The sequence below is a fragment of the Cynocephalus volans genome, chromosome 12 (genome assembly GCF_027409185.1).
Source record: "Cynocephalus volans isolate mCynVol1 chromosome 12, mCynVol1.pri, whole genome shotgun sequence".
NCBI lineage: Eukaryota > Metazoa > Chordata > Mammalia > Dermoptera > Cynocephalidae > Cynocephalus > Cynocephalus volans.
In genome coordinates, this window is record NC_084471.1 from 64,511,422 (window position 1) to 64,583,510 (window position 72,089).

Sequence of the window (72,089 nt, forward strand, 5' to 3'; positions counted from 1 at the left end):
TGATGCCACAAGCGGTCCAGTTGGTCCTGGCTTGCTTCAGAGTTTGCTGGGCTGTATGCACTTCCCTCTGGGCCTTAGACTGTATCTCTGAAAATGTGTTAAGTATATTTTTACAAGTGACAAAAATGAGAACATTTCAATAAGAATTTTCTGCTAGAATTTAAATTCGTAGAACTGAAAATTTCAGAGCAGCGGTCACCAGATTTTTCTGGATCAAGCTGTAATAATATTCTCTCTTTAGGAATAAAAAATTTTTTGGACTTGGTATGTCTTTATGCAGAAGTCTCGTGATATTTCTCCATTGCCTTGCAGATTAGTGACTGCTGGATCAATGTTCCGGTGAACTTGTTTTGATATCTCATAAATATTCAATTTTGAAATAGCCATAAATTTGAGAATTCCAGATAAAACCTCTTTGCAAGATATGATTGAATACAGAATGTCATTTCATTAAATAACTGACATTTTTAGCATCATAAATTATTATGTCAATAACATTTTTAATTTAGGGGAAGGAAATTTGTCCAATTATAAAATTTTCTACTTGTATCTGTTAAAGATTCTCTTATCATTTTGATGCTGTAAATAAAAACATGTTTTTATTTAAACATTGGTGTTTTAAATAAAAATACATATTCTTGCCATGTTCTTTGATTTAATCTTGATAATTATGTTTGCAATTCTGAAAAGGCAGTGCTATGTCCTATCGCAATCAGAGACCTGGAATCATATGACACAGGATTGAACCCTGGCTCCAACACTTACTACCACTACTTCATATTCCCTCACCTCAATTTGCCCACCTGTGAAGCACATATGAAAAACCAGTTTTAGGGCTCTCTGGAAGATCAGCCATTATAATATTAGGTATATATTATGTATATTTATGTTACACATATATCTGTCCATATATATACAGATATAAGTAAATATAGAGAAATAATAATATTATAGACATGAATATAGTTAGCCTAAATTGATCACTCAGTGCACTATAACTTTTGTTAATTGTTGTCATATCTTAAAATAAAAATAAAATCTGGCAAGATAGTTAAATCTTTTTTTTAAAATTAAGCTTTTCTTATTTTTATTTATTTATTTTTTTGAATTGTACATTTTTTATTGGTTATGAATATACATGAGATACAAAGCTGACTGTCACCACTCATGCCTAAGATGTGATTGCCACATGCCCATTACCACAAATTGTGATAATACCCCATGTCCGCCACTCATTTATCTTAATTATCCCCCACCTCCATCCACATCCCCCTCTTCCCACTTCACTTTGTATCCCTAGGTATGTCCTCTCCCTCTGCAAGTCCAAGTGACCACTGTGGTCTTTCTTGCCTTCCTTCTCTCTCTCTTAGCTCCCACTTATGAGTGAGCACATGCGGTATTTATCCCTCTGTGCTTTGCTTATTTCATTCAATGTAAGTTTCTCCAAGCTCATCCATGTTGTTGCAAATGGGAGAATTTCATTCTTTTTTATGGCAGAGTAGTATCCATGGTGTATATATACACCACATTTTCCTTATCCAATTGTCCCTCGATGGACATTTAGGTTCCACATCTTGGCTATTGTGAACAGACCTGCAATGAACATGGGAATGCAGGTATCCCTTTGACATGATGATTTCCATTCCTCTGGGTATATACCCAGTAGTGGGATTGCTGGATAATATGAAAAAATCAATCTGTAGTTGTTTGAGAAACCTCCATACTGTTTTCCATAGTGGTTGTACTAATTTACAGTCCTACCAACAGTGTAGGAGTGTTCCCTTCTCTCTACACAATTGCCAGCATTTGTTATTCTGTCTTTTTGATTATAGCCAGTCTACCTGGGGTAAGGTGATATGTCAGTGTGGTTTTAATTTGTATTTCCCTGATGACAAATGATGTTGAGCATGGTACTGGCATAAAAATAGACACTTGGACTAGTGGAGCAGAACAGAGAACCCAGAAATCACCCCTCAGACTTATAGCCATCTGATATTTGACAAAGGCAACAAAAAACTACATTAGGGACAAGACTGCCTCTTTAGTAAGTGGTGCTGGGAAGATTGGATATCCATATGCAGAAGAATGAAACTAGACATGCATCTCTTACCATTTACTAAAATCAACTCAAAATGGGTTAAAGACTTAAGTGTAAGACCTGAAACTGTAAAATTACTAAGGGAAAATGTAGGTGAAGCACTTCAGGAACTAGGTCTGGGCACAGACATTGTGAACATGAACATGAAAACTCAAGCAACAAAAGAGAAATAAACAAATGGGACTATATCAAACTAAAAAGCTTTTACAGAGGCAAGGAAACCATCAACAGAGTGAAACAACAACCTACAGAGTGGGAGAAAATTTTTGCTAACTATGCATCTGACAAGATATTAATATCCATAATATACAAGGAACTCAAGCAATTACACAGTTAAAAAACAAATAACTCAGTTAAAAAATGGGCAACGGAGCTGAATAGACATTTTTCAAAGGAAGACACACAAATGGTGAACAGATACAGGATAGTTAACTTGATTCAAAATCGTTTAAAGATATATAGCATATCATACCTATTTAAATATTTTATGTATTTTCGGCCAGAAATTAACATATTTTTCAATAAATAACTATTCTCCTTTTTTGCAGGGGTTGTGATATTTTTTATTCAGTATTGTTTGGAAGTAATATATTCCGTATCATTTAGTTACTAAATTTTATATACACTCTAGTGCACACAAAAATAAGGTATTTGGCTTTAGACTAGATTTTAAAAGGCGAAAGATTTATACGATCTGAAGAGAAACCAGAGTGTAGACTAGATTTTATATATACAGTGTAAACAAAATTTTAGTGAGATTGGTGCTATAGAAACAAAAGTTAAAACTTAGGTCAAAACAGCAGGGAGGATACAGTGTTTTTCTAAACTGGGTTTGTATGCTGTGTGATGGGGCAGGGAGAAACAGCCTTTAAGTAAAAGTGGCATTTGAATTGAGATATAAATGAAGAATAAAAATCAGATGGAAGAATGAAGGTGAGAGCATTCTTTGCATAGGCAACGGTAAGTGTAAACTTTTGGGAACTCCAGGTGAGAGTCCAAAGGAGAACCAATAGGCCTGCATCCCAGAACGATGGGAGAAAATTTATCAATGTGAAAATTTATTTAGTGATTGTGTGAGCACTTTTGAGAAAAATTAATGGATATTTTGTTTTCTAATCTATGTTGTTCACTTTATTAAAAAAATTAACTTATTTTAATTATAAATTTTTATTTGAACTTCCTTTTAAATTACTTGAGACTTCCATATACTGCTGGTTTAATTTCCTTGATTTCTATTAAAAGTGTAAGTTTCCACGATACATAAAAACTTACTGCTTAATTTAGCTGCCTTTTGAGTTAAGATGTCATATTATATTTTAGCAGTTAAACGTTTTCTCCTTTCCTAGTAACTTAATTTTTCAACTGCAATTAACATTTTGACATTGTACTTATAATTTCATATCCTTTCAGAAAAGTGCCTTTCTCAACTTTGAGTTAATATTTAGTCTGTATAATCTGTGATTCTTTTAATTTAAAATTTTTGCATTTTATAATGTGTATGTACATGTCTATGAATATACTTCAGTATCCTCAATATTAAATTCTGCTTCTATTTAAAACACATTTATTTGGACATGCATTTTTTTCTTAACTTTTCAATTATATCATTTATTTCTTGATGATGGTCCTTTTAAAAAAATATAGTTATATAGGATTATTAGTGACTTAATAAGTTCAGGGATATTATCAATTTTTTGTCTCTGCCTGAGATTTGGCCTAAGAACTAGGAAATCAATAAATTTTAATTTAGTCAAGTAAAATATTCAGCAATGTTTAGAATGAAAGAGATGATGAGAAATTTAAATCAATTATTTTCTTGCAAGTACAAAATAATTTAAGATAAGCTAGTGGTTTACTTTTTTGATTTGCATTTGTTTTATGTTACTTTGTTTTTAATTTTTGCTTGATAGATGGGAAATAAAGTCAGGATTACATTTACTAGAAAAATATTATAATGTCTTACGATTGAGATTTTATCCTAAAAGACGTTTGTTTGTAGGGGGATGAAAGGAGAATGCGGTGGAGGGTATTTGTTCTGGGTGCAATAAATGAGAAAGTTAACGTGAATAGAGAACAGATCAAGAAGAGACAAACAGATTTGGAACTGATTGATTTACTCTTAGTTTGATATTTGATTTCTACACTTGAGCATTCCCTTACTTCTTTGAGACCAATGCAAGTTTTTTGAAGGAATCACTGAATGCTTGTCTCACTTGTTTGTTTCTCAGAGTGTAAATGAATGGATTCAACATGGGAGCAACGGATGTCATCAGCACTGTCACACCCTTGTTAATATCCACAGACTCCTTTGCTGAAGGTTTGACATAGATGAAGATACAGCTTCCGTAGGTGATGGAAACCACAGTCATGTGAGAAGAGCAGGTGGAAAAAGCCCTTTTCCTTTGCTGGGCAGAGGGGAATCTGAGAATGGTTTTGATGATGTAGATGTAGGAAAGAACAACACACAGAAGGGTTGTGATGAAGGTCAGCACAGCACAGACTATGACCATCTGCTCTATGTGCCATGTGTCTGAGCACGAAATCTTCAAGATAGGAGATGAATCACAGAAAAAGTGATCAATGACATTTGAGTCACAGAATTTCAAATTTATGAATTGTGTAAGTGGTGGAAGTATGATCAACAAGCCAGCCATCCAACAGCAGAGGACAAGTCTCCTGCAGACTGGGCTGCTCATGATGGTCACATAATTCAGGGGTTTGCAGATGGCCACGTAGCGGTCATAGGACATGATGGCCAGAAGAAAGAATTCTGTTACTCCAAAGACATCAATAAAAAATGCTTGAACGAGACAAACACTATAAGTAATTGACCTGTCACATGTTGCTATGTTATACAAATACCTAGGAATACAAGCAGATGTAAATGAAATTTCTAATAAGGCAAAATTCTGTAGGAAAAAGTACATGGGTGTTTTAAGGTGGAAGTCCACCAAAGTGAGAAATATGATGGTCAGATTTCCAGTTATACTTATTATGTAAGTGAGAAATAGAAAAACAAAAATAGGAATCTGAAGTTGAGGGTCATCAGTCAGTCCCAACAGGATGTAGGTCGTTATTGTGTGGTTTCTCATCACTGACTACTGAATTTTATTCAATCTTAATGTAAAATTTAGAGGTATTTTCCTTGAGTAGAGTGATTTCAAACCAGATAGCAATAAACAGTTGCACTTAGAGCAAACTAAATTCACACTTAGTTTCTTCTGTAAGTAGTGATTGATGTTGCCTACACTCTAGTGGGCTTGGCTACTCAATTGATTTTTATTGTTTTGATAGCTTGTGATAGATTTTTAAACATACCTTTAAAATATGTTCTACCATCCCAATTTCCTCCTTTCTTTCACATTTGTAATCTATATCCTGTTGGATATTCACATGTTATTAGATTTGACCCATAATGTGTTGTGATTCAACAAAATTGTGATTTCTATTTATGTCTGAGATCTCTTCTGTCTTTTAAAGGTGAATATTTAAATATAATCATTTTTCATGTCTTTCCTAGATGATTTGGTCCTTCATAAAATGTAAATATGTAACAACTAATGTGGGCTCCATGCACAGGCTTTGTTGATCCATTTGCAACTTGCAATATTTTACCACCATGACTAAGCATGTGTTTATGTTTTCTTTTGTGTTTTAAAAAGGAACTTCCACATTGTTGGCTCACTTCTGTGACTCTCCTTACCCTCTTCTGCTTGTATGTAATAGATACTCAGCATTCATTGGGATACACAATACAGGGAGTATTTTAATGCACAATTTATTTGCCACATGTGAAGCAATGTTTGGTCCAAGGATATACAGCTGAAAAAAAAAACACAAAAACCACATTATTTCTTTTGTGCATTGTCTCTTTAGTTAAGTATGAGAAATACTCTAACAATACTTGCTAATATTTACTATCAGTATCGTCAAGTTCAAAATCAAATTTGAAATACTGAGTATACTCTTCAGCACTTTCTGTGTGCAAACTACGTATTGGTAGTTTCCAGTTTGAGCATCACTTCTACTGGCAAGTCTTCTAAAACTGTGTTGTCTGTTGGCTGTTCCTCATTTGTGCCCCTATGATAAGTAATTATTTCCATTTTAGCATTTCCTCTGAGAAAATGAGTTTGTTGAAATTGGGGACTGCTGTCTTTTTTTTTTTTTTTTTTAACCAGGACAGCTACCCAAATAACACAATCGTAGACTTATAATGTATGTGTAAGAAATATTTTTGCGTAAATACGTACATATCTAATTAATTGGCTTGTGCATTCCAGCTTCTGTCTTATTTGATATTCATCTTGAGACTGCTTTGTCACCAAGTTTAATTATTTAAATTTTGTATGCCCCTCTATTTAACATTTATATATATATACATATATTTTGCATCTGAAACATAAGTTTTGCTAGTGAATAAAGTCTCATCATGAAAGCATTACTCTCTCTGCTTATTACCTTCCATACTGACCAAACTGTTAACTGGCCTCTACTTCTTGCTCATGCTCTCAAGCAGTAAATAGTTGTATCTTTGTTGGCTGTGATATTTGCTTTTTTCAGGAATCTGTTAGTAAAATATTCAAAACAGAGGTCAAGAAATTTGCATATCTTGATACGTAAGTTTTACATGCTATTCATCATTTTCGATGGTTTGTAAATTGTTTTTATTTCTTTTTACTTTTCTTTACATTTTCTTGTGTAGATGCTTTACAATGACCACTAGTCTTATTAGAAGAAAGCAATTTTCATTAAGAAAAAAGAATGCTTGAACACATCACAACCAACTTGGTTCAATAATATTGATTAATATGAATAACCACATTATTCTGGCTTATACTTCAACAATATCCTCCTTAATAATTTAATAGGTTAAAAAATCCAAACAAGGGAGGAAAAAGATGGATTCTTCTGAGGCAGGAAGGAATCCACAACTATACATGTTGCTGAATCATTTCCTTATGATTCCTTCTTACTTAGATCTTTTATTCCTTTATAAATGGTGACCTAAAATGAATTGTTAGTCCTTAGACAAGCAACAAGCAAGACAGGTCCAGAGGCAACAGAGCAGACAGCTAGAGGGTCAGAGGAAGCTCACCAACTGTTTTGAGGGTCAGTGGAGCCAATCTGTGGAAAAATTAGATCAGAGCTGTGAAATGTAGAAAATAGCTGCAGAGGGCTGGATTTAACATGATATTCATCTTAAAACATATTGTACATATATTTCTAATCCCTTAAGTGCACTTAACTTAATTCTGTTTAATTTCAACCCACTGTATTTGTGTAACCAGTTTTAAATACCCCCCTTTTAAAAAAATCTTTTTTTTAAAAATAATAAGTATGTGAAATGATGGATATGTTAATTAATTTTATCATTTTACAATGCATACGCATATCAAAACATCCCATTGTATACCATAAATGTAGACAATTTTTATCTGTGAATAAAAAAAAGCTCTTTAAAAAGATAATGAAATATATATTCTTTCTTGATCCCTATTTTATTGGTTATTTCTACATCTATTGTCTAACATCCTGGTACTATGGAACCAGGGTTATTGGCTCATGTTTTTCTACTACATTTGGACCCTGTATATTCTCATCTATGGAAAGGACATAATAATACCTATTGTCTTAGTCTGTTTGTGCTGCTATAACAAAATATTACAAACTGGGCAATTTTTAAAATAAAACCACAAATTTATTTTCTAACAGTTCTGGAGGCTGGGAAGTCAAAGATCAAAACACTGGCAGGTCCAGTTGTTTGTTGAAAGCTGTTGTTCACTTCAAAGAAGGAGCCTTGATGTGCATCCTTCACAGGGAAGAACTCTGTGTGCCTCACTTGGCGGAAGGCAAAAGGGCAAGGGAGCCTGATGATGCATGAAGCCTCTTATGCGCCTTTAATCCCATTCGTGAAGGAGGATCCCTTATGATCTAATTGCTTTTTAAATACCCCACCTTTTAATACTATCACACTGGCAACCTATATTTTGGAGAATACATATGCAAGTCATAGCACCTGTCTTGTCTAATTAGTGGGTTTAATAATGAATAAATGATGATATATGCAAATAATATGAAAAATGTAGCATAAAATAGAAATCTGATTTGCTTCATTATAATTGATAATGATGGGGTAACAGAATTCAACGTTTTTCAATTTTATTTATATTTATTTTTTGGGGGTACAGTGTGTTGTTTCAATATGCATACACTTTACAATGAATCACTTAGGGTAGATAGCATAGTATTTTACCCATTAGTCCACCCTTTCTCCTCCCCCAACACCTCCCTTCTTCCAGCCTCTGGTAACCATTATTCTATCCTTTACTTCTGTGAGAACCACAATTCTTTTTTTTTAGATCCCACGTATGAGTGAGACCATGTGGTATTTGTCTTTCTGTGCCTGCCATACTTCATTTAACGTGGTGGTTTCCAGCTCCATCCATGTTTCTGCAAATGATAGGATATCATTTCTTTTTATAGTTGAATAGTATTCCATTGTGTATATACATCACAGTTAAAAAAAAAAATAGAGAGCCCAGTAACAAAGTTATGCCTTTACAGCCAACTGATTTTTGACAACGGTGTCAAGAATACACAGTGGGGAAAAGACAGCATCTTCAATCAGTGGTGCTGAGGACACTGGATATCCACATGCAGAAGATTGAAACTAGACTCTTATCTCTCAGCATAGAGAAAAATAAACTCAAAATGGATTCAAGCCTTAACTTAAGACCTGAAACTATGAAACTACTAGAAGAAAACAGGGTAATGCTACATGATATGGGAGCAGGCAGTGCTTTTTTGAATGAGACCCCAAAGTCACAGCAAATAAAGCAAAAATACAGAAATGAGACTGCATCAAACTAAAAAGCTTCTGCACAGCAAGGGACACTGTCAACAAAGAGAAGAAAAAACCTACAGAATGAGTAAAAGTGTTTGCAAACTGCACTTCAGACAAGAGGCTAATATCCAGAATATGTAAGGAAATCAAACAGCAAAAAAACAAGTAAACTAATTTAAAAACAGACAAAGACCTGGATAGACGTTTCTCTAAAGAAGACATAATACAAATGGCCAACATGCACAGGAAAAATGCTCAAAATATTTAAAAAAATTCTTAGTATTTCAAAATTTCACCTATTTCAAAATGACTTTATGAATGTACCACACGTTCTTTTAAATGCTTAAAATTGTTTTTATTTATACATATTTATGAAGTACAGAGTTGACCATCAGTATTTGTGAACAACATGTGATGATGAAAGCAATATTATCAGCATGTTCATCATTACAAATCAAATTACTTTTTGGATGAGTGGATAAGGTAAATGTAGTACATGTACAAGTTTTAAAGCAACTTCTGACATGCTATTATATATCTCTTTGATTTCTGCAATTGTTGAAATGTCTGCAAAATGCATATTTTTATGAACATTATTTCACAATTCATAAAAATTCCTAGAAATGTAATTTCAAGGACATAGGACATAGTTATTTAGAACTTTTGTGTATATTTACCAAGGCATCATCTATGAACTTTATATCACTGTTTTCCTTGAGCTCACTGTGTGACTGTGTAATTGTATCTTCACTCAAATCACTGCAATGTATCATGGGACTTTTTTAAAGATCACCCCTCACTATACGACCAGTTATTAAACTTAAACTCCAAGATTTGCTGTCATCATCACAGACCTGTGACATTCTTAGGAACTATAGGGACACAGTGTAATAACTACAGTTGATCATTCTAATTGAAAGAAAGGGTGCTCTTTTTCAGCTTTCCTACTGTCCCCAACCCATTTCTTTTCAACCCAGTAGCTCCTAGATCTATTTCAACGTAGCATGCTCTTTCCTGCACCTTGTGGGTGATAGCCCTTGTTCCAAACTATTCGTCATTTATCCCATTCACTACTAATCCTAGCTATTAGGAGGCAAAGTTTAAGAAAACAGTTGCATCTTCCGAAGACTTTTATACTTAACAAAAAGTGAAGGGATAGCTAGTTTTGTGAATATTATTAGATAATCTTTCATGGGGTGTGATTTTAATGCAGGTATACATTTTCTTTTCCTGTAAAGAGGAGAGTGAGAGTATGACAGATAACTTCTCATTGTATATAAGTTTATATTATCATTATATAACTAAAAAGCAGCATTAAAAAGTGCAACTGAGAGATACGTGCTGATTTTTACATAATAATTCAAATAATTACATCTGACTTTGGTAAATCACATTAAACCTGATTCTCAGAGAAAACCATTATACAGATTTACTGGAAATGAAAGTAAATGAAATAGCCACTGTACTTACTCTTCTGAGAGTTAGTAATAGCTTCTGCTGATTCTTTAACATCAAGAGTGTTCAAGGCTAATTTGATGAAGAGGACCTAGCAGCAAAGTCTTGACTGGGATTATCCTGTCTCTCAGTTTACGTCTCCACTTTGCTGCTCTGAGAGGGCCTGGAACAGTTTGAGTTTTTCCTTTTCTTCCTTTTTTTCTTTTCTTTTCTTTTATGTTCAGCACATTGAGAAGATGTTCTAACCAAGGACTATGGTCTCTTTTGAACCTAGGAAATATTTTCTAGCTCTTTTTGGGTGGAAAATAAAACATTGTTTAAATATCGCTTTCTCTTGCTTTCAAAGCATTTTTATTATGATATCTCTGGACAGGGTGAGAGGCTTTTACACTATTAAGGCTTACATTTGATTTATTTGCAAAATCTGAAACTATTAAATAATAGATGACTGGGACCTTAGTGACCCATGTTTAAATGTCACTAATGAGTCTTCTTTGTAATGAACTGGGTAAAAATCCCTAAAGATGCAGCAGTGGGGACAGTGTCCTTAGAGACACAATGATGCAACAATAGCAACAGGCACAGGTCAAGATACAATAGTTAAGAAACCAGATGGTCAAGAACAAATCCGCCTTTCCTGCATTTTTTCCCTACCATGTATGAAAGTTGAAAGATCACAAACTAACCTACATACTATTTTTTCAGTCATTAAAGAAGATAACTAAATGAATGTATTAGAAAACTCTAAGCAACTGATAATTCTTTTAAATTATACATTAATATATAAAGTTTTATATAAATATTTAAAAAATAAAAATACAGTTTCTATTATTTACCTTTACAAGTTGCTTTTTTTCCCTAGTTATATACACTATTACCGTAACAATAATCATTGATGTGAATGATGATGCATGATATGTATTTTCAAAATTCATTCATATTTTAACCCATTCTTAGCAGTTTTAAATGAATGTGCAGTTATCACTGTTCCTTAAAAATAGCTTTATCAAAGTCAATTGCATGACCGTATCATCTCAGATATTTAGTTTGTTTGGCCTTTTTTACAACTAACCATTGCTGGGGGCAGTGCACTTAGATGAAATTCTAGAGGTAGAATTTCAGAATCAAAATGAAAATATATTCACATTTTGAGGCTCTTATATTAAACTGCCAAAGTGCCTTCAAAAGGTTATACCAAATTAGACAGTAAAATTGCATTTCTGACCTAGCTTTGCATCACACTTAATTTAATACTTATGGTCCTGTTTAATGGTCACATATGATGTGAAACTTTTTCATCAGTTTGTCATCTGTTTTAATTCTGTTTATGCTATTATAATTTATAGTAACACATGTTTCAGAAATTTATTTTTACATTTTTTCTGAATAGAGCTTGTATTTTCATTTTAATTCCTATATGCTTTACATGTTACTGTTATATTCATAGGATCTTATCTTTTAATAAGATACTATTTTTAAAATCAGTTTTGCACCATTTTAACTGTGTATAATTTAGTTGCATCTAAGGAGAATCTACCTCTTTCACTGTTGTATTTTTGTAATGGCTATCCTTAATAATATTTTAACAGAAATAATTGAGAAGTAAATATTTTTCATTGAAATACCATAATTATATATACTTATGGGATACAATGTGATGTTCTGATTGACATATGCAATAGGAAATGATTAAATCAAACTGAGTAACATATTCATCATCTCGCTTACTTATCATTCAGGCTCTAAATAGAGTTTCTTAAGTGTAAAGGTGGATAGTACTTTTTTTTCCTGCACTGTTTTGCTTTCTTCCTCATGTCTCCCTTTTAGTATTTCTTATGATGTAATCATGTATGGATTCAGGTCAAGATATATATTTTCTTTTCAAAATAAACGATTGTGGATGCTATTACATATACATCAAGTATATGTTTTTACATCAAGATATTTATGCTTTCTTTCATTAGTAAAAACTTTTTCGGTTTTGGTGTTCACTGCTGCTTCTCATTATTTTGAGTACTGGAAAATTTCCTGTTGACTTCTTTTGAATATTAAGCTGAGATATAAGACAGAATGTCCACTCCCACTGCTTATATTTCTCACTGCATGGAAGGGCCTAAACAGGGCCGTAAAACAAAAAGAAATAAATATACTGTTTTGCCATTATTTGCAGATTATTTGATTACGTATGTGTGTTGCAATATTTAAAAGATCCTATGAGTAAATCACTTGAATTAATTGGTAAATTTTATAGTTAATAATGACTAAATTTGGAAAGGTCGACAGCCAAAGTCAATATACAAAAACCAGTAGAACCTGTCGATACCAGCAACAAACAGAGGATACAATAAAAAATTCTTATAAAATAGCAACAACCATGCAGGAATGAATATACCAAAATACATAGTAATATGTCTATCAATATTGTGCAAAGCCCCTCTGCATTTAAAACTCTGAAACATTTTTGAAAGTAAAGACCAAAATGGGTGGGTGCTATACCATATTTTAATTGATCAGATTCTCTGCAATGTAAATATGGTAATTTTCACCCAATTGGCCTGTAGGCTTGATGCAATCTTAATTAAAATTGCTGTGAGAATTTTTCTGTTTGCAGAAATTGCAAAGGTTTTAAAAGTTATATGAAAATCAGAGGGCTGAGAAGAGCCAAGACATTTCTGAGAAAGCAGAACAAAGCTGTTCCATTTACACTACCCATTGTGAAAATTCATTAAAAAGCCACTGTAAATGAAACAGTAGAGTATTGATTCAAAGACAGAGAAACATTATCAACAGAATTAAACAATGAACCCTGAAAAGATTTACTTATGATACAACAATTAGTTATAACAACGTTGCCATTGAATGCGACGAGGAAAGGGTTATGTTTTCAATAAATAATGCTGGGTTATTTGGATATCAGTATGGAAAAAATAGAACATTTTCCCTACCTCAAACCATAGGCAAAAGTCAATTTCAGATGGGCCGTTAACCCTAATTTTTAAGATCTGAGAATGAAGCTTATAGAACAGAACATCGTAACTATCTTCATGATATTGGGCTAAACAATGATTTCCAAAGCAAAGCACAAAGAGCCTTAGTGAGAAAAGAAACGAAAAAATAAATTAAACTTTACTAAAATGAGAATTTTTGTTTCTCAAAGTTGACATAAAGAACATTAAAAGACAAGACACGGAAAGGGGATAAATAACTTCAATAAATACAATATTAGAAAATTCACAAAACTCCTACAAAAATCAATTTTAAAAAGAGACAATCTAATAAAAAGGAAAACATTATTTGAATAGACACTTTGCAAAATAGGTTGTCTGATATCCAAAAAGCATATAATAAGGTGTTCAACATCATTAGTCATAAAATGGCTAAAACTGCTAGTTTTGACAAAGTTACATGTTGACAAGAAAATAGAGCAATTAAAACTCTCATGCTTTCGTGATGGGAGAATATATTAGTAAAACATCTTTGAAAATTAGTTGCCAATGTCCACTAAGCTAAACATATGGCTACCATATAGGCTTTCAATTCCACTCCTAATGATATGATTATATTCTAAAGATATGAGTGCATATGTCTGTGCAAAAACACGTGCAAGAATATTTTAGCAGCTCTGTTTATAACAGTCACATATTGGCAAAAACCTAAATCTCTATTATTAGAAAATGATTAAATTAATTGTGCTATAACTATGTGATTTATAACTTAGAAGTTAAAAAAGAAACTGCTGTTAATATAATAACTTGGATGACTATCACAGACACAATGTTGAGAAAAATGACACAAGACCCAAAAGAGTACATTCTGTGTATTTCTACTTTTATAGTGGTCATGAATAGACAAAACTAATCTTTAACATTATAAGTCAGCATAACACATACCTCAGATATTTTTTAAAGGTGTTAAAAATATCTGTGTGCCGGTTAAATAATATCTACCCTTAAAGAAATTCATCAAGCTCCATGCATTGAATTATGTTCCTTACAATATGTTAAGCCTTAATCCTTGAAAAGTGTTTATATTTTTAGAGATACACATAGAAACATTATTGATGAAATAACATAAAGTATATATATGTTCAAATAATCAAATGAGGATTGGGAGGAATGGAGCGGTTCGCAGGTGAAACAAGATTGGCCATAAATTGATACTTACTGACGCTGTTATGGATATAGAGGCATGCATTATGATATTTTCTCCATTTCTGTAAGTTTCAAATTAGTAGAAATGGAGTGCTAAACACATAGTCAGGCACAGAGTAAACGTTCAAAAATACTCGTTGCTAATAGAATGTTTTTAACATTTTTGGATGTTTACAAGAAATGTAGGAGACCAGTTGTAATTACCCCTGAGCTGAAAAAGGCAAGCATCTTAGATCAAGGCCTATAGTAACTTCTCAGTCTGGGTCCTCAGTTCAGCTCTTAGTGAACCTGAAGAAGCAGATGACCTTTACTCCCACAATGCAGACCTTCTCCAGCTTCTTGAACTCCAGACAGGGGAGGAGTACCATTGCAATTAGAACTTCTAGAAACCGAAAGTTTCTAATAACTCAGTAGTCACCGAGTCTACAAGTCCACTGATTTCCATTTGGAAATACCCAGTGCTTGTCAGATCAGGGATTCAGAACACGGACAGCATAATTCATAGTATTGTCAGTTTGGGAGTTAGGGTGAGAAATGGGCCAAGTGAGGAAATAAGGGAAGGTTGGAAGAAAATGCAAAACGATGAAGGAAAAATGAGTCACCAGAGAGTCAGAGCTTTTGTATCAGAATGAACCGGAGTGAACGCTGTAGAAAAATTGCTATCGTGAGTTTGCAAAAAGCTCTGCCTGTGTAAGAAAGAGCTTCCTGAGATCTGTAAACTCATTTTACTCTGATGCCCTTCCTGCCTTCTCAGTATTAATGGGTGTTTCTCTAAGAAAGAGCATGGCTTAGGTATTCATTTCCCACTATTTATATATATTTAGAGGGTTTCAGAAGAATTAGAGTTACATTAGTGATCACAATGTTTATATTTTCATTCAACAGTTCTTTTAGTTTTTATCCCACAGATTAACTACATTTGTACATTATTAATCTAATATGAAAAAGAGGTATTGCATTTTGTAGTTGATTATTTTTAAGCTCACTGTATCTTTTATTATTTAAATGTTGCTTATAATGGTTTCAATACATGTGGAGTTTGCTTCGGGAGTTTCTTGAAATTACCTTGTTCCTGAAAAGTGTTTCTGTAGCGAAGCTTTCTTATGTCAAATACTGAAATTTGGTTCAAATAAACAGAGTTTGAATCCATTACTAATCAGCACCACATAAACATCATAGGTATTCAAACAGAAATATAACATGAGCCACATATATAATTAAAAAAATTTAGTATCCAAATTTAAAAATAACAATAAACTAATTTTAACAGTAATTTTTACTTAACCAAATATATCAAATACTATTATTTTAACGGCTAGTCACTACAGAATTGTTAATAAGATATATCACATTTAAGTCCCTTGAAATGTCACTGAAGCTTTGTTTTACTTGCTTGTTTCTCAAGATGTAAATAAAGGATTCAGCATAGGAGTGAAGGAAATAGCATTTTGTGACCACTTTTGCTGAAGGATTAAACTAGATGAAGATACAGCTCCTTAGGTTTACAATGACTTGTAGTCATTTGTGGGACTAAGTTACATACTTTCCGTGTTTTTTACATTTTACATGTTTTTACAATCTTCTAATAATTTTAATTTCTTAGCAGCCATTGGTTATAGTTATAGAGTAAGGCATAGAAACAAATGCAGATGTTAGGAATATGAGTATTTTCCATACAAATTTACTAGTCGTTTAAGAACTGTTAGCACCTTATTTTGTATGTTTTCTATTTAAACTGTCCTGTACTTTCTAGAATTTTCAAAATTGTGGGATCTCACTTTTTTATAATTCAGTTTTTATTATTACATTCTGTAATGATGAACATGCTAATTATCCTGGTTTGATCATCACACATTGTACATGTATATTGATATTCAATTCTCTATCCCACAAAAATGTTAAATCAATTATTTTTCAGTAAAAAAGATATAATCATTTGTTGTAGTTTCCTTTAAAATATTAAGATTTTCTTGTTGTTTGTGCTGTATATATTTTATTTAATGAATTGATCATATACACCTGCTATGGAAGGACAAGAAATTTGTTGGTTTTTTGTTCTGTCTCCAGTGCCTGAAATGGCATCTGGCATTAAAAAAGGTCTTTGAGGAGAGGCTGGTTAATGGCTCCAAAATCACAGCTAGATAGGAGGAATAATATCCAGTGTTCTGTAGCACTATAGGGTGACTATAGTTAGCAGTGACTTTTTGTATATTTCCAAATTTTTTTTCATTGAGTCATTGAAGGCTTGTTTTACTTGCTTGTTTCTCAAGGTGTGAATGAACGGATTAAGCATGGGAGCAATGGAAGTTGTGGGGACTGTCACATCCTCGTTAGCAGCCACTGATTCCTTTGCGGAAGGTTTAACGTAGAAGAAGATGCAGCTCCCATAGGTGATGCCGACCACGATCATGTGGGAAGAACAGGTAGAAAATGCCTCATTCCTTTGCTGGGCAGAGGGGAATCGTAGAATGGTCTTAATGATGTATGCGTAGGATAGAACTACACATCCGAGGGTCATGATGAAGGTCAACTCAGCACGGACTATGACCATCTGCTCCGGAAGCCACGTTTCTGAGCATGAGATCTTTAGGAGGGGCGATGCATCACAGACAAAACGGTCAATGAGATTAGAGTCACGGATTCCAGATTGAGACCCAGGCTGAGTGGTGGGAGTATGATCAACAATCCCGCTGTCCAGCAACAAAGGACTGGGCTTCTACACACTCTCTTATTCATGACGGTCACGTAATGCAGGGCTTGCAGATGGCTGTGTATCGGTCATAGGACATGGTGGCCAGGAGAAAAAATTCTGTCACACCAAAAAGATCAGTGAAAAACATTTGAATGATACAATTGTCATATATGATTGTCTTGTCACCTATTGATATGTTGTATAAGAATTTGGGAATACAAGCCTATGTAGAGGAGATTTCTAAGAAGGAGAAATTTTGTAGGAAAACATACATGGCAGTTTTAAGGTGTGAATGTATGAAGGTGAAGGCGATGATGGTCAGGTTCCCGGTTATACTCAACGTGTAGGTACGAAAGAGAAAGAGGAAAATCCCAATCTTCATTTGAGGGTCATTGGTCAGTCCCAGCAAGATAAATGTTGTTATTGTATGGTTTCTCATCATTGCTTTCTTACTTTTACTCAATCTGTATTTAAAATTCAGATATATTTGCACAGAATGGTAATTAATAGAGGAGAAAGTATGCAAACAAATTCACGTGCATTTACAAATTTTGTTTATCAATCTCAACATCCTGGTAGCGTAGGTTCTACAATTGTGTATTTTTGGTCATTTCAGGGGAGATTTAGAAAACATCCAAATCTAGATTGCTTTATCTGTACCACATTTCAAAATATTATGGGTGCTTTCTTCTCATCACATTTCATTCCCATGTTATTTATGTTATTTTATCTGCATCTTGAGTTTAATTTTTCCATACAGATTTGACTGCTAATGTTTTGTGAGATCAATAGTTCTTTCCTGCCCACAGGCTGAATCCTAAAGCTGAATCTTAACCTTTCTTTAGCATTTTCATGTGTCTTCTTGAAGTACTGTTATTGAGAGAGTGCAAATATATCACAAATAGTTTGGGGTTCAGTATGCAGGCTCTCCATATACGTTGCTTAAGATGTTAAGCTCTCGCAGTATAATTATTGAAATTTGTGTTTTCTTTAAAAAATTTCTTCCTTACTGACACATTCTCCTGACTCTTCCTGAGAACTTTCTGTTTAAAATTACAGTCTTTTTCTACTGCAGTGCAGAAGAAAGGGAGTATTTTGATAAAAAATAGAATGATAACATATGTTAGCTGTAAAATATATAGGAATGTACAAAAGCATCATAATTATTTTTAGTCTTAAATATGTTTAGTTAAGGTTGAAATACACTCCAAAATACTGTTCTTAATATAACTAAGTACAAATAATATCAGATTTAAGCAATTGAACATTTCTTCAAATATGGCTTGATTTCATTGTGACAGTTTTGTCATCTTAAAGTGGAAATAATACCATCCTTCATTCATATACTGTGTTGAAAAATTAAAGTAGTTAATATATAAAGTACTTATTTAAGTACTATTGGTCGTAATGAGTAATAAATATATGTTAACTATTTCATTGACATGGTCCACAATGATTTTCCTTTTGTTAGTCACCAAACAGTCAACTGTCAATATACTGTAAGTGTGTTATTTCCTCACAATTTTATTGAAACAATTTATACCGAATTTTATCTAGCACCTCCTTTTTCTATTAAAGTTTAGGAAATTTCTAAGTAGAATGTGTACTTTTAACCACACAATATTCATAGCACTCTCATAACTTACCTTACTGCCACACACATATTTTACCTGTCACATTTTTGCTTTGTGATTTCTAGACATTTCTTTTCTTGCTGGTCTTTCTTATGTTGATAGTTCTTAGTGCTTCTTTCCTTTGTAACATATACACACTCTGGGTATTTTCTTGAACTCCTAACCTCCAAAAAAGGATTGCTCTTTAGTATCTCAGTCATAAAACCAAATGCACTCCAATGTAAGTCCAAATGAAATTCTTGACTTTTTTACATTCCATTCTATTTCTTCCCTTGTATTTTTTATAAGCAAACTAGTATGTTTATAGTTATTGAAGCTTTACTATATGTTAGACACTGAAATAAATGCTTTACATGGACTACCTATCTGGAGAAATCTTCTCTCCAGTGCTCTGTGTTTCCTCATTCCATCTCTGTCCCCCCATCTCCAATTTCACTAGGGATACACAGACTCACCCACTGGTTTTTAGCTTTTTAATTTCCAGACACTTGTGTTTGGGAGGTATTAATTACCTTTGATGACACTCAAATTATTCCACTTTTAGATGACTTCTTATTTTTGCTTAAAATAATTTTATCAATGGCTAAGTACTATCCAAGTTTGGAATACTTTAAAAATGGTGTTTAACTAATATACATATTTTAATTTCCCTTTCTAAATTTTATACATTCAGGAAAGATTCATCTATAAGATTCTACTATATAACCCAAGTCTCAAAAAAAGGAAATGTAACTGAAATGACAGAATTTATTATACTTACACTTCTGGCAGTTAATCATAGCCTCCCTCTATTAGTTGATTAACTACAGCGATTCTCACAGCTACAAGCGGAAAATGAAGATAATGTTGAAAACTAACATGAAATTTTCTGTTTACTACTGATTGAATCCAGTGACTCCCACGGTAACAGTAGCCTGGGAATGCATGATTTCCTTGTGTGGTCTATCTTTTATCGATTGCATCAGTTTCCTCACAATAGATGTAGTCCTATCATAAGCCTAGAAAACAGTTTTTATATTTTTAAAATTTCCATCCTGAAAAGAAAAGGAGATTCAACAGAGCTCCTGGTAGCTGTGAAAGAGTTGATATTCTGAACTATTTTGCTCAGAGAGAGGATTTTCTAAATTAAAGCTTGATATTTATTTTGTTTGCCATATCTGCAACAAAATTAATAAACAAAATGGTTCTTTGTGATCCAGGTTTGAAATCATTAATGAACCATCTGTTTAATAAAGTTTGGGAAATAAAATCAAACCTAAGGTAGTAATAATGGGGACACAGCCTTTAGAGACAGGAGTAAATACTAGAATCACTTAAGAGACTGGTAGGAAAATATTAAGAATCTAAGTCAAAAACAAAGCATAGTCTAGTTTCTTTTAAATAATTCACGTCATGTGTGGTAGTTGAAAGATCATAGATCTCCATTTCTGCTTTATCAATTTGTTTTTTCAATATTATTCAGCTTTTTTTCTCAGAATCAGTTATTCTCCTAATGCAAGCTACAAAACTTTTTTTTTTTTTTTTTTGCACAGGTAATTTTATTCTCTCCTGTGAGTGTTGACAGTGCTCGTAGATTGTAATTTGAAACATTCAGAAAGCACATACCTGAATATTGTCACATTTCTTTATATCACGATTCAATAACTATTAAACAGTTATGTCTACTAAATACAGTGAACAAAATGGTATGTTTACACCATTCCCTTGTAAAAGGGGCTTTTGTGCACAATGGTAACAAATGGAATTAAAGCATACCACAATATCAATGAGGAAAAGACCTCTTTAAATAAACTATTCTGTTTATAAATAAACTCTGATTTTTTTAGTACACATTTACAGACCTGATCAATAAAAAGAAATAATACATATATTTCCCTTTAAAAAGAAAATGTTGAGATGGACCACTATGGGAGAACTCACCTAGGAAAGGGGGTAGGAAGCAAGCAAAGGGTGACAGAGTTAAAAGTACTATCATACGGCAACCTATTCCTGTTAGCATACACCATACAAGGACAGGATTGTCTGAGGAGGAGCTCCTTTTTCCTTGAATTCCAGCAAGTTGCAATCAATCTTGTAGTACACATAGGGGTAGTATTCCTGTTGACTCAGGTTTAAGCCTGGAATATCCATAGGAGCATCAATAATAGCTGCTGCACTGCTGTCTAGATGTTTATACAATTCATATAATACTACTCTCAGTTTCTTTTGTTTTCTTATTGGGCTGAAGTAGCATTGCTTGGAAGTTCACTGGCAAACCATACCTTAAAACAGACTCAACAAAAACCCTTAACGCTTTCACATGAATCCATGCAATAAATGCCTCACTGAAATTCACTTTCAGCCACCGCACAAGTGGCCCAAATTGCTTTTTCTTGTCAGTTGAAAGCCTGTTCATTTCTTCTTTATCTGCTTTCATCTCCTCTTCATTATACTGGAAGTCACGAACAATGAATTTGTTTTCCCTGGCTTTGTGTCTGAAGTCATCAACTGCCTTCCTAAACAAGGTGACATTGCAAAGGTAACTGTCTTGGTCCTCTGAGAGAACATTGCTAGACCTTGGAACTACCATTTCAGCTAGTGTTTCATACTGCTTAATCCAGTCATTGTGGTTTAACTTGGGAACTCCCACCAGTAATGTGATAAGATACTCTGAATCAAGAACAAAGTGATCCTTCTTCACAATTTCTGCTAGACTTCTGGTTAGCAAACTTCCTGCATTCTTTCGCTCCAAGTTCTGAAGGTTCCCTTTCAAGTTATTGTATGCAGACGCTCGAGATTTCAGGTCATTATCAATCTGAGTAACTTCCTTGGCAATTATTTCAGAAATATTTTTCAGGGACTGCTTGATTGGATATTTGGCCATATCCCACTGGAACCTTGTTATGTAAGTAACCAAGTCAACTCCATTGGCCAAAAGATTCTCCTGAACTTTATCTTTACTATCCTCCAATACATCAGCCATGTATTGAGCCACTTTTTTTTTTTTTTTTAAAAAATTTATTTTGTCGATATACATTGTAGCTGATTATTGCTCCCCATCACCAAAACCTCCCTCCCTTCTCCCTCCCCCCCTCCCCCCCAACAACGTCCTTTCTGTTTGCTTGTTGTATCAACTTCAAATAATTGTGGTTGTTATATCTTCTTCCCCCCCCCCCCCGGTTTGTGTGTGTGTGTGTGTATGTGTGTGTGTGAATTTATATATTAATTTTTAGCTCCCTCCAATAAGTGAGAACATGTGGTATTTCTCTTTCTGTGCCTGACTTGTTTCACTTAATATAATTCTCTCAAGGTCCATTCATGTTGTTGCAAATGGCAGTATTTCATTCGTTTTTATAGCTGAGTAGTATTCCATTGTGTAGATGTACCACATTTTCCGTATCCACTCATCTGATGATGGGCATTTGGGCTGGTTCCAACTCTTGGCTATTGTAAAGAGTGCTGCGATGAACATTGGGGAACAGGTATACCTTCGACTTGATGATTTCCATTCCTCTGGGTATATTCCCAACAGTGGGATGGCTGGGTCGTATGGTAGATCTATTTGCAATTGTTTAAGGAACCTCCATACCATTTTACATAGAGGCTGCACCATTTTGCAGTCCCACCAACAATGTATGAGAGTTCCTTTTTCTCCGCAGCCTCGCCAGCATTTATCGTTCATAGTCTTTTGGATTTTAGCCATCCTAACTGGGGTTAGATGGTATCTCAATGTGGTTTTGATTTGCATTTCCCGGATGCTGAGTGATGTTGAGCATTTTTTCATATGTCTGTTGGCCATTTGGATATCTTCCTTAGAGAAATGCCTACTTAGCTCTTTTGCCCATTTTTTAATTGGGTTGCTTGTTTTCTTCTTGTAAAGGTGTTTGAGTTCCTTATATATTCTGGATATTAATCCTTTGTCAGATGTATATTTTGCAAATATTTTCTCCCACTCTGTTGGTTGTCTTTTAACTCTTTTAATTGTTTCTTTTGCTGTGCAGAAGCTTTTTAGTTTGATATAATCCCATTTGTTTATTTTTCCTTTGGTTGCCCGTGCTTTTGGGGTCGTATTAATGAAGTCTATGCCCAGTCCTATTTCCTGAAGTGTTTCTCCTATGTTTTCTTTAAGAAGTTTTATTGTCTCAGGGTGTATATTTAAATCCTTAATCCATTTTGAGTTGATTTTAGTATACGGTGAGAGGTATGGATCTAGTTTCATTCTCGTGCATATGGATATCCAGTTATCCCAGCACCACTTGCTGAAGAGGCAGTCCCTTCCCCGGTGAATAGGCTTGGTGCCTTTGTCAAAGATCAGATGGCAGTAAGTGTGTGGGTTGATTTCTGGATTCTCTATTCTATTCCATTGGTCAGTGTGTCTGTTTTTATGCCAGTACCATACTGTTTTGGTTATTATAGCTTTGTAGTATAGCTTAAAGTCAGGTAGTGTTATGCCTCCAGCTTTATTTTTTTTGCTCAGCATTGCTTTGGCTATTCGTGGTCTTTTATTGTTCCATATAAATGTCTGAATAGTTTTTTCCATTTCTGAGAGAAATGTCTTTGGAATTTTGATGGGGATTGCATTGAATTTGTATATCACTTTGGGTAGTATGGACATTTTCACAATGTTGATTCTTCCAATCCAAGAGCATGGAATATCTTTCCATCTTCTTGTATCCTCTCTAATTTCTCTCAGCAGTGGTTTGTAGTTCTCATTATAGAGATTTTTCACCTCCTTGGTTAACTCAATTCCTAAGTATTTTATTTTTTTGGTGGCTATTGTAAATGGGCAGGCTTTCTTGATTTCTCCTTCTGCATGTTCACTATTGGAGAAAAGAAATGGTACTGATTTTTGTGTGTTGATTTTGTATCCTGCTACTGTGCTGAAATCATTTATCAATTCCAAGAGTTTTTTTGTAGAGGTTTTAGGCTGTTCGATATATAGGATCATGTCATCTGCAAACAGGGACAGTTTGACTTCATCTTTTCCAATCTGGATGCCCTTTATTTCCTTCTCTTCTCTGATTGCTCTGTCTAGTACTTCCAACACTATGTTGAATAGGAGTGGTGAGAGTGGGCATCCTTGTCTAGTTCCTGTTCTTAAAGGAAAAGCTTTCAGCTTTTCCCCATTCAGGATGATATTGGCAGTGGGTTTGTCATATATGGCTTTAATTATGTTAAGATACTTTCCCTCTATACCTAACTTATAGAGGGTCTTTGTCATGAATGAGTGCTGAACTTTATCAAATGCTTTTTCAGCATCTATAGAGATGATCATATGGTCCTTGTGTTTGAGTTTATTAATACGGTGTATCACATTTATTGATTTGCGTATGTTGAACCAACCTTGCATCCCTGGGATGAATCCCACTTGATCGTGATGAATAATTTTTCGTATGTGTGGCTGTATTCTGTTTGCTAGTATTTTAGTGAGGATTTTTGCATCTATATTCATCAAGGATATCGGCCTGTAGTTTTCTTTTTTGGTTATATCTTTACCTGGTTTTGGTATCAGGATGATGTTTGCTTCATAGAATGAGTTTGGGAGATTTGCGTCCGTTTCAATCTTTTGGAATAGTTTGTAAAGAATCGGTGTCAATTCCTCTTTGAATGTTTGGTAAAATTCTGCTGTGAATCCATCTGGTCCTGGGCTTTTCTTTGTTGGGAGCCTTCTGATAACAGCTTCAATCTCCTTTATTGTTATTGGTCTGTTCAAATTTTCTATGTCTTCACGGTTCAGTTTTGGGAGCTTGTGTGTGTCCAGAAATTTATCCATTTCCTCCAGATTTTCAAATTTGTTGGCGTATAGTTGTTTGTAGTAGTCTCGAATGATTCCTTGTATTTCAGATGAATCAGTTGTAATATCGCCTTTTTCATTTCTAATTTTTGTTATTTGAGTCTTCTCTCTTCTTTTTTTTGTTAGCCATGCTAATGGTTTGTCAATTTTATTTATCTTTTCAAAAAACCAACTTTTTGATTCGTTGATCTTTTGAATTGTTTTTTGGTTTTCAATTTCATTCAGTTCTGCTCTGATCTTAATGATTTCTTTCCGTCTGCTAACTTTAGGATTGGATTGTTCTTGTTTTTCTAGTTCTTTAAGGTGAAGTGTTAGGTTGTTCACTTGCCATCTTTCTATTCTTCTGAAGTGAGCATTTAATGCAATAAATTTTCCCCTCAATACTGCTTTTGCAGTATCCCACAGGTTTTGGTATGATGTATCATTGTTTTCATTAGTTTCAATAAACTTTTTGATTTCCTGCTTGATTTCTTCTTGGACCCATATGTCATTAAGTAGAATGCTGTTTAATTTCCATGTGTTTGTATAGTTTCCAGAGTTTCGTTTGTTATTAATTTCTAGTTTTAATCCATTGTGGTCTGAGAGGATACATGGGATAATTCCAATTTTTTTGAATTTATTGAGACTTGATTTGTGACCTAATATGTGATCTATCCTGGAGAATGATCCATGTGCTGATGAGAAGAATGAATATTCTGAGGTTGTTGGGTGGAATGTTCTGTAGATATCTGCCAATTCCAATTGGTCTAGAGTCTTGTTTAGATCTTGTGTTTCTCTACTGATTCTTTGCCTAGATGATCTGTCTAATATTGACAGTGGAGTGTTCAGGTCCCCTGCTATTATGGTATTAGTGTCTATTTCCTTCTTTAGGTCTAATAGAGTTTGTTTTATAAATCTGGCTGCTCCAACATTGGGTGCGTACATATTTATGATTGTTATGTCTTCTTGATGGATCAGTCCTTTTATCATTAAGTAGTGTCCCTCATTGTCTCTTTTTATGGTTTTTAGTTTAAAGTCTATTTTGTCAGATATAAGAATAGCCACTCCAGCTCGTTTTTCTTTTCTGTTTGCATGGTAAATCTTTTTCCATCCTTTCACTCTTAGTCTGTGTGAATCTTTATGGGTGAGGTGGGTCTCTTGTAGGCAGCATATAGTTGGGTCCTGCTTTTTGATCCAGTCAGCCAGTCTGTGTCTTTTAATTGGGGAATTTAAGCCTTTAACATTAAGAGTTGTTATTGAAAGGTGTTGATTTATTCCTAGCATTTTATTGGTTGTTTGGTTGTCTTAGGTGTCTTTTGTTCCTTGCTTTCTGATTTACTGTTTGGTTTCTTTGTTTGTTGGTTCCTTAGGTTGTAGATAGTGTTTTTGTTAGCTTGTTTTCTCTTCATGAATGCCATTTTTATTGTACTAGCGGGTTTAGATTTTTCTTAGGTTTGTATGACAGTGGTAGTTATTTTTCAGGAACCAAACCCAGTACTCCCTTGAGGATTTCTTGTAAGGGTGGTCTTGTGGTAGTGAACTCCCGCAGTTTTTGTTTGTCTGAGAAATATACTATTTGCCCCTCATTTCGGAAGGATAGCCTTGCAGGGTAGAGTATTCTTGGCTGGCAATCTTTGTCTTTTAGTATTTTGAAAATATCATCCCATTCCTTTCTAGCTTTTAGGGTTTGTGATGAGAAGTCTGATGTTAACCTGATTGGGGCTCCCTTGTAGGTGATTTGACGCTTCTCTCTTGCAGCTTTTAAGATTCTCTCTTTGTCTCTGAGTTTTGCCAATTTGACTATGACATGTCTTGGAGAAGGCCTTTTTGGGTTGAATACGTTTGGAGATTGTTGAGCTTCCTGGATCTGAAGATCTGTGATTTTTCCTATACCTGGGAAGTTTTCTGCCACTATTTTGTTGAATATGTTTTCAATGGAATCTCCATCTTCCTCCCCTTCTGGAATACCCATGACTCGGATATTTGAGCGCTTGAGGTTGTCTGATATCTCTCTCAGATTTTCTTCCATGTCCTTGATTCTTTTTTCTTTCTTTTTGTCTGCTTGTGTTATTTCAAACAGCCCATCTTCAAGTTCAGAGGTTCTCTCTTCAACTTCGACAAGCCTGCTGGTTAAACTCTCCGTTGTGTTTTTTATTTCGCTGAATAACTTCTTCAGTTCAGCAAGTTCTGCTACATTTTTTTTCAGGACATTGATTTCCTTGTATATTTCCTCTTTCATATCCTGTATACTTTTCCTCATTTCATCATGATGTCTAGCTGAGTTTTCTTGTATCTCATTCAGTTTCCTTAGAATTATCACTCGAAATTCCTTGTCAGTTATTTCAAGGGCTTCTTGTTCTATAGGATCTAGAGTATGAGATTTATTAACTTTTGGTGGTGTACTTTCTTGATTTTTTGTATTTCTGGTATCTTTTTTTTGGTGTTTATTCATTGTGGCAGGGGGTTTCACAGTCCACCGGTTTGAGACTAATGACTAACTAGGATGTTGCTGTGGTTGCCAATTTGTTATGGCTCCCGCCGTGACTGCTCAGTTGGCCTCTAGTGTCTTGTGTGTGTGGTTGCCTCGGGTCTTGGGCTTCTCCGGGGATCCACCTTTCTGGTCAGCTTGTACTCTGCTGGGCTGGTGGATCACGTACCACAGGGTGTGTGATCACTGTTGAGCTTTCACTTTCTGTACAGGACTTCTCCCCGTTCCGTGTGCTCTGGCCCAGGCTGTTAGATCGTGCAGTGGCGACCCCACCGGGTGTGTGGTTTCTGTCGAGTCTCCGCCTCCCTGGCCGCACGTCTCCCCCTTCTGTGCACACTGTGCTGGGCTGGGGTGTGTCTTCTGCACCCCTCGTCTATCAGCTGGGCCTTCAAGACCCTGCTCAGCACCGCCTCGCCCAGGAAGTCTACCAGGTTTCTGCTAGGCACAGACGACCGGTCTCTCTGGGTGCCTTTGTAGCACTGTGTAGATCTTTCTCGGGTCTTGTTCACCTTTGTATCCCCCCGGTATAAACCAAGTCTAGTGCCCACCTGCAGCCTGCTCTCTGGCAGGTTCAAGCGGACCTGGGAACTCTCCTACCACACTATTCCCAACCAGAAATTCGTTAGGCTTTTTTCCAAACTGGTGGTCGCAGAGATGGTATCTGCCTCCCAGTAACAGGAAGTTTACCGGGGCCGGAGTCCAGGGTGTGGTGGAGTGACAGTTGGCCCGCCAGTACTTCCTAGCCCTCTCAACACTGGTCGGGACGCCCCACACCCCCAGCCCCGCCAGAGAACCGCGGAGGGAGTGGGAGAGGAGGCCAGCCCGCAGGGTCCGGAAAGCCCCGCGCCAGGCCAAGCAAATGGGCTCAGTGATGGCCGATCAGGGCGGAGCTGCCCGCACCTGGGAAAATGGAGGCAGCACCGGGGCAGTGAGTGGCCTGGTGGTGCCGGCGGGAGCCGCGTGGGCATCCACCCCCCGAACAGAGCTGTGCCAGGGATCACTCACAGTGCTGTGCCAGGTCGGGCGCTCGCTCTGTCTCTGGTTTGTTGCCTTCCGTGTTCTCGGCGCTGCCGCCTCGGGCTGTTCAGTCGCGGCGCCGCTCGGGCGCTCCCAGGAATCTTCTTTAATGCCGGCCTGAAACCTCGAATCCTGAATAGGGCAGCTGGCCGCCTTCAGTGCGGCCCCAGCCTCCGGGATCCTGGCTGCATCCACAGCAGCCCTGGCGCCGTGTTCCCTGTTTCAAGACTCGCTTTTGCAGCTAAGAATCAGTTCTTTTCCTGCTCCACACTTCAAAGCTGTTGCCTGTAAATGAGGCAGCCTCTCCTGCCGGGGGCAAAGTGGCGTTGAGCCCCCACGACCGGCCAGCAGCAGCAGTCCTCCCTTAAGAGATGGCCAGAGGAAGGTCCACAAGCTTCCCGGCTGCCTGAGGCCCAGTGGCCACCTTTTCCACCTCAGCTACTCTGCGCCAGCCGCTGCAGCCGCCGCCATCTTGATACTCCTTGAGCCACTTTCTTAACCACTCCTTCTACAAACGCATCCAGTTTAGCCAGTTCATCTGACAAGCCAACCAATACATCCAGTGTGCCAACCTTTAAGTCAGGAATGTTGAACTTGGAAGTGACAGCAAGATTATTGTTCTTTGTAGTTGCTGCATGCAGTTTCTCCCATGTTTGCTGACAGGTTTTCTCCCCAGGAGCAGATATGAGCCAGAACTCAGTCATGTTTGCTACCAGATATTTCTTCCAAAATCAAGAGAGACTCTGAAACTGGAATTCCATGTCTGTAAATCGGAAATAACTATCTTGCAAAGTTGTCCCAGGAAGGTATCAAACGAGGAAGTGGCAGCAGTAACAAGTATGCGGAGGCAGACAACCTGGCAGACGTTAACGGCTCAGCGCTCCATCCCTCCCCGACCTAAGCTCCGGCCTCACGGTTTCCAAGCTACAAAACTTTTTCAGTCAAAATGAATAATTTTTTATTGGAAAGTCCACACAATTTAAAATTCAGTCTTTCATAAAATTGACTTTATAATCCCTCATTAAATAGGAATATAGCAGAATCTACTACATAAGAATATTATTGGGTTAAAAAATTTATAATAGAACTAAGTACAAGAAACATTTTTATAGTATTTTAAATTGAAAAATCATAACTTTATACATTTATAGCATACGATATGATGTTTTTATTTATTTATTTTTTATTGGTTATGAATATTCTTGAGATACAAAGCTGATTGTCACCCCTTGTGCCCATGATGTGAGGGTCAGATTCATACTGGCAGCATACCCATTCCCACAAATTGCATTTGTACCCCATGTCCCCCACCCAATTATCCCCAACCTCCCTCTCCCTCGCCCTTTACCCCCACTCCACTTTGTAGTCCAGGGAATGTTCTCTCACTCTGCAAATATAATGTACCGCTGTGGTCTTTCTTTGCTTCCTTCTTTCTCTCGTAGCTTCCACTTATGACTGAGTATATGTGGTATTTATCTCTCTATTCTTATTTCACTCAACATAATTTTCTCCAGGCTGATCCATGTTGTTGCAAATGGCAGTATTTCATTCTTTTTTATGGTAGAGTAGTGTTCTCTGGTGGATATATTACACAGTTTCCTTATCTAATCATCCATCAATGGACATTTAGGTTGGTTCCATGTCTTGACTATTGTAAATAGAGCTGCAATGAACATGGGAGTGCAGGTATCCCTCTGACATGATGATTTCCATTCCTCTGGGTATGTCCCCAGAACTCGGATTGCTGGATTGTATAGAAGATGTATCTGTAGTTGTTTGAGAAACGTTCATACTGTTTTCCATAGTGCTTATACTAACTTACAGTCCCACCAACAGCGTAGGAGTGTTCCTTTCTCTCCACACCCTTGCCAGCATTTGTTATTCGCCATCTTTTTGATCATAGCCAGTCTAACTGGGGTGAAGTGATTATCTCAATGTAGTTTTAATTTGCATTTCCCTAATGACTAGTGATGGTGAGCATTTTTTCATGTATCTGTTGGCCATTTGTATGTCTTCCTTTGAAAAATGTCTATTCAGCTCCTTTGCCCATGTTTTAATTGGGTTATATGTTTTTTGACTGTATAATTGTTTGAGTTCCTTGTATATTCTGGGTATTAATCCCTTGTCAGAGGCATAGTTAGCAAAAATTTTCTCCCATTCTGTAGGCTGTTGTTTCACTCTGTTGATTGTTTCCTTTGCTGTGCAGAAGCTTTTTAGTTTGATAAAGCCCCATTTGTTTATTTTTTCTTTTACTGCTTGTGATTTTGGGCTCATGTTCATTAAGTCTGTGCCCAGACCTAGTTGCTGAAGTGTTTCACCTATATTTCCCCTTAGTAATATTACAATTTCAGGTCTTATACTTAAGTCTTTAATCCATTTTGAGTTGATTTTAGTGTATGGTGAGAGGTGCATATCTAATTCATTCTTCTTCATATGGATATCCAGTTTTCCCAGCACCACTTGCTGAAGAGGCAGTCTTTTCCCCTATGCAGATTTTTATTGTCTTTTTCTAATGTCAGATGGCTGTAAATCTGAGGGGTGATTTCTGGGTTCTCACTTTTACTTCTCTGGTCTGAATGTCTATTTTTATACCAGTGCCATGCTGTTTTGGTTACAATACCTTTGTAGTATAATTTGAAGTCTGGTAGTGTTATGCCTCCAGCTTTATTTTTTTTGCTCAGGATTGCTTTGGCTATTCAGGCTCTTTTGTTGTTCCATATGAAGGGTAAGACTGTTTTTTCCATTTCTGTGAAGAATGTTATTGGTATTTTGATGGAGATTACATTGAATCTGTAGATCACTTTGGGTAGTATTGACATTTTCACAATGTTGTTTCTTCTAATCCAAGAGCATGGAATATCTTTCCATCTTTTTTTGTCTTCTTTAATTTCATTCAGAAGTGGTTGGTAGTTCTCACTGTAGAGGTCTTTCACTTCCTCAATTAAGTTGATCTCTAGGTATTTTATTTTTTTTTGTGACAATTGTAAATGGGCTTACTTTATTTCTCTATCTGTTAGTTCATTATCTGAGTATATAAATGCAACTGATTTGAGGGCATTTATTACTTTTTTTTAAATTTTTTTTTTCATTTTTTTTTTTTTAATTTTATTTTGTCGATATACATTGTGGCTGATTATTGCTCCCCATCACCAAAACCTCCCTCCCTTCTCCCTCCCCCTCTCCCCCCAACAATGTCCTTTATGTTTGCTTGTTGTATCAACTTCAAATAATTGTGGTTGTTATATCTTCTTCCCCCCCCCGTGTGTGTGTGTGTGTGTGTGTGTGTGTGTGTGTGTGTGTGTGTGTGAATTTATATATTAATTTTTAGCTCCCACCAATAAGTGAGAACATGTGGTATTTCTCTTTCTGTGCCTGACTTGTTTCACTTAATATAATTCTCTCAAGGTCCATCCATGTTGTTGCAAATGGCAGTATTTCATTCGTTTTTATAGCTGAGTAGTATTCCATTGTGTAGATGTACCACATTTTCCGTATCCACTCATCCGATGATGGGCATTTGGGCTGGTTCCAACTCTTGGCTATTGTAAAGAGTGCTGCGATAAACATTGGGAAACAGGTATACCTTCGACTTGATGATTTCCATTCCTCTGGGTATATTCCCAACAGTGGTATAGCTGGGTCGTATGGTAGATCTATCTGCAATTGTTTGAGGAACCTCCATACCATTTTCCATAGAGGCTGCACCAATTTGCAGTCCCACCAACAATGTATGAGAGTTCCTTTTTCTCCGCAGCCTTGCCAGCATTTATCATTCATAGTCTTTTGGATTTTAGCCATCCTAACTGGGGTTAGATGGTATCTCAATGTGGTTTTGATTTGCATTTCCCGGATGCTGAGTGATGTTGAGCATTTTTTCATATGTCTGTTGGCCATTTGTATATCTTCCTTAGAGAAATGCCTATTTAGCTCTTTTGCCCATTTTTTAATTGGGTTGCTTGTTTTCTTCTTGTACAGTTGTTTGAGTTCCTTATATATTCTGGATATTAATCCTTTGTCAGATATATATTTTGCAAATATTTTCTCCCACTCTGTTGGTTGTCTTTTAACTCTTTTAATTGTTTCTTTTGCTGTGCAGAAGCTTTTTAGTTTGATATAATCCCATTTATTTATTTTTCCTTTGGTTGCCCGTGCTTTTGGGGTCATATTCATGAAGTCTATGCCCAGTCCTATTTCCTCGAGTGTTTCTCCTATGTTTTCTTGAAGAAGTTTTATTGTTTCAGGGTGTATATTTATTTATTTATTTATTTATTTTTTATTTTTATTTTTTTTAAAAAGAAATCAATAAAGGGCATTTATTTTTTATTTTTTTTATTTATTTTTTATTTTTTTTTATTTTTTTTTTTTTTATTTATTTTTTTTTTTATTTTTATTTTTTTTTTAAATTTTATTTTGTCGATATACATTGTAGCTGATTAATGCTCCCCATCACCAAAACCTCCCTCCCTCCCCCCTCCCCCCCTCCCCCCCAACAATGTCCTTTCTGTTTGTTTGTTGTATCAACTTCAAATAATTGTGGTTGTTATATCTTCTTCCTCCCCGCCCCCCGGTTTGTGTGTGTATGTGTGTATGTGTGTGTGTGAATTTATATATTAATTTTCAGCTCCCTCCAATAAGTGAGAACATGTGGTATTTCTCTTTCTGTGCCTGACTTGTTTCACTTAATATAATTCTCTCAAGGTCCATCCATGTTGTTGCAAATGGCAGTATTTCATTCGTTTTTATAGCTGAGTAGTGTTCCATTGTGTAGATGTACCACATTTTCCGTATCCACTCATCTGATGATGGGCATTTGGGCTGGTTCCAACTCTTGGCTATTGTAAAGAGTGCTGCGATGAACATTGGGGAACAGGTATACCTTCGACTTGATGATTTCCATTCCTCTGGGTATATTCCCAACAGTGGGATGGCTGGGTCGTATGGTAGATCTATTTGCAATTGTTTAAGGAACCTCCATACCATTTTCCATAGAGGCTGCACCATTTTGCAGACCCACCAACAATGTATGAGAGTTCCTTTTTCTCCGCAGCCTCGCCAGCATTTATCGTTCATAGTCTTTTGGATTTTAGCCATCCTAACTGGGGTTAGATGGTATCTCAATGTGGTTTTGATTTGCATTTCCCGGATGCTGAGTGATGTTGAGCATTTTTTCATATGTCTGTTGGCCATTTGGATATCTTCCTTAGAGAAATGCCTACTTAGCTCTTTTGCCCATTTTTTAATTGGGTTGCTTGTTTTCTTCTTGTAAAGTTGTTTGAGTTCCTTATATATTCTGGATATTAATCCTTTGTCAGATGTATATTTTGCAAATATTTTCTCCCACTCTGTTGGTTGTCTTTTAACTCTTTTAATTGTTTCTTTTGCTGTGCAGAAGCTTTTTAGTTTGATATAATCCCATTTGTTTATTTTTCCTTTGGTTGCCCGTGCTTTTGGGGTCGTATTCATGAAGTCTGTGCCCAGTCCTATTTCCTGAAGTGTTTCCCCTATGTTTTCTTTAAGAAGTTTTATTGTCTCAGGGTGTATATTTAAATCCTTAATCCATTTTGAGTTGATTTTAGTATACGGTGAGAGGTATGGATCTAGTTTCATTCTCCTGCATATCGATATCCAGTTATCCCAGCACCACTTGCTGAAGAGGCAGTCCCTTCCCCAGTGAATAGGTTTGGTGCCTTTGTCAAAGATCAGATGGCAGTAAGTGTGTGGGTTGATTTCTGGATTCTCTATTCTATTCCATTGGTCAGTGTGTCTGTTTTTATGCCAGTACCATACTGTTTTGGTTATTATAGCTTTGTAGTATAGCTTAAAGTCAGGTAGTGTTATGCCTCCAGCTTTATTTTTTTTGCTGAGCATTGCTTTGGCTATTCGTGGTCTTTTATTGTTCCATATAAATGTCTGAATAGTTTTTTCCATTTCTGGGAAAAATGTCTTTGGAATTTTGATGGGGATTGCATTGAATTTGTATATCACTTTGGGTAGTATGGACATTTTCACTATGTTGATTCTTCCAATCCAAGAGCATGGAATATCTTTCCATCTTCTTGTATCCTCTCTAATTTCTCTCAGCAGTGGTTTGTAGTTCTCATTATAGAGATTTTTCACCTCCTTGGTTAACTCAATTCCTAAGTATTTTATTTTTTTGGTGGCTATTGTAAATGGGCAGGCTTTCTTGATTTCTCCTTCTGCATGTTCACTATTGGAGAAAAGAAATGCTACTGATTTTTGTGTGTTGATTTTGTATCCTGCTACTGTGCTGAAATCATTTATCAATTCCAACAGTTTTTTTGTAGAGGTTTTAGGCTGTTCGATATATAGGATCATGTCATCTGCAAACAGGGACAGTTTGACTTCATCTTTTCCAATCTGGATGCCCTTTATTTCCTTCTCTTCTCTGATTGCTCTGGCTAGTACTTCCAACACTATGTTGAATAGGAGTGGTGAGAGTGGGCATCCTTGTCTAGTGCCTGTTCTTAAAGGAAAAGCTTTCAGCTTTTCCCCATTCAGGATGATATTGGCAGTGGGTTTGTCATATATGGCTTTAATTATGTTGAGATACTTTCCCTCTATACCTAACTTATTGAGGGTCTTTGTCATGAATGAGTGCTGAACTTTATCAAATGCTTTTTCAGCATCTATAGAGATGATCATATGGTCCTTGTGTTTGAGTTTATTAATATGGTGTATCACATTTATTGATTTGCGTATGTTGAACCAACCTTGCATCCCTGGGATGAATCCCACTTGATCGTGATGAATAATTTTTCGTATGTGTTGCTGTATTCTGTTTGCTAGTATTTTAGTGAGGATTTTTGCATCTATATTCATCAAGGATATCGGCCTGTAGTTTTCTTTTTTGGTTATATCTTTACCTGGTTTTGGTATCAGGATGATGTTTGCTTCAAAGAATGAGTTTGGGAGATTTGCGTCCGTTTCAATCTTTTGGAATAGTTTGTAAAGAATCGGTGTCAATTCCTCTTTGAATGTTTGGTAAAATTCTGCTGTGAATCCATCTGGTCCTGGGCTTTTCTTTGTTGGGAGCCTTCTGATAACAGCTTCAATCTCCTTTATTGTTATTGGTCTGTTCAGATTTTCTACGTCTTCACGGTTCAGTTTTGGGAGCTTGTGTGTGTCCAGAAATTTATCCATTTCCTCCAGATTTTCAAATTTGTTGGCGTACAGTTGTTTATAGTAGTCTCGAATGATTCCTTGTATTTCAGATGAATCAGTTGTAATATCGCCTTTTTCATTTCTAATTTTTGTTATTTGAGTCTTCTCTCTTCTTTTTTTTGTTAGCCATGCTAATGGTTTGTCAATTTTATTTATCTTTTCAAAAAACCAACTTTTTGATTCATTGATCTTTTGAATTGTTTTTTGGTTTTCGATTTCATTCAGTTCTGCTCTGATCTTAATGATTTCTTTCCGTCTGCTAACTTTAGGATTGGATTGTTCTTGTTTTTCTAGTTCTTTAAGGTGAAGTGTTAGGTTGTTCACTTGCCATCTTTCCATTCTTCTGAAGTGAGCATTTAATGCAATAAATTTTCCCCTCAATACTGCTTTTGCAGTATCCCACAGGTTTTGGTATGAGGTATCATTGTTTTCATTAGTTTCAATAAACTTTTTGATTTCCTGCTTGATTTCTTCTTGGACCCATATGTCATTAAGTAGAATGCTGTTTAATTTCCATGTGTTTGTATAGTTTCCAGAGTTTTGTTTGTTATTAATTTCTAGTTTTAATCCATTGTGGTCTGAGAAGATACATGGGATAATTCCAATTTTTTTGAATTTACTGAGACTTGATTTGTGACCTAATATGTGATCTATCCTGGAGAATGATCCATGTGCTGATGAGAAGAATGAATATTCTGAGGTTGTTGGGTGGAATGTTCTGTAGATATCTGCCAATTCCAATTGGTCTAGAGTCTTGTTTAGATCTTGTGTTTCTCTACTGATTCTTTGCCTAGATGATCTGTCTAATATTGACAGTGGAGTGTTCAGGTCCCCTGCTATTATGGTATTAGTGTCTATTTCCTTCTTTAGGTCTAATAGAGTTTGTTTTATAAATCTGGCTGCTCCAACATTGGGTGCGTACATATTTATGATTGTTATGTCTTCTTGATGGATCAGTCCTTTTATCATTAAGTAGTGTCCCTCATTGTCTCTTTTTATGGTTTTTAGTTTAAAGTCTATTTTGTCAGATATAAGAATAGCCACTCCAGCTCGTTTTTCTTTTCTGTTTGCATGGTAAATCTTTTTCCATCCTTTCACTCTTAGTCTGTGTGAATCTTTATGGGTGAGGTGGGTCTCTTGTAGGCAGCATATAGTTGGGTCCTGTTTTTTGATCCAGTCAGCCAGTCTGTGTCTTTTAATTGGGGAATTTAAGCCTTTAACATTAAGAGTTGTTATTGAAAGGTGTTGATTTATTCCTAGCATTTTATTGGTTGTTTGGTTGTCTTAGGTGTCTTTTGTTCCTTGCTTTCTGATTTACTGTTTGGTTTCTTTGTTTGTTGGTTCCTTAGGTTGTAGATAGTGTTTTTGTTAGCTTGTTTTCTCTTCATGAATGCCATTTTTATTGTACTAGCGGGTTTAGATTTTTCTTAGGTTTTTATGGCAGTGGTAGTTATTTTTCAGGAACCAAACCCAGTACTCCCTTGAGGATTTCTTGTAAGGGTGGTCTTGTGGTAGTGAACTCCCGCAGTTTTTGTTTGTCTGAGAAATATACTATTTGCCCCTCATTTCGGAAGGATAGCCTTGCAGGGTAGAGTATTCTTGGCTGGCAATCTTTGTCTTTTAGTATTTTGAAAATATCATCCCATTCCTTTCTAGCTTTTAGGGTTTGTGATGAAAAGTCTGATGTTAACCTGATTGGGGCTCCCTTATAGGTGATTTGACGCTTCTCTCTTGCAGCTTTTAAGATTCTCTCTTTGTCTCTGAGTTTTGCCAATTTGACTATGACATGTCTTGGAGAAGGCCTTTTTGGGTTGAATACGTTTGGAGATCGTTGAGCTTCCTGGATCTGAAGATCTGTGATTTTTCCTATACCTGGGAAGTTTTCTGCCACTATTTTTTTGAATATGTTTTCAATGGAATCTCCATTTTCTTCCCCTTCTGGAATACCCATGACTCGGATATTTGAGCGCTTGAGGTTGTCTGATATCTCTCTCAGATTTTCTTCCATGTCCTTGATTCTTTTTTCTTTCTTTTTGTCTGCTTGTGTTATTTCAAACAGCCCATCTTCAAGTTCAGAGGTTCTCTCTTCAACTTCGACAAGCCTGCTGGTTAAACTCTCCATCGTGTTTTTTATTTCGCTGAATAACTTCTTCAGTTCAGCAAGTTCTGCTACATTTTTTTTCAGGACATTGATTTCCTTGTATATTTCCTCTTTCAGATCCTGTATACTTTTCCTCATTTCATCATGATGTCTAGCTGAGTTTTCTTGTATCTCATTCAGTTTCCTTAGAATTATCACTCGAAATTCCTTGTCAGTTATTTCAAGGGCTTCTTGTTCTATAGGATCTAGAGTATGAGATTTATTAACTTTTGGTGGTGTACTTTCTTGATTTTTTGTATTTCTGGTGTCTTTTTTTTGGTGTTTATTCATTGTTGCAGGGGGTTTCACAGTCCACCGGTTTAAGACTAATGACTAACTAGGATGTTGCTGTGGTTGCCAATTTGGTATGGCTCCCGCCGTGACTGCTCAGTTGGCCTCTAGTGTCTTGTGTGTGTGGTTGCCTCGGGTCTTGGGCTTCTCCGGGGATCCACCTTTCTGGTCAGCTTGTACTCTGATGGGCTGGTGGATCACGTACCACAGGGTGTGTGATCTCTGTTGAGCTTTCACTTTCTGTACAGGACTTCTCCCCTTTCCGTGTGCTCTGGCCCAGGCTGTTAGATCGTGCAGTGGCGACCCCACAGGGTGTGTGGTTTCTGTCGAGACTCCGCCTCCCTGGCCGCACGTCTCCCCCCTCTGTGAACACTGTGCTGGGCTGGGGCGTGTCTTCTGCACCCCTCGTCTATCAGCTGGGCCTTCAAGACCCTGCTCAGCACCGCCTCGCCCAGGAAGTCTACCAGGTTTCTGCTAGGCACAGACGACCGGTCTCTCTGGGTGCCTTTGTAGCACTGTGTAGATCTTTCTCGGGTCTTGTTCACCTTTGTATCCCCCCGGTATAAACCGAGTCTAGTGCCCGCCTGCAGCCTGCTCTCCGGCAGGTTCAAGCGGACCTGGGAACTCTCCTACCGCACTATTCCCAACCAGAAATTCGTTAGGCTTTTTTCCAAACTGGTGGTCGCAGAGATGGTATCTGCCTCCCAGTAACAGGAAGTTTACCGGGGCCGGAGTCCAGGGTGTGGTGGAGTGACAGTCGGCCCGCCCGTACTTCCTAGCCCTCCCAAAACTGGTCGGGACGCCCCACACCCCCAGTCCTGCCAGAGAACCGCGGAGGGAGTGGGAGAGGAGGTCGGCCCGCAGGGTCCGGAAAGCCCCGCGCCAGGCCAAGCAAATGGGCTCAGTGATGGCCGAGCAGGGCGGAGCTGCCCGCCCCTGGGAAAATGGAGGCAGCACCGGGGCAGTGAGTGGCCTGGTGGTGCCGGCGGGAGCCGCGTGGGCATCCACCCCCCGAACAGAGCTGTGCCAGGGATCACTCACAGTGCTGTGCCAGGTCGGGCGCTCGCTCTGTCTCTGGTTTGTTGCCTTCCGTGTTCTCGGCGCTGCCGCCTCGGGCTGTTCAGTCGCGGCGCCGCTCGGGCGCTCCCAGGAATCTTCTTTAATGCCGGCCTGAAACCTCGAATCCTGAATAGGGCAGCTGGCCGCCTTCAGTGCGGCCCCAGCCTCCGGGATCCTGGCTGCATCCACAGCAGCCCTGGCGCCGTGTTCCCTGTTTCAAGACTCGCTTTTGCAGCTAAGAATCAGTTCTTTTCCTGCTCCACACTTCAAAGCTGTTGCCTGTAAATGAGGCAGCCTCTCCTGCCGGGGGCAAAGTGGCGTTGAGCCCCCACGACCGGCCAGCAGCAGCAGTCCTCCCTTAAGAGATGGCCAGAGGAAGGTCCACAAGCTTCCCGGCTGCCTGAGGCCCAGTGGCCACCTTTTCCACCTCAGCTACTCTGCGCCAGCCGCTGCAGCCGCCGCCATCTTGATACTCCTTGAGCCACTTTCTTAACCACTCCTTCTACAAACGCATCCAGTTTAGCCAGTTCATCTGACAAGCCAACCAATACATCCAGTGTGCCAACCTTTAAGTCAGGAATGTTGAACTTGGAAGTGACAGCAAGATTATTGTTCTTTGTAGTTGCTGCATGCAGTTTCTCCCATGTTTGCTGACAGGTTTTCTCCCCAGGAGCAGATATGAGCCAGAACTCAGTCATGTTTGCTACCAGATATTTCTTCCAAAATCAAGAGAGACTCTGAAACTGGAATTCCATGTCTGTAAATCGGAAATAACTATCTTGCAAAGTTGTCCCAGGAAGGTATCAAACGAGGAAGTGGCAGCAGTAACAAGTATGCGGAGGCAGACAACCTGGCAGACGTTAACGGCTCAGCGCTCCATCCCTCCCCGACCTAAGCTCCGGCCTCACGGTTTCCAAGCTACAAAACTTTTTCAGTCAAAATGAATAATTTTTTATTGGAAAGTCCACACAATTTAAAATTCAGTCTTTCATAAAATTGACTTTATAATCCCTCATTAAATAGGAATATAGCAGAATCTACTACATAAGAATATTATTGGGTTAAAAAATTTATAATAGAACTAAGTACAAGAAACATTTTTATAGTATTTTAAATTGAAAAATCATAACTTTATACATTTATAGCATACGATATGATGTTTTTATTTATTTATTTTTTATTGGTTATGAATATTCTTGAGATACAAAGCTGATTGTCACCCCTTGTGCCCATGATGTGAGGGTCAGATTCATACTGGCAGCATACCCATTCCCACAAATTGCATTTGTACCCCATGTCCCCCACCCAATTATCCCCAACCTCCCTCTCCCTCGCCCTTTACCCCCACTCCACTTTGTAGTCCAGGGAATGTTCTCTCACTCTGCAAATATAATGTACCGCTGTGGTCTTTCTTTGCTTCCTTCTTTCTCTCGTAGCTTCCACTTATGACTGAGTATATGTGGTATTTATCTCTCTATTCTTATTTCACTCAACATAATTTTCTCCAGGCTGATCCATGTTGTTGCAAATGGCAGTATTTCATTCTTTTTTATGGTAGAGTAGTGTTCTCTGGTGGATATATTACACAGTTTCCTTATCTAATCATCCATCAATGGACATTTAGGTTGGTTCCATGTCTTGACTATTGTAAATAGAGCTGCAATGAACATGGGAGTGCAGGTATCCCTCTGACATGATGATTTCCATTCCTCTGGGTATGTCCCCAGAACTCGGATTGCTGGATTGTATAGAAGATGTATCTGTAGTTGTTTGAGAAACGTTCATACTGTTTTCCATAGTGCTTATACTAACTTACAGTCCCACCAACAGCGTAGGAGTGTTCCTTTCTCTCCACACCCTTGCCAGCATTTGTTATTCGCCATCTTTTTGATCATAGCCAGTCTAACTGGGGTGAAGTGATTATCTCAATGTAGTTTTAATTTGCATTTCCCTAATGACTAGTGATGGTGAGCATTTTTTCATGTATCTGTTGGCCATTTGTATGTCTTCCTTTGAAAAATGTCTATTCAGCTCCTTTGCCCATGTTTTAATTGGGTTATATGTTTTTTGACTGTATAATTGTTTGAGTTCCTTGTATATTCTGGGTATTAATCCCTTGTCAGAGGCATAGTTAGCAAAAATTTTCTCCCATTCTGTAGGCTGTTGTTTCACTCTGTTGATTGTTTCCTTTGCTGTGCAGAAGCTTTTTAGTTTGATAAAGCCCCATTTGTTTATTTTTTCTTTTACTGCTTGTGATTTTGGGCTCATGTTCATTAAGTCTGTGCCCAGACCTAGTTGCTGAAGTGTTTCACCTATATTTCCCCTTAGTAATATTACAATTTCAGGTCTTATACTTAAGTCTTTAATCCATTTTGAGTTGATTTTAGTGTATGGTGAGAGGTGCATATCTAATTCATTCTTCTTCATATGGATATCCAGTTTTCCCAGCACCACTTGCTGAAGAGGCAGTCTTTTCCCCTATGCAGATTTTTATTGTCTTTTTCTAATGTCAGATGGCTGTAAATCTGAGGGGTGATTTCTGGGTTCTCACTTTTACTTCTCTGGTCTGAATGTCTATTTTTATACCAGTGCCATGCTGTTTTGGTTACAATACCTTTGTAGTATAATTTGAAGTCTGGTAGTGTTATGCCTCCAGCTTTATTTTTTTTGCTCAGGATTGCTTTGGCTATTCAGGCTCTTTTGTTGTTCCATATGAAGGGTAAGACTGTTTTTTCCATTTCTGTGAAGAATGTTATTGGTATTTTGATGGAGATTACATTGAATCTGTAGATCACTTTGGGTAGTATTGACATTTTCACAATGTTGTTTCTTCTAATCCAAGAGCATGGAATATCTTTCCATCTTTTTTTGTCTTCTTTAATTTCATTCAGAAGTGGTTGGTAGTTCTCACTGTAGAGGTCTTTCACTTCCTCAATTAAGTTGATCTCTAGGTATTTTATTTTTTTTTGTGACAATTGTAAATGGGCTTACTTTATTTCTCTATCTGTTAGTTCATTATCTGAGTATATAAATGCAACTGATTTGAGGGCATTTATTACTTTTTTTTAAATTTTTTTTTTCATTTTTTTTTTTTTAATTTTATTTTGTCGATATACATTGTGGCTGATTATTGCTCCCCATCACCAAAACCTCCCTCCCTTCTCCCTCCCCCTCTCCCCCCAACAATGTCCTTTATGTTTGCTTGTTGTATCAACTTCAAATAATTGTGGTTGTTATATCTTCTTCCCCCCCCCGTGTGTGTGTGTGTGTGTGTGTGTGTGTGTGTGTGTGTGAATTTATATATTAATTTTTAGCTCCCACCAATAAGTGAGAACATGTGGTATTTCTCTTTCTGTGCCTGACTTGTTTCACTTAATATAATTCTCTCAAGGTCCATCCATGTTGTTGCAAATGGCAGTATTTCATTCGTTTTTATAGCTGAGTAGTATTCCATTGTGTAGATGTACCACATTTTCCGTATCCACTCATCCGATGATGGGCATTTGGGCTGGTTCCAACTCTTGGCTATTGTAAAGAGTGCTGCGATAAACATTGGGAAACAGGTATACCTTCGACTTGATGATTTCCATTCCTCTGGGTATATTCCCAACAGTGGTATAGCTGGGTCGTATGGTAGATCTATCTGCAATTGTTTGAGGAACCTCCATACCATTTTCCATAGAGGCTGCACCAATTTGCAGTCCCACCAACAATGTATGAGAGTTCCTTTTTCTCCGCAGCCTTGCCAGCATTTATCATTCATAGTCTTTTGGATTTTAGCCATCCTAACTGGGGTTAGATGGTATCTCAATGTGGTTTTGATTTGCATTTCCCGGATGCTGAGTGATGTTGAGCATTTTTTCATATGTCTGTTGGCCATTTGTATATCTTCCTTAGAGAAATGCCTATTTAGCTCTTTTGCCCATTTTTTAATTGGGTTGCTTGTTTTCTTCTTGTACAGTTGTTTGAGTTCCTTATATATTCTGGATATTAATCCTTTGTCAGATATATATTTTGCAAATATTTTCTCCCACTCTGTTGGTTGTCTTTTAACTCTTTTAATTGTTTCTTTTGCTGTGCAGAAGCTTTTTAGTTTGATATAATCCCATTTATTTATTTTTCCTTTGGTTGCCCGTGCTTTTGGGGTCATATTCATGAAGTCTATGCCCAGTCCTATTTCCTCGAGTGTTTCTCCTATGTTTTCTTGAAGAAGTTTTATTGTTTCAGGGTGTATATTTATTTATTTATTTATTTATTTTTTATTTTTATTTTTTTAAAAAAGAAATCAATAAAGGGCATTTATTTTTTATTTTTTTTATTTATTTTTTATTTTTTTTTAAATTTTATTTTGTCAATATACATTGTGGCTGATTATTGCTCCCCATCACCAAAACCTCCCTCCCTTCTCCCTCCCCCCCACCCCCCCAACAATGTCCTTTCTGTTTGCTTGTCGTATCAACTTCAAATAATTGTGGTTGTTATATCTTCTTCCCCCCCCCCGTGTGTGTGTGTGTGTGTGTGTGTTAATTTATATATTAATTTTTAGCTCCCACCAATAAGTGAGAACATGTGGTATTTCTCTTTCTGTGCCTGACTTGTTTCACTTAATATAATTCTCTCAAGGTCCATACATGTTGTTGCAAATGGCAGTATTTCATTCGTTTTTATAGCTGAGTAGTATTCCATTGTGTAGATGTACCACATTTTCCATATCCACTCATCTGATGATGGGCATTTGGGCTGGTTCCAACTCTTGGCTATTGTAAAGAGTGCTGCGATAAACATTGGGGAACAGGTATACCTTCAACTTGATGATTTCCATTCCTCTGGGTATATTCCCAACAATGGGATAGCTGGGTCGTATGGTAGATCTATCTGCAATTGTTTGAGGAACCTCCATACCATTTTCCATAGAGGCTGCACCATTTTGCAGTCCCACCAACAATGTATGAGAGTTCCTTTTTCTCCGCAGCCTCGCCAGCATTTATCGTTCATAGTCTTTGGATTTTAGCCATCCTAACTGGGGTGAGATGGTATGTCAATGTCGTTTTGATTTGCATTTCCCGGATGCTGAGTGATGTTGAGCATTTTTTCATATGTCTGTTGGCCATTTGTATATCTTCCTTAGAGAAATGTCTATTTAGCTCTTTTGCCCATTTTTTAATTGGGTTGCTTGTTTTCTTCTTGTACAGTTGTTTGAGTTCCTTATATATTCTGGATATTAATCCTTTGTCAGATATATATTTTGCAAATATTTTCTCCCACTCTGTTGGTTGTCTTTTAACTCTTTTAATTGTTTCTTTTGCTGTGCTGAAGCTTTTTAGTTTGATATAATCCCATTTGTTTATTTTTCCTTTGGTTGCCCATGCTTTTGGGGTTGTATTCATGAAGTCTGTGCCCAGTCCTATTTCCTGAAGTGTTTCTCCTATGTTTTCTTTAAGAAGTTTTATTGTTTCAGGGTGTATATTTAAATCCTTAATCCATTTTGAGTTGATTTTAGTATACGGCGAGAGGTATGGATCTAGTTTCATTCTCCTGCATATGGATATCCAGTTATCCCAGCACCGTTTGCTGAAGAGGCAGTCCCTTCGCCACTGAATAGGCTTGGTGCCTTTGTCAAAGATCAGCTGACAGTAAGTGTGTGGGTTGATTTCTGGATTCTCTATTCTATTCCATTGGTCAGTGTGTCTGTTTTTATGCCAGTACCATACTGTTTTGGTTATTATAGCTTTGTAGTATAGCTTAAAGTCAGGTAGTGTTATGCCTCCAGCTTTATTTTTTTTGCTCAGCATTGCTTTGGCTATGCATGGTCTTTTATTGTTCCATATAAATGTCTGGATAGTTTTTTCCATTTCTGAGAAAAATGTCTTTGGAATTTTGATGGGGATTGCATTGAATTTGTATATCACTTTGGGTAGTATGGACATTTTCACTATGTTGATTCTTCCAATCCAAGAGCATGGGATATCTTTCCATCTTCTTGTATCCTCTCTAATTTCTCTCAGCAGTGGTTTGTAATTCTCATTATAGAGATTTTTCACATCCTTGGTTAACTCAATTCCTAAGTATTTTATTTTTTTGGTGGCTATTGTAAATGGGCAGGCTTTCTTGATTTCTCTTTCTGCATGTTCACTATTGGAGAAAAAGAAATGCTACTGATTTTTGTGTGTTGATTTTGTATCCTGCTACTGTGCTGAAATCATTTATCAATTCCAACAGTTTTTTTGTAGAGGTTTTAGGCTGTTCGATATATAGGATCATGTCATCTGCAAACAGGGACAGTTTGACTTCATCTTTTCCAATCTGAATGCCCTTTATTTCCTTCTCTTCTCTAATTGCTCTGGCTAGTACTTCCAACACTATGTTGAATAGGAGTGGTGAGAGTGGGCATCCTTGTCTGGTTCCTGTTCTTAAAGGAAAAGCTTTCAGCTTTTCCCCATTCAGGATGATATTGGCTGTGGGTTTGGCATATATGGCTTTAATTATGTTGAGATACTTTCCCTCTATACCTAACTTATAGAGGGTCTTTGTTATGAATGAGTGCTGAACTTTATCAAATGCTTTTTCAGCATCTATAGAGATGATCATATGGTCCTTGTGTTTGAGTTTATTAATATGGTGTATCACATTTATTGATTTGCGTATGTTGAACCAACCTTGAATCCCTGGGATGAATCCCACTTGATCGTGATGAATAATTTTACGTATGTGTTGCTGTATTCTGTTTGCTAGTATTTTAGTGAGGATTTTTGCATCTATATTCATCAAGGATATTGGCCTGTAGTTTTCTTTTTTGGTTATATCTTTACCTGGTTTTGGCATCAGGACGATGTTTGCTTCATAGAATGAGTTTGGGAGAGTTGCGTCCATTTCAATCTTTTGGAATAGTTTGTAAAGAATCAGTGTCAATTCCTGTTTGAATGTTTGGTAAAATTCTGCTGTGAATCCATCTGGTCCTGGGCTTTTCTTTGTCGGGAGCCTTCTGATAACAGCTTCAATCTCCTTTATTGTTATTGGTCTGTTCAAATTTTCTACGTCTTCACGGTTCAGTTTTGGGAGCTTGTGTGTGTCCAGAAATTTATCCATTTCCTCCAGATTTTCAAATTTGTTGGCGTATAGTTGTTTATAGTATTCTCGAATGATTCCTTGTATTTCAGATGAATCAGTTGTAATATCGCCTTTTTCATTTCTAATTTTTGTTATTTGAGTCTTCTCTCTTCTTTTTTTTGTTAGCCATGCTAATGGTTTGTCAATTTTATTTATCTTTTCAAAAACCCAACTTTTTGATTCGTTGATCCTTTGAATTGTTTTTTGGTTTTCAATTTCATTCAGTTCTGCTCTGATCTTAATGATTTCTTTCCGTCTGCTAAGTTTAGGTTTGGATTGTTCTTGTTTTTCTAGTTCTTTAAGGTGAAGTGTTAGGTTGTTCACTTGCCATCTTTCTATTCTTGTGAAGTGAGCGTTTAATGCAATAAATTTTCCCCTGAATACTGCTTTTGCAGTATCCCACAGGTTTTGGTATGATGTATCATTGTGTTCATTAGTTTCAATAAATTTTTTGATTTCCTGCTTGATTTCTTCTTGGACCCATATGTCATTAAGTAGAATGCTGTTTAATTTCCATGTGTTTGTATAGTTTCCAGAGTTTCGTTTGTTATTAATTTCTAGTTTTAATCCATTGTGGTCTGAGAAGATACATGGGATAATTGCAATTTTTTTGAATTTATTGAGACTTGATTTGTGACCTAATATGTGATCTATCCTGGAGAATGATTCATGTGCTGATGAGAAAAATGAATATTCTTAGGTTGTTGGGTGGAATGTTCTGTAGATATCTGCCAATTCCAATTGGTCTAGAGTCTTGTTTAGATCTTGTGTTTCTCTACTGATTCTTTGCCTAGAGGATATGTCTAGTATTGACAGTGGGGTGCTCAGGTCCCCTGCTATTATGGTATTAGTGTCAATTTCCTTCTTTAGGTCTAATAGAGTTTGTTTTATAAATCTGGCTGCTCCAACATTGGGTGCATACATATTTATGATTGTTATGTCTTCTTGATGGATCCGTCCTTTTATCATTAAGTAGTGTCCCTCATTGTCTCTTTTAATGGTTTTTAGTTTAAAGTCTATTTTGTCAGATATAAGAATAGCTACTCCAGCTCGTTTTTCTTTTCTGTTTGCATGGTAAATCTTTTTCCATCCTTTCACTCTTAGTCTGTGTGAATCGTTATGGGTGAAGTGGGTCTCTTGTAGGCAGCATATAGTTGGGTCCTGCTTTTTGATCCAGTCAGCCAGTCTGTGTCTTTTAATTGGGGAATTTAAGCCTTTTACATTAAGAGTTGTTATTGAAAGGTGTTGATTTATTCCTAGCATTTTATTGGTTGTTTGGTTGTCTTAGGTGTCTTTTGTTCCTTGCTTCCTGATTTACTGTTTGGTTTCTGTGTTTGTTGGTTCCTTAGGTTGTAGATAGTGTTTTTGTTAGCTTGTTTTCTCTTCATGAATTCCATTTTTATTATACTAGCGGGTTTAGATTTTTCTTGGGTTTTTATGGCAGTGGTAGTTATTTTTCAGGAACCAACCCAGTACTCCCTTGAGGATTTCTTGTAAGGGTGGTCTTGTGGTCGTGAACTCCCACAGTTTTTGTTTGTCTGAGAAATATACTATTTGCCCCTCATTTCGGAAGGATAGCCTTGCAGGGTAGAGTATTCTTGGCTGGCAATCTTTGTCTTTTAGTATTTTGAAAATATCATCCCATTCCTTTCTAGCTTTTAGGGTTTGTGATGAAAAGTCTGATGTTAACTTGATTGGGGCTCCCTTATAGGTGATTTGGCGCTTCTCTCTTGCAGCTTTTAAGATTCTCTCTTTATCTTTGAGTTTTGCCAATTTGACTATGACATGTCTTGGAGAAGGCCTTTTTGGGTTGAATACGTTTGGAGATCGTTGAGCTTCCTGGATCTGAAGATCTGTGATTTTTCCTATACCTGGGAAGTTTTCTGCCACTATTTTGTTGAATATGTTTTCAATGGAATCTCCATTTTCCTCCCCTTCTGGAATACCCATGACTCGGATATTTGAGCGCTTATGGTTGTCTGATATCTCTCTCAGATTTTCTTCAATGTCCTTGATTCTTTTTTCTTTCTTTTTGTCTGCTTGTGTTATTTCAAACAGCCCATCTTCAAGTTCAGAGGTTCTCTCTTCAACTTCAACAAGCCTGCTGGTTAAACTCTCCGTTGTGTTTTTTATTTCGTTGAATAACTTCTTCAGTTAATCAAGTTCTGCTACATTTTTTTTTCAGGACATTGATTTCCTTGTACATTTCCTCTTTCATATCCTGTATACTTTTCCTCATTTCATCATGATGTCTAGCTGAGTTTTCTTGTATCTCATTCAGTTTCCTTAGAATTATCACTCGAAATTCCTTGTCAGTCATTTCAAGGGCTTCTTGTTCTATAGGATCTAGAGTTTGAGATTTATTAAGTTTTGGTGGTGTACTTTCTTGATTTTTTGTGTTTCTGGTATCTTTTTTTTGGTGTTTATTCATTGTGGCCGGGGGTTTTACTGTTCACCGGTTTGAGACTAATGACTAACTTGGATGTTGCTGTGGTTGCCAATTTCGTATGGCTCCCTCTGTGACTGCTCAGTTGGCCTCTAGTGCCTTGTGTGTGTGGTTACCTCAGGTCTTGGGCTTCTCCGGGGAGCCACCTTTCTGGTCAGCTTGGATTCTGCTGGGCTGGTGGATCACGTACCACAGGGTGTGTGATCTCTGTTGAGCTTTCACTTCCTGTGCAGGACTTCTCCCTGTTCCATGTGCTCTGGTCCAGGTTGTTAGATCGTGCAGTGGCGACCCCACCGGGTGTGTGGTTTCTGTCGAGTCTCCGCCTCCCTGGCCGCACGTCTCCCCACTCTGTGCGCACTGTGCTGGGCTAGGGCGTGTCTTCTGCACCCCTCATCTATCAGCTGGGCCTTCAAGACCCTGCTTGGCACCGCCTCGCCCAGGAAGTCTACCAGGTTTCTGCTGGGCACAGACGACCGGTTTCTCTGGGTGCCTTTGTAGCACTATGTAGATCTTTCTCAGGTCTTGTTCACCTTTATATCCCCCCAGTATATACCGAGTCTCGTGCCCACCTGCAGCTTGGTCTCCGGCAGGTTCAAGCGGACCTGGGAACTCTCCTACCACACTATTCCCAACCAGAAATTCGTTAGGCTTTTTTCCAAACTGGTGGCCGCAGAGATGGTATCTGCCTCCCAGTAACAGGGAGTTTACCTGGGGCCGGAGTCCAGGGTATGGTGGAGTGACAGTCGGCCCGCCCGTACTTTCTTGCCCTCCCAACACTGGCCCGGGACGCCCCCCCGCCACCAGCCCCGCCAGAGAACCGTGGAGGGAGTGGGAGCAGAGGCCGGTCCACAGGCTCCCGAAAGCCCAGCGCCAGGCCAAGCAAGTGGGAGGGCTCAGTGATGGCCGAGCAAGGCGGAGCTGCCCGCACCTGGGAAAATGGAGGCAGCACCGGGCAGTGAGTGGCCTGGTGGTGCAGGCGGGAGCCGTGTGGGCATCCACCCCCCGAACAGAGCTGTGCCAGGGATCACTCACAGTGCTGTGCCAGGTCGGGTGCTCGCTCTCTGTCTCTGGTTTGCCGCCTTTCCCAGTTCTCGGCCGCTGCTGCCTCGGGCTGTTCAGTCGGTCCTGCGGCACGGCTCGGGTGTTCCCAGGAATCTTCTTTTATGCCTGTCTGAAACCTCGAATCCTGAATAGGGCAGCTGGCCGCCTTCAGCGCGGCCCCAGCCTCCGGGATCCTGGCTGCATCCACAGTAGCCCTGGCGCCGTGTTCCCTGTTTCGAGACTCGCTTTTGCAGCTAAGAAACAGTTCTTTTCCTGCTCCACACTTCAAAGCTGTTGCCTGTAAGTGAGGCAGCCTTTCCAGCCAGGGGCAAAGTGGCGGTCACCCCCCATGACCGGTCAGCAGCAGCAGACCTCCCTTAGGAGATGGCGAGAGGAAGGTCCACAAATTTCCTGGCTGCCTGAGGCCCAGTGGCCACCTTTTCCACCTCAGCTACTCCGCGCCAGCCACCGCAGCCGCCGCCATCTTGAAAAGCCACATTTATTTTGTATCCTCCAATATTACTGAAGTTATTAACCAGCTCTAGGAGTTTTTTGATAGAGTCTTTAGATTTTTCTCTATAAAGTTTCATGTCATCTGCAGATAGGGAAAATTTGACTTCATCTTTTCCAATCTGGATTCCCTTCATTTCTTTCTCTTGCCTTATGGCTCTAGCTAGTACCTCCAGTACTATGTTAAATAGAAGTGGTGAGAGTGGGCATCCTTCTCTTGTTCCTGTTCTTAAGGGAAAGTCCCTCAGTTTTTCCCCACTCAGAATGATACTGGCAGTGGGTTCATCATAAATGGCTTTTATTGGGCCAGCCCCATGGCTCATTCGGAAGAGTGTGGTGCTGTTAGCACCAAGGCTGTGGGTTCAGATCCTATGTAGGGATGGCCGGTGCACTCACTGGCTGAGCGTGGTGCGGATGACACCAAGCCAAGGGTTGCGATCCCCTTACTGGTCAAAAAAAAAAAAAAAAAAAAGCTTTTATTGTGTTGAGATATCTTCCTTCTATTCCTAATTTGTTGAGAGTCTTTATCATGAAGGGATGTTAAATTTTGTCAAATACTTTTTCATCATCTTTTGAGACAATCATATGGTCTTTGTCCTTCAGTTTGTGGATTGCTGTATTCTAATTGCTAATATTTTGTTGAGGATTTTTGCACCTAGGTTCATACAGGATATTTGCCTGTAATTTTTTTGTTGTTGTTGTGTCTTTATCTAGTTTCAGTATCAAAGTTGTGTTGGCTTCATAGAATGAGTTTGGGAGAGTAGCTTCTGTTTCAATTTTTTGGAATAGTTTAAGGAGAATTGGTGTTAAATTCTCTTTAAAAGTTTGATAGAATTGAGCTGTAAAGCCATCCAGACCTGGACTTTTCTTTGTTGGAAGATTGCTAATTACTGCTTCAATCTCCTTGCCTGTTATTTGTCTGTTCAGGTTTTCTGTCTCTTCTCGGTTCAGTCTAGGTAGTTTGTCCGTGTCTAGAAACTTATCCATGTCTTCCTGATTTTCATATTTGTTGGCATACAGTGGTCTATAATAGTCTCTAATAATTCTTTGTCTTTCTGTAGTTTCAGTTCTAATGTCTCCCTTTTCATTTCTGATTTGTGTTATTTGGGTCTTTTCTCTTATTGGTTTGTCTATTTTATTTACCTTCTTGAAAAACCATCTTTTAAAGGTATTAATCTCTTTCTAAATTTCCTCCTTCATATTCTGGATATTTTTTCTTGTTTCCTTGTGTTCTCTAATTGAGTTTTCTTTTATTTCTTCAAGCTTTCTTAAGATCATTGTTCGGAATTCTTTTACAGACATTTCAAGGATTCTTTGTTCTATGGGGTCTGTAATTTGAGCATTACTGTATTCCTTTGGTGGTGTCATATCTTCTTGTTTGTAGTTTTTGCATTTTATCATTGATGTTTGGTCATCTGGTAGAGGACTTGCTGCTTCTGTTACTCTGGGGTTGGCTATGAGGATAAAGACTTCCTCCTCTATTTGCAGGTTCTACTGGCAACTCTTCTTATATTAATGTAAAGTGAGTGGCAGGTTGTCTGCAGTGTGGCCTGCACTGCTACTGTGGTGGTAAACTGTCCTTGTGGTGACAGAAGGTGTGTCATTATCTATATTACACCACCTTGGGTCCTGTTCTAGCTTTCTGTGGACTGAGCCTCTGGTGCTGTGCAGGTCTCAGCTCACTTAGGTGCCTGCTGGGCTGTGTGTGCTTCCCTTTCCTTCAGGGCCTTAGACTGGATCCCAGTGCCACAAGGTTCTGGTCAGTCTTAGCTCACCGTGGAGGTTGCTGGACTGTGTTCACTTCCCTTCGCCCCAGAGCCTTCAACTGAGCCCTGGTGCCACACGGGTCTTGGTGCACTTTGGCAGCTGCTGGGCTGCATGCGATTCCCTCAGGGCCTTAGAGTGGTCCCTGGTTCTGCAAGGGTCTGGTCTTGGCTTGCCTTCGTGGCTGCTGGGCTGTGTCCAATATGATGTTTTGATATGTGTTTGCAATTTGGAAAGATTACACCAGGCTAATTAACATATCCATCACCTTTCTTATTTTTTGTGGTGAGAAATTTGAATTTACACTCTCATTTTTTTTATTTTGTCAATATACAATGTGGTTGATTATTGCGGCCCATTACCAAAACCTCCCTCCCTCCTCCCTCTCCCCCCTCCCTCCCAACAATGTCCTTTCTGTTTGCTTGTCATATGAATTTCAAGGAATTATAATTGTTATGTCTTCTTCCCTCCCTCCTCCCTGTTTTTTTGTGTATTTATTTATTTATTTTTAACTCCCACAAATAAGTGAGAACATGTGATATTTCTCTTTCTGTGCCTGACTAGTTTCACTTAATATAATTCTCTCTAGGTCCATCCATGTTGCTGCAAATGGCAGTATTTCATTCCTTTTTATAGCTGAGTAGTATTCCGTTGTGTAGATAAACCACAGTTTCCTTATCCACTCATCTGATGATGGACATTTGGGCTGGTTCCAACTCTTAGTTATTGTAAAGAGTGCTGCGATGAACACTGGGGAACAGGTATACCTTCGACTTGATGATTTCCATTCCTCTGGGTTTATTCCCAGCAGTGGGATATCAGGGTCATATGGTAGATCTATCTGCAATTGTTTGAGGAACCTCCATACCATTTTCCATAGAGGCTGCACCATTTTGCAGTCCCACCAACAATGTATGAGAGTTCCTCTCTTAGCTATTTTGAAATACACAGTACATTATTATTGCTATAGTAACCCTGATGTACAATAAATGTCAAAAGCTTCTTTCTCTTGTCAACCTGAAACTTTCTACCCTTTGTCCAACAACATCCCACTTCCTCTCTTCCATCGCTCCTCCCCCACCAGCCTCTGGTAACCACCATTCTACTATCTACTTCTATGAGTTTGACAATTTTGGATTCCTCATATAAGTGAGATGATATAGTATCTGTCTTTCTGTGCTTGACATCTGACTTAGCATCATGTCATCCAGGTTCATCCATGTCATTGCAAATAACAGAATTTCCTTCTTTTTATTGCTGAATAATATTCCATTGTTTGAATATACCACATTTTCTTTATACATTTATTAAAAATTAGACACTTAGGTTGATACTGTATCTTGGCTATTGTGAACAATGCTGCAATGTGTATCAGAGTCATATCTCTTCAGCACGTTAATTTCAATTATTTGAATGTATATCCAGAAATGGGACTCCTAGATCATACGGTAGTTCTGTTTGAAGTTTTTTGAGAAATCTCTATACCATTTACCATTAATAACTGTACTAATTTACATTCTCACAAACAATGTAAAAGGATTTCCTTTTTTTCAAGTCCTTGCCAATACTTGTTATCTTTCATATTTTTGTTAATAGCCATCCTAACAGGTGTAAGGTGATATCTCAAAGGTGGCTTTGATTTGCATTTCCCTGATTATAAATGACATTGAGCATTTTTTCATATACTTGTTAGCCATTTGTATAACTTTTTTGGAGAAATATCTGTTCAGGTCCTTTGCCCATCTTGTAGCATTTTTATAGTTTCAGGTCTTATATTTAAATTTTTAATCCATTTTGAGTTGACTTTTGTACATTGAGTGAGGCAGGGTCCAATTTTATTCTTCTGCATGTGGGTATCCTGTTTTCTCAGCACCATTTATTGAAGAGACTGTCTTTTTCCCCATTGTGTGTTCTTGGTACCTTTGTTGAAAATTAATTGACTGTAGATGAGAGGATTATTTCTGGGATCTCTGTTCTTTCCCATTGGTCAATGTGTCTATTTTTATGCCAGTACCACGCTGTTTTGATTACAATAGCTTTATAATGTATTTTGAAGTTAGCAAGTGTGAGGCCTCCAGCTTTGTTATTTTTGCTCAATATTCCTTCAGCTATTTTGGATCTTTAGTGGTTACATACAAATTTTAGGACTGTTTTCTCTATTTCGGTGAAGAATGTCATTGGTATTTTGGTAAAGATTACATGGAATCTGTAGATAACGTTGAATGAAATGGACATTTTAACAATACCAATTTTTCCAGTCCATAAAAATGAGATATCTTTTCATTTATTTGTGTTTCCTTCAATTTCTTCAATAAATCTTTTCTAGTTTTTGGAGCAAAGATTATTCACCTCCTTGGTTAAATTTACACCTATGGAATTGTTTTCTTAATTTACTTATCAAGTACTTTGTTATTGGTATATAACAATTTTTAAATGTTGAGTAACATTCAGCAGTAAAGAAATCAGATCCTGGGCTTTTCTTTAATGGGAGACTTTTTACAGCTGATTTGATCTTTTCAGTTGTTATTAGTTTATTCAGATGTTCTTTTTCTTCATAATTCAGTCTTGGTAGGTTGTATGTGTCTTTTAAGTTATCCAATTTGTTGGTGTATGATTGTTCATAGTAGTTTCTTTAGATGCTTTGTATTTCTGTGTTATCAGTTGTAATGTCTCCTCTTTCGTTTTTGATTTTATTGAGTTTTCTCTCTTTTTTAAGTTAGTCTAGCTAAAATTTGCTGATTTTGTTATTTTTTAAAGAACCTACTATTAGTTTTATTGATCTTTTGTATTGTTATTATAGTACCTATTTTTTTCCATTTATTTACTGTGATAAAACATATATAACTTAAGAATTGCTATTTTAAGCATTTTAAAACACACAATTGGGTGGTATTACTTTCCCAATGCTGTGCAACCACTATCTCCATCTATTTCCAAAACTTTTTCATCATCCTAAATATGAACATTCTACCCAGTAAGCAATAACTTTTCTTCATTCCTCACCTCCCTCTGCCCCGCCCCTACCTCCAGCCATTTCTGGTAACCTCAAATCTATTCCTGTCCCTGAAATTTGTTTTTCCTTTAAATTTATTTTTTCTTAGTTGGCCCTTTACTTCATTCTGCTACTTTTGGACTTGATTTGTTCCACTTTTCCCACATTTTCTACTTTCTTAATGCATAATGTCATGTTGTTTGTTTGAATTCTTCCTTCTTTTTTGATGTCAACTTTTATTTCTATGAACTTTCCTTTTAGAATTACTTTTGCTGCTTTTCATATGTTCTTATATAGTTTGTTTTCATTTTTGTTTGTCTCAAAATATTTTCTGTTTACTTATTTCTTTTTCTTTTTTTAATAGAATCATAATTGATTATACATATTTGTGGGGTAGAGAGTTGAATATCAATTCTTGTGGACAATGTGTGTTGATCAAAACAGGATATATAGCATGTTCATCATTACAAAACATAACCATTATCTGTGACAACTAATCAATTTCTCATTAATCCTGCTTCCCTTTCCCCATTCCCAGCTCTAAGAGCCACAGTTCTGATCCCTTCTTCTGAAATGTTCAGTGTGTTATTGTGATTGTTTCTTATCTTTCATTAAGATGGAAATCTTAAAACTGGCTTAATAATGTAAATATAGGATAGAACTACACACATAAGGGTCAATATGAGGGTCAGCACAGCACAGATTAACACAGTTTGTTCCATGAACAGTGTGTCTGAACATGATATCTCCAGGAGGGGAGAAGTATCACAGAGAAAATGGTCAATGACATTTGAGTCACAGAATTTCAGATTCAGCTCCAAATTAAGTGGAAAGGTTATGACCAACAACCCAGACAACCAACAGCAAAAAACAAGTCTCCTGCACACTCTGGTGCTCATGATGCTCACATAATGCAGGGGTTTGCAGATGGCCACGTAGCGATCATAGGACATGGCGGCCGGAGGAAAATTCTGTTACTGCAAAGAGGTCAATGAAAAATACTTGGATGACACAAGCATTACATATAATGGTTGTATCACCTGTTGTTATGTTATATAAGTATTTGGGAACATAGGCAGTTGTGAATGAAATCTCTAAGAAGGAGAAATTTTGTAAAAAATGTACATTGGTGTTTAAAGATGGGGATCCATAAAGGTTAGTGTGATGATGGTAACGTTCCCAGTTATGCTCCACATGTAGGTAAGAAATAGAAAGATAAAAAATCAAAACTTGCAGCTTAGATCATCTGTAAGTACCAGCAGTATGACCGTTGTTATTGTGTAGTTTTTCACCATTGATGATTTCTGTTCAATCTGCATGTCCAATAATTCAGGGAGATTGTCATATACATTATTTTATCTATATAAAGTCTAACTTAATCAGCTCTACCTTCACTATATTTTTATATTATATTGTAAATCATGTATATGACTAGATATCTACTAATGTGGTGTGATTTCATGGGTACTAAAAATGCCATTTGGCTTCTCAAAATTCTTCCCTATTCACAGCTCAGTAAAACAAAACCACCTCACACCGTTAAAGTTATGCTTTTGGTTAACATTTTAGTTCTTGTCAAAATGCTAGTGTATAATATATAATTTGGTCTCACTTTAAAGAGTCCTGATCAGAACTTGGAATCTCTCTTCTGGCTTTACAATTAAATCTTTTGCTTGTTATTCTTTGCTTTTCTTTTTTTTTGTTGAATGTATTTTCTCCAATAATGCTAAACCTCATGCCCAAGACTATACAAGCTACCCTTCCTTCCTTGTCATTCTCAACATTTCTTTATAATGTGCAGTTTTGAACTTATTGTTCTCTGTTGTGCAGAACACAGTTTCTTTTTGTTTTTTTTTTGTCTTTCTTTTTTTATTTTTATTTTTAAATTTTATTTTGTCGATATACATTGTGGCTGATTATAGTTGCCCATCACCAAAACCTCCCTCCCTCCTTCCTCTCGCCTCCCCCCCACCAATGTCCCCTCTGCTTGTCGTATCAACTTCAAGTATTTGTGGTTGTTATATCTTCTCCCCCCCCCTCGGTTTTTTTTTTGTGTGTATGTGTGTGTGTGAATTTATATATTAATTTTTAGCTCCCACCAATAAGTGAGAACATGTGGTATTTCTCTTTCTGTGCCTGACTGGTTTCACTTAATATAATTCTCTCAAGGTCCATCCATGTTGTTGCAGATGGAAGTATTTCATTCGTTTTCATAGCTGAGAAGTATTCCATTGTGTAGATGTACCACATTTTCCGTATCCATTCATCCAATGATGGACATTTGGGCTGGTTCCAACTCTTGGCTATTGTAAAGAGTGCTGCGATGAACATTGGGGAACAGGTATACCTTCGACTTGATGATTTCCATTCCTCTGGGTATATTCCCAACAGTGGGATAGCTGGGGCGTATGGTAGATCTATCTGCAATTGTTTGAGGAACCTCCATACCATTTTCCATAGAGGCTGCACCATTTTGCAGTCCCACCAACAATGTATGAGAGTTCGGTTTTCTCCGCAACCTTGCCAGCATTTATCGTTCAGAGTCTTTTGGATTTTAGCCATCCTAACTGGGGTTAGATGGTATCTAAGTGTGGTTTTGATTTGCATTTCCCAAATGCTGAGTGATGTTGAGCATTTTTTCATATGTCTGTTGGCCATTTGTATATCTTCCTTAGAGAAATGCCTACTTAGCTCTTTTGCCCATTTTTTAATTGGGTTGCTTGTTTTTTTCCTGTAAGGTTGTTTGAGTTCCTTATATATTCTGGATATTAATCCTTTGTCAAATGTATATTTTGCAAATATTTTCTCCCACTCTGTTGGTTGTCCTTTAACTCTGTTAATTGTTTCTTTTGCTGTGCAGAAGGTTTTTAGTTTGATATAATCCCATTTGTTTATTTTTCCTTTGGTTGCTCATGCTTTTGGGGTCGTATTCATTAAGTCTGTATCCAGTCCTATTTCCTGAAGTGTTTCTCCTATGTTTTCTTTAAGAAGTTTTATTGTTTCAGGGTGTATATTTAAATCCTTAATCCATTTTGAGTTGATTTTAGTATATGGTGAGAGGTATGGGTCTAGTTTCATTCTCCTGCATATGAATGTCCAGTTATCCCAGCAGCATTTAATGAAGAGGCAGTCCCTTCCCCAGTGAATAGGCTTGGTGCCTTTGTCAAAGATCAGATGGCAGTAAGTGTGTGGGTTGATTTCTGGATTCTCTATTCTATTCCATTGATCAGTGTGTCTGTTTTTATGCCAGTACCATACTGTTTTGCTTATTATAGCTTTGTAGTATAGCTTAAAGTCAGGTAGTGTTATGCCTCCAGCTTTATTTTTTTTGCTCAGCATTGCTTTGGCTACGTGTGGTCTTTTATTATTCCATATAAATGTCTGGATAGTTCTTTCCATTTCTGAGAAAAATGTCTTTGGAATTTTAATGGGGATTGCATTGAATTTGTATATCACTTTGGGTAGTATGGACATTTTCACTATGTTGATTCTTCCAATCCAAGAGCATGGGATATCTTTCCATCTCCTTGTATCCTCTCTAATTTCTCTCAGCAGTGGTTTGTAGTTCTCAGTATAGAGATTTTTCACCTCCTTGGTTAACTCAGTTCCTAAGTATTTTATTTTTTTGGTGGCTATTGTAAATGGGCAGGCTTTCTTGCTTTCTCGTTCTGCATGTTCACTATTGGAGAAAAGAAATGCTACTGATTTTTGTGTGTTGATTTTGTATCCTGCTACTGTGCTGAAATCATTTATCAATTCCAACAGTTTTTTTGTAGAGGTTTAGGCTGTTCGATATATAGGATGACGTTATCTACAAAGAGGGACAGTTTGACTTCATCTTTTTCAATCTGGATGCCCTTTATTTCCTTCTCTTCTCTGATTGCTCTGGCTAGTACTTCCAACACTATGTTGAATAGGAGTGGTGAGAGTGGGCATCCTTGTCTAGTTCCTGTTCTTAAAGGAAAAGCTTTCAGCTTTTCCCCATTCAGGATGATATTGGCTGTGGGTTTGGCATATATGGCTTTAATTATGTTGAGATACTTTCCCTCTATACCTAACTTATAGAGGGTCTTTGTCATGAATGAGTGCTGAACTTTATCAAATGCTTTTTCAGCATCTGATAAAGATCATATGATCATAGAGATGATCATATGGTCCTTGTGTTTGAGTTTATTAATATGGTGTATCACATTTATTGATTTGCATATGTTGAACCAACGTGGCATCCCTCGGATGAATCCCACTTGGTCGTGATGAATAATTTTACATATGTGTTGCTGTATTTTGTTTGCTAGTATTTTAGTGAGGATTTTTGCATCTATATTCATCAAGGATATCGGCCTGTAGTTTTCTTTTTTGGTTATATCTTTACCTGGTTTGGGTATCAGGATGATGTTTGCTTCATAGAATAAGTTTGGGAGATTTGTGTCTGTTTCAATCTTTTGGAATAGTTTATAAAGAATCGGAGTCAATTCCTGTTTGAATGTTTGGTAAAATTCTGCTGTCAATCCATCTGGGAGCCTTCTGATAACAGCTTCAATCTCCTTTATTGTTATGGCTCTGTTCAAAATTTCTATGTCTTCATGGTTCAGTTTTGGGAGCTTGTGTGTGTCCAGAAATTTATCCATTTCCTCCAGATTTTCAAATTTGTTGGCGTATAGTTATTTATAGTAGTCTTGAATGATTCCTTGTATTTCAGATGAATCAGTTGTAATATCGCCTTTTTCATTTCTAATTTTCGTTATTTGACTCTTCTCTCTTCTTTTTTTTGTTAGCCATGCTAATGGTTTGTCAATTTTCTTTATCTTTTCAAAAAACCAACTTTTTGATTCATTGATCTTTTGTATTGTTTTTTGGGTATCAATTTCATTAAGTTCTGCTCTGATTTTAATGATTTCTTTCCGTCTGCTAACTTTAGGTTTGGATTGTTCTTGTTTTTCTAGTTCTTTAACGTGGAGTGTTAGGTTGTTCATTTGCCATCTTTCCATTCTTCTGAGGTGAGCATTTAATGCAATAAATTTCCCCCTTAATACTGCTTTTGCAGTATCCCACAGGTTTTGGTATGATGTATCATTATTTTCATTAGTTTCAGTAAATGTTTTGATTTCCTGCTTGATTTCTTCTTGGACCCATATGTCATTAAGTAGAATGCTGTTTAATTTCAATGTGTTTGTATAGTTTCCAGAGTTTTGTTTGTTATTAATTTCTAGTTTTAATCCATTATGGTCTGAGAAAATACATGGGATAATTCCAATTTTTTGAATTTATTGAGACTTGATTTGTGACCTAATATGTGATCTATCCTGGAGAATGATCCATGTACTGATGAGAAGAATGAATATTCTGAGGTTGTTGGATGGAACGTTATGTAGAAATCTGCCAATTCCAATTGTTCTAGAGTCTTGTTTAGATCTTGTGTTTCTCTACTGATTCTTTGCCTAGAGGATCTGTCTAATATTGACAGTGGGGTGTTCAGGTCCCCTGCTATTATGGTATTAGTGTCAATTTCCTTCTTTAGGTCTAATAGAGTTTGTTTTATAAATCTGGCTGCTCCAACATTGGGTGCATACATATTTATGATTGTTATGTCTTCTTGATGGATCAGTCCTTTTATCATTAAGTAGTGTCCCTCTTTGTCTCTTTTTATGGTTTTTCGTTTAAAGTCTATTTTGTCAGATATAAGAATAGCTACTCCAGCTCATTTTTCTTTTCTGTTTCCATGGTAAATCTTTTTCCATCCTTTCACTCTTAGTCTATGTGAATCTTTATGGGTGAGGTGGGTCTCTTGTAGGCAGCATATAGTTGGGTCCTCCTTTTTAATCCAGTCATCCAGTCTGTGTCTTTTGATTGGGGAATTTAAGCCTTTTACATTAAGAGTTGTTATTGAAAGACGTTGATTTATTCCTAGCATTTTATTGGTTGTTTGGTTGTCTTAGGTGTCTTTTGTTCCTTGCTTTCTGATTTACTGTTTTCTGTGTTTGTTGGTTCCTTAGGTTGTAGATAGCATTTCCGTTTGTGTGTTTTCTCTTCATGAATGCCATTTTTATTATACTAGTGGGTTTTAATTTTTCTTGGATTTTTATGGCAGTGATAGTTATTTTTCAGGAACAAACCCAGTACTCCCTTGAGGATTTTTTGTAAGGGTGGTCATGTGGTAGTGAACTCCCGCAGTTTTTGTTTGTCTGAGAAATATACTATTTGCCCTTCATTTTGGAAGGATAGCCTTGTAGGGTAAAGTATTCTTGGCTGGCAATCTTTGTCTTTTAGTATTTTGAAAATATCATCCCATTCCTTTCTAGCTTTTAGGGTTTGTGATGAAAAGTCTGATCTTAGCCTGATTGGGGCTCCCTTATAGGTGATTTGACGCTTCTCTCTTGCAGCTTTTAAGAGTCTGTCTTTGTCTCTGAGTCTTGCCAATTTGACTATAACATGTCTTGGAGAAGGCTTTTTTGGGTTGAATACGTTTGGAGATCTTTGAGTTTCCTGGATCTGAAGATCTGTGATTTTGCCTAAACCTGGGAAGTTTTCTGCCACTATTTTGTTGAATATGTTTTCAATGCAATCTCCGTTTTCCTCCCCTTCTGGAATACCCATGACTCGGATATTTGAGCGCTTAAGGTTGTCTGATATCTCTCTCAGATTTTCTCCAATGTCTTTGATTCTTTTTTCTTGTTTTTGTCTGCTTGTGTTATTTCAAACAGCCCATCTTCAAGTTCAGAGGTTCTCTCTTCAACTTCGACAAGCCTGCTGGTTAAACTCTCCGTTGTGTTTTTTATTTCTCTGAATAACTTCTTCAGTTCAGCAAGTTCTGCTACAATTTTTTTCAGGACATTGATTTCCTTATACATTTCCTCTTTCAGGTCCAGTATACTTTTCCTTGTTTCGTCATGTTGTCTAGCTGAGTTTTCTTGTATCTCATTCAGTTTCCTTAGAATTATCACTCGAAATTCCTTGTCAGTCATTTCCAGGGCTTCTTGTTCTATAGGATGTAGAGTTTGAGATCTATTAAGTTTTGGTGGTGTACTTTCTTGAGTTTTTGTATTTCTGGTATCTGTTTTTTTGATGTTTATTCATTATGGCAGCCACCGCCATCTTAGGATCTCGAAATATTACAAAACTTTTAACTTTAGTTATTTCTGGGTGATAGGGACTATGTTTTATTTTCTTCTTTTTACGTTTCTGTTACAATGACTTTAAAAGTACTGTATTTCCTTTTTTTTTTCAGAAGAGTTGTGAAAGTTGGATGTTAATTCTTTTTAAAGTTTTCGTGGAATTCTCCAGTGAAGCCATCTGGTCCTAGGATATTCTTTGTGAGAAGTTTTCTGATTACTTTTTATAGGTCTAGTCATATTTCCTATTCGTCCTGGGTCAGTTTCAGTGGTTTGTTTATTTTTAGTAATTAGTCAAGTTTATGTAGGTTATCCAATTTATTGAAATACTATTGTTGTACATTATTGTACATTGTTGATAGTATTTAGTTATAATTGCTTTCACAACTAGAGCATTCTGCATAACAAAGGCCTACTTTTCAGGGGAAAAAGATTTTACCAAAGCTTTATCCACAGTAGGAGAAGGGTATCTCTCCAACTCCAGGCCCCTCCAGTCTTCCTCTTACCTAAGGCAAAAGAGAACTGTGAAACCATTGTGATGGGCAAATTCCAGGGACACAGGCCAACTAAAAGACTGAGATTTTATCATAAATTTATAGAACATTTCCCCTTCCCAGCACCTTACTATTATACCAACGGGGCTTCAGTATTAAAACAGTGGATTATAGCTGAGCTGCAAGAAAGATTCTGTCTGAGAAGGCGTTTTAGGGAAACTCAAAGACAAAAGGGGAGACAAAAGAAAGCATTACAGGATATTAAAGCCTGTGCCATCTACAGCTATAGCAAACATTATCAGCTCAACTCCTAGCCAGATTAACATAAAACATCACACTGAAATTCCATTTATTTCAGTTCCTGTTATTTGAGAGATCATGACTGGCTTTCAACAAAAATATACAAGTCATACTAAAAGACAAGAAAAACGGTCTGAATGAATTAAAAAAATCATCAGGACGAAAATGATATAGCACAGATTTTGGAATTATTAGACAGGGTATTTAAAAAAAACGTGACTTATATGTTAAGAGCTCTAATGTAAAAAGTAGATAACATACAAGAAGAGAATGTTAATGTAAGCCAATAGAGGGAAACTCTAGGAAGAAACCAAAGATTACGTTAGAACCAAAAACATTGGAACATAAGTGAATAACACCTTTGATGGACTCATCAGTAGACTGGACACGACTGAAGGAAGAATGAATGAGCTTAAAAATATGTCAGTAGGAACTTACCAAACTGAAATGCAAAGAGGAAAAAATAATGAAAACTGCAGAAGATCCAAAAGCCATGGGACAATTTCAAATAATGTTACAAATGCGTTACAGGAGTACGTGAAGAAAAGGGCAAATGGTGCAGAAGAAAATTTTAAAGTAAAAAGGGACAAAGATATTCCAAAATTAATGACAGAAATGAAATCAAAGATCCAGTAAACTCAGGGAATGCCAAGGAGGATAAATAATTAAAAAAACTATACCTACACTTAGACATATCACATTTAAACTGCAGAAATACAAAAACAAAAAGAAATTATCTAAAGCATCCAAAGAAAAATAAGACCTTACCTAGAGAGGAACAAGAATAAGAATTATATCGAACTTCTTATCAGAAACCAAGCAATCAAGACAAAGTGAAGTAATTAAAATGTTTTTTATAAAGCACTCCTTGAATTTTATATTTAAATAAATTGTTCCTCCAAAGTGAAGGAGAATTAAAGACTTTTGAGACAAAAGCTGACAAATGCAATCAATAATAGACCTCCCTTGTGAGGCATGTTTAAGGAACTTCTTGTTTAAGAGACAAGGAAAATAATACGGGCCAGTAACTTAGATCTGTACGAAGAAAGGAGGAACACTGAAGAAAAAATAAATGAAAGTAAAATAAAATATTTTATTTCTCTTACTCCTCATTGATATAATGGAAAATTGTTCAAATTAATAGTAGTAACAATTTAATGGGTGAGGATACCATATGTCATGGTGAATTTTAAGTGTCAATTTGACCGGATTAAGGAATACCAGATGGGTGGTAAGGCATTATTCCTGGGTGTGTCTCTGAGGGTATTCCTGGGACAAATTGGTATTTAAATCAATGTACTAAGTAATATTGATTGAATCACTTAATATTTTCAGATTGTAGTTGACCATGGATAACTGAAACTGTGGAAAGAGAAACCACGAATAAGGGGAGACACTACTGTACTGCCATAGAGGGAGGGGGAAATGTTGCAATAGGGAAAATGCAGGGACTGTGAATCTGCAGGCATCTTAAGGCTTTTATACACAAGAGTAAACAAGGCTAGTGACATTTTGTGTTGGCATTTCCCTATATGTATCTACATCTGGCAGATTTTTTGCAATACCAATTGCAATACTAAATTTCTTAAAATAGTTATCCATTTCCACCGCTGCCTTTTAACTTCATGTATTTTTTTCAGAAAAGCTTATAACATTAAAATTTTTTTATTAATTTGACATACTTTAAAATCTTAAAATTTTGAAATTTTAGTATTTTAGATGTTTTTCCAGAATTGTAAGGTTTATAAATATTTTCATGAAAAAAATATTTATTTCAGTGCACGTTAACCTTTTTGTTTTCTTTAACACAGAATTGTCCCTGAGTGTACAGAGGAGGAGTTTTTTGTTGATTTTGTTCCCGCTTCTATTTTTAGTGCCTAAAACAGTACCTGCCCTAAAGAAAGAACACAATATATACTTATGAAGTGAATTAATAAATAAATTATTTAAATATTTGGGATTAGAAGGACAATGGTTACCATTACTTATTCTTTTGCTGGAAAATGTAAAATCTATTAACCTATGTTTTTCTCTTTCAATATTTTTAATTTGGAGATATACGTACTTCTGTTTTATTCTGTTGTATTTTATTTTTTAGTATTCCTAATTTGAAAATGAAGTCAGGATTTAAATTTTAGAAAGCTATTGAGAAGTTTGTGGGGAAGATGTCACTAGACCAGGTTGAACGAAAGTATATTAAAAAGGTTAACCTGACTAGGGAGTTTGGGAAGTTCATATGTTTATTGGACTTCACATTCTCTTATTTTTTGGAAAACATTAAAATTCTTTTGATGGAGTCATTGAAGGCTTGTTTGACTTGCTTGTTCCTCAGTGTGTAAATGAAGGGGTTCAGCATGGGAGCCAAGGAAGTAGTTAGGACTGTCACTCCCTTGTTAATGGACACCTCTTCCTTCGCTGAAGGCTTGATGTAGATGAAAATGCAGCTGCCATAGGTGATGGAAACCACAATCATGTGGGAAGAACAAGTGGAAAAGGCTTTTTTCTTTTGCTGGGAGGAAGGGAATCCTAAAATTGTTTTGATGATATAAATGTAGGACAGAACTACACACGTAAGTGTCATAATGAGTGTCAGCACAGCACAGATGATAACAGTCTGTTCCATGAACCAAGTATTTGAGCAAGAGATCTTCAAGAGGGGAGATGCATCACAGATAAAATGGTCAATGATATCAGAATCACAAAATTCCAGATTTAGGCCCAGGCTAAGTGGTGGGATTATAATAAACAGGCCAGCTACCCAACAACAAAAGACAAGTCTCCTGCAGACTCTGCTGTTCATGATGGTCACATAATGCAGGGGTCTGCAGATAGCTACATAGCGGTCATAGGACATGGAGGCCAGGAGAAAAAATTCGGTTACACCGAAGAGATCAGTAAAAAATACTTGGCTGGCACAGGCATTATAAGTAATCATCTTATCACCTGTTGCTATGTTATACAAGTATCTGGGAATACATGCAGATGTGAATGAGATCTCCAAGAAAGCGAAATTTTGTAGGAAATAGTACATAGCTGTTTTCAGGTGAGAATCCATTAAGATGAGAGAGATGATAGTCAGGTTCCCAGTAATGCTCAGCATGTAGGTGATAAGGAGAAAAATAAAAATCAGAACCTGCAGCTGTTGGTCATCTGTCAGTCCCAGGAGAATGAATGTTGTTACTGTGTGGTTCCTCATTGCTAATTTCTGCCTTCTGTTAGATCTGCATGTAACATTCAGAGACATTCGGTATATATTATTTTAGCAGTATTAAATCAAACACATTCAGGTTTTTCTTATGCATTATGATTTTTTAAATTTTACACAATTTTTTTCCTGAGTCTACTCATTTATTTTCTTCTTTTTACATGAAATTTTAGCATCCTAAAGATCTTCCTGCTTCTAGAAACATGTGGCATGCAACTTCGGACAAACACAGGACTCTATTTGGTTAAAAATGTTTGTCATTTTTGCACCATACCTTATAGATAAAATGTTCAGATTCTGATCATGGAACAGAACTTACCATGGTTATGGTTCAAATGTCAAAACTGAAATAAATGCCACCTCATCAGAGAGGTCTTTCTAGACCACCCATCTAAAACAGGTACCCTCCCATATCATTCTCTCTCTTTCTCTTTTAAAAAAAATGTACACAAATTTTATTTACCATTTAAGGAAAATGAAATTAGGCACTGTATCAAGGGATGCAAAGGTAAGCAAACTGAAAATAAGATGATATAGTGCCGGGGACTGGGAAAACTGGGGCAGCCAGCTCTGTCTCAAGAGAGCAGCATGAAATTTTACACTTTAAATTCACACTCTACAAAAGGATTACTTTCAGCTCCTATGGGCCTGTCATTTCATGGGGAGCAAAGTGTCCTTTCACTTTCTAAAATTCTCTAATGCATTTGTTTGACATGTTGTTCCTTCCTAAAGTGCTAATATGTCAGGCAACTTGGGTTCACTATGCACACACTGTAGTCACTTGAAGTCTCTGTTCTAGCTCTATGATTAAAACATTTTATTTTCTGCTTTTGTTTATTGCACGTTCATATTTTCTCCCCTGAACACCTCTAAACTTTAGCATGCATACGTGCACACACATACACACATGCACATACACACAACTTCCCCAGCTTCCCTCCTGACATTGCCTCCTTTTTAGGTTTTTGTGCTCCTAAGTATTCACATATAATCTGCAGTGGTGCATAATACAGAATGTTTTGACGCACAATTTAGTTATACTTATACATAGTATACATTTATATTTTCATGAAATGCTCTAATAAACTTCAAAGATACTCCTGATGCTATGTTTCTCTGGCCCTTCTATTTGTTAGTTTTTTCCTTCCAGCACATGCTATTTCAATTTACTTTTTGGCTTATATAGACCAGTCTTAACCTAGAGACTAAACATAAAAAAAAAGAACATGGAAAATGATTTAAGACATAAAATAAGAATTATGACATAACCAAGGACATTTAGACAAGCACGCATCATTCATCAAATTTGGAGGGGCAGTTGCATATTCGGTTAGATACCTGGCTCTTCTAGTAGTTGTGAGGTCATGAAAGCCTCAGTTTGAAATGTTTTTGTTTTTATGTCACTGAAAAAAATTACCAAATCTGTTAATGCTTTCTTTATCCCTTTTCACTTCTCACCAGACTCATATCCCCTCTGTATTTTTATCAATTCCTATGTTTGGTAATATTATCTTTCAGGTGATCATTACTAAATCTGCATCTTTATTTTGCAATGGCTCTTCATAATTCTCAGATGCAGCTTGAGACATCTATTTCAGCATTTCACATGAACTTCAAATTCACCTCACGAGTAAAACTCACCACATTCCACATCTCTCGTGGAGATGTTTCTTTTCTTAATATGTTTCTTTTGATAAAGATAATAGACTACATTTATTGAGCATATTCCATGTGACAAGTATTTTAGTAAACGCTTTCCACAGAACATCTGTTTTCTGTTCACATCTCACCTGCATAACTTCTATTTTTCCTTAGTTTTCAACTTCAGTTTTAAGCCTTCTGGAAAGTTTCCTGCTGACTGACGACTATGCCACCTGTAATCCCCATCACCATACTTGCATAGATAACAATGCTTGCTACCATGTTGACATTTAGGAAAAAATACTAATTTGTGGGGATCATGAGATTTTGTCTTTTTCACCATAATAGCCCATTGCAAGTAACACACACTCAGGTACATTTCTAAATGTCCAATAAATGTTTCTAAGAGCATTTATCTATAGCTTTTTTATCAATCAGACAACTACAAAGCTATTTTTCTATTTGAACTCCTAATTCAAAGTGCTTTGATATTAACTTTGTTTAAATTTTTTATGCCATTGAACCTGTTGAATTTTTTTCTTTTGCTTTTAGAAAGGATCAACTGTTCTGCTATTGTTTATTAACTTTCAGGCTGATAACAGAGAAACTGCCTTCTTTTAGTCAGATCTTCTGGTATAATTCCTTCCTCCAACCTCCCTGTAATCTCTCAGGCAACCCAGGCATCACATCATTGAGTAGACATACTTAGCCCTATCACCACTGGACATCATTCAATGCTGCAAAATGATCTTTTTTTTTTTTTCCTTCTAAGGTATTACAAAGTATAATAAAAGAAGATTTAAAAAATGACTCATGGTGAAATGAGACTAATATTTTTTGTTTATTCTACTTTTAAAATATATGTTTGAAATGAGGACAGGATCTCTAACGAAATGACACAACTTCAGCCAATTTGTCATTCTTTTGGGGGATTGTGGGGTATGCTTACATAATTATCTCATATATATCTTATTTTTTGATATGAGGTTGAAAATAAAGGTAACATATTTCTGGATAGCTATCGAATTTTAACATTAAATGCCGACATATTTTTGCATATAAGAACCTCCCAGAAAATGACATTTATATATCCAAAAGAAATTATATTGTGAAAATGAAAAAATGGACATTTTGCCAAATATAGATGTTATCACTCAAATTTCTGATTTTTAAGAGCCTAGGTAAAACATGCTTTTTTTCCCCAGAGCATAATAAAACTCAGATTACACAAAAGTAAATATAAATAAAAGGAGAAACTTTATGTCACTTACTATTATGACTGTCAATCATAGTTTCTATTGAAATGCACAAAGTCTTAAAACTCCTAAATCGAAAGTGGTAATTAATATGAAGATTTTTATATAAACTTCTGGTCCCCTTTGCTTATGAATCTACTGTCACATTCATGACAACCCTAGGATGCACAGACCTTTCTGAAGTATCCATCTTTAACCAAATACTTGGATTGTCTTGTTGCATTATGATAACTCCCTCAAAAATACATTATAATGTGAAGGCTGTGGAACATCAAGAATTTTCTCCAGTTTCAGAATAGTTGCTACTCTGACCTCTCAGGGCAGAAAGCACATTTGCTAATTCCAGCTTAACATTTGCTTTATTTGATAAAAATACAACTAAATGAATAAACAGAGTCCCTAGTGACCCACGAACAAAGTCACTAAGGAATCTTCTGAGTAATAAAATTTGCAGTTAAGAAAAATATGCTAATTATGGTTTCTCTGGAGACAGTGTCCTTGGAGACAAGGAGGATGCAGCAGCAGATAAAGGCCAGTAGGACAACAGAAGAATCTGATTATAACATAAAACACAACTTTAGCTTCTTTTCACTGTCAAAACACATAAACCGAGATCCAGTGTATGGGAGGATCATAAAGAAACCACATTTATTTGTTTGTTACACGAATTACTTGTCATATTTTGGAAATTTTAAGTAGACAAGCAAAATAGGAAAATATGTAAAATCACATAATCTATACTGCATGCATTACAGTGTATACACTTTCAGACGTTTTCTACAAACATATCAATATATTTATAAGTACTATTTAAAAATAAACATTAATAGCATCATCTATATAGTTGGATATATAACATCAAATGTTTTTAAACCTCTAAACATATTCTAAATTAATATACATGAAATTATACACATATAAATAATTTATTGTAATTAATCTATTTTCAACATTCTATCAAATTTTAAAATCAGTTTACTATAAATTCATGTACTTTAAAATTTTCCACCTCATGAGTTAAGGCCCACAGGGAAAAAGAAAAGAAAATTTTCTACCAGTACTAAAACTGCTCTTGAAATATGTTACCAATGTATAAGTGAGGACTAAAGCAAATTTAGATTTACTTCCATTTTCATAAGTAAAAAAATGAGAATAGGGCATTTAAATAAAAAAAATTTCACACTTGCTAGAATGATCGCCAGAAGTGTATTTTTGGGTCAAATTATAATATTTTTTAGTTTTAATAAGTAGATAATAACTGCATATTTTCTCCATAACAATTATAAGTATTTTAAAGTATTCCTCAATTTTAGGAGATTGCAAATAGAATTTTTTTTTCAGTTTTTGTTTTGTATTTACGTAAAGTTTACAGAAATCAAACAAATCATAATTATAATTCTTAATGAAGTTAATAGGTGAATATGCTGATATCATTATGATCTAAATGAAGATAGAGAGCATTTTTATCACTTAAAACATTTTGCTATTCTCTTTTTTTAAGTGTGACTCTCCACAGAAATAACTACTAATTTTACTTCTATTACCAATTGTTATTTTTGCCTTTTTTTACCTTATATAAATGGAATCCTACAGTATGTACTCTAAATTGTCTAGATTATTTAATTCAAATTAATGTCTTTGAGATTTATCCACAGCTTTTTGTTCATAACTAGTGTATTCTTTTTAATTGCCACATAGCTTTCCATTACATAAACATATGTTTTCATTTATTCTAATGATGATGCTACTTTCCTTGTTTTCATTTTTGTTTGGCAATTAAATAATGTTGTTGAGAACATTCTTGTACATGAGGTTTTGTGAATATACATGCATGTTTTTTTTCTTGGAATAAACCGTAGAAGTGGAAATTTGGAATCATATGATAGGCATATATTTAACATTCATAGTATGGACAAAATGCAGTTAAGCCAATTTATCCTCCTGTCAGCAGTTTATCAGAGATGGAGTTGCTTCACGTCCTCACCAACCTGAGATGGTCATTAAAAAAAATTGTTAACTCTGTTGACTGTGTAGTTGTTTCTCACTGTAACTTTAATTCACATTCCTTGATGAGTAATGATGTTGTGAATCTTTGCATATGCTCATTGGCCATATTCACTTTGGGAAGTGCTTATTCAAGTTTTTTGTACTTTTTAAAATTGGGTTTCTTTTACTTTTCCTTATTTACTTATTGAATTGTAGAAGTTCTTTATGTATTCTATATATGATATGTTGCTGAAGTTTACCTATTCCCTTTTTAATAATATTATTGTTTATAAGTTAGTTTTAGTAAAGTACACATTGTGTCAATGTTTTCTTCTATGGTTAATGCAGTTTAGTCTTAAGAATTTTGTTTTCACCTCATGACCATTAAAGAATCCCATATATTATTTCAGAAGCTTAATTTTTTTAGTTTTTACATTTAGGTCTATGATTTATGCCAATTAATTGTTGTGCCTTATGTGAAGTAAGAATCAAAGTTTATTTTTTCTATACAAATATTCTGGCATTTCTATACACCTAGATATTTTGGTGGATTATTATGATTTTACCCACCAAACTGCATTTTTATTGTGTTAAATAAAATTTGTAGGAGACCATTGTTTTGAACTGAGCTCCTGCGTTAGGCCTTAATAGACCAAACCAAAATAGAGTCATTTGTGCTAAGTGCCCTAAAATTAAACTGAAACTTAAAAAAGGGAGGAAAATCCTTAAAAAAACGAGTTTTTCCTAAAAGCAGTAGATTCAGAGCAATCAATAGGAAAGGGCACAGTCCACCTGAGATGGCATGAGAAGGAAGTCCCCTCTGCTTTAACATTGAGAAGGAAAATAACCTGAAGTAACCTGTTGTTAACCAATCTGTTTTTTGTATCATCCTGTTGTCTTATTTTTGCTCAAGCTACCTTACAAAAGCCATGCCCAGTGAAGCCCTATTTTGGATGGGATGCTGTTTGGTTCATGAATTGCTGATAAAAGCCAATTAGATCTTTAAACCAAATTTGTTGAAGTTTTGTTTTTTAAAAGTTGTTTTTTAAAAAGGTATGGATTTATTGGTAGATTCTAGTCTGTTCTACTGGTTTATTTGTCTATCTTTGTACCATTTTACTTGCTATAATTTAATATTAATCCTTGAAATCTGACAATATAAGCACTTTTACTTTCTTCTCCTTTCTTAATTTTTTTGGGCTATTTTCAGTTATTTTGAATTCTTACACACATTTTATGATGACCTTGTCAAGTTGCACAAAAATATACATTGTCTAGGAGTTTATCAAATCAATAGTTCAATTTGGGAAGATTGGTATTTTAAAAACATCAAATCTTCCAGTCTTACATATGAGCTCTCTCTCTATTTATTTAGTTCATTTTTGTTTATTTAGTTCTATTTTTGTAGTTTTTAGTGCACAGGATTTATAAATCT

General features: G+C 36.5%; 3 protein-coding genes and 2 pseudogenes across 3 annotated transcripts; all 5 read right to left on the reverse strand.

Annotated features, from left to right (window-relative positions):
• Window positions 1-4,254: 4,254 nt before the first annotated feature.
• Window positions 4,255-5,190, reverse strand: LOC134360751 (olfactory receptor 6C2-like). The gene has a single exon (XM_063075506.1). It carries the CDS (start codon window positions 5,188-5,190, stop codon window positions 4,255-4,257), a length of 936 nt encoding a protein of 311 aa, XP_062931576.1.
• An 11,531-nt stretch (window positions 5,191-16,721) lies between these two features.
• On the reverse strand, window positions 16,722-17,679 carry LOC134391681 (olfactory receptor 6C2-like; annotated as a pseudogene).
• Window positions 17,680-20,599: 2,920 nt separating this feature from the next.
• LOC134360839 (V-type proton ATPase subunit C 1-like) lies at window positions 20,600-29,047 on the reverse strand. The gene is given in 4 exon segments (XM_063075673.1): window positions 20,600-21,080; window positions 21,082-21,847; window position 27,510; window positions 28,623-29,047. Coding segments are annotated over 4 exon segments (1,194 nt in total). The 5' UTR covers window positions 28,836-29,047; the 3' UTR covers window positions 20,600-20,866.
• A 26,227-nt stretch (window positions 29,048-55,274) lies between these two features.
• LOC134391682 (olfactory receptor 6C2-like) lies at window positions 55,275-55,982 on the reverse strand (annotated as a pseudogene).
• An 8,844-nt stretch (window positions 55,983-64,826) lies between these two features.
• Window positions 64,827-65,762, reverse strand: LOC134360585 (olfactory receptor 6C2-like). Its single transcript, XM_063075163.1, has one exon. The coding sequence runs from the start codon at window positions 65,760-65,762 to the stop codon at window positions 64,827-64,829; it is 936 nt and encodes a 311-aa protein (XP_062931233.1).
• Between the last annotated feature and the right edge of the window lie 6,327 nt (window positions 65,763-72,089).

Coding starts and splice junctions, on each gene's coding strand:
- LOC134360751 (XM_063075506.1), bottom strand. CDS start 5,190: ATGAGAAACCACACAATAACGACCTACATCCTGTTGGGACTGACTGAT.
- LOC134360585 (XM_063075163.1), bottom strand. CDS start 65,762: ATGAGGAACCACACAGTAACAACATTCATTCTCCTGGGACTGACAGAT.